The 72,089-nt window shown below is 34.3% G+C and overlaps 6 protein-coding genes and 1 long non-coding RNA gene across 7 annotated transcripts; 4 read left to right on the forward strand and 3 right to left on the reverse strand.

Annotated features, from left to right (window-relative positions):
- Positions 1 to 510: 510 nt before the first annotated feature.
- Positions 511 to 8,420, reverse strand: LOC110720174. The gene is made up of 11 exons (XM_021899189.1): positions 7,985 to 8,420; positions 7,778 to 7,834; positions 7,230 to 7,669; positions 6,178 to 6,441; positions 5,536 to 5,749; positions 5,250 to 5,359; positions 4,970 to 5,169; positions 3,162 to 3,265; positions 1,616 to 1,803; positions 1,303 to 1,502; positions 511 to 998 (listed from the first exon to the last, which is right to left on the reverse strand). Exons 3-11 carry the CDS (start codon positions 7,492 to 7,494, stop codon positions 792 to 794), a joined length of 1,752 nt encoding a protein of 583 aa, XP_021754881.1. The 5' UTR covers positions 7,495 to 7,669; positions 7,778 to 7,834; positions 7,985 to 8,420; the 3' UTR covers positions 511 to 791.
- A 1,913-nt stretch (positions 8,421 to 10,333) lies between these two features.
- On the reverse strand, positions 10,334 to 11,713 carry LOC110720175. Its single transcript, XR_002511293.1, has 2 exons — positions 11,274 to 11,713; positions 10,334 to 10,581 (listed from the first exon to the last, which is right to left on the reverse strand). It is a non-coding gene; the product is annotated as an uncharacterized LOC110720175 (long non-coding RNA).
- Positions 11,714 to 17,448: 5,735 nt separating this feature from the next.
- LOC110720176 lies at positions 17,449 to 18,447 on the forward strand. Its single transcript, XM_021899190.1, has 2 exons — positions 17,449 to 18,125; positions 18,269 to 18,447. Exons 1-2 carry the CDS (start codon positions 17,598 to 17,600, stop codon positions 18,275 to 18,277), a joined length of 537 nt encoding a protein of 178 aa, XP_021754882.1. The 5' UTR covers positions 17,449 to 17,597; the 3' UTR covers positions 18,278 to 18,447.
- A 449-nt stretch (positions 18,448 to 18,896) lies between these two features.
- LOC110720177 lies at positions 18,897 to 19,652 on the reverse strand. The gene is made up of 2 exons (XM_021899191.1): positions 19,266 to 19,652; positions 18,897 to 19,155 (listed from the first exon to the last, which is right to left on the reverse strand). The coding sequence occupies exons 1-2, from the start codon at positions 19,554 to 19,556 to the stop codon at positions 19,144 to 19,146; spliced, it is 303 nt and encodes a 100-aa protein (XP_021754883.1). The 5' UTR covers positions 19,557 to 19,652; the 3' UTR covers positions 18,897 to 19,143.
- A 7,388-nt stretch (positions 19,653 to 27,040) lies between these two features.
- On the forward strand, positions 27,041 to 37,239 carry LOC110720179 (probable serine/threonine-protein kinase At1g54610). The gene is made up of 8 exons (XM_021899192.1): positions 27,041 to 27,980; positions 29,421 to 29,705; positions 29,883 to 30,200; positions 30,594 to 30,821; positions 31,613 to 31,713; positions 32,304 to 32,418; positions 35,634 to 36,113; positions 36,701 to 37,239. Exons 1-8 carry the CDS (start codon positions 27,531 to 27,533, stop codon positions 36,905 to 36,907), a joined length of 2,184 nt encoding a protein of 727 aa, XP_021754884.1. The 5' UTR covers positions 27,041 to 27,530; the 3' UTR covers positions 36,908 to 37,239.
- Positions 37,240 to 38,352: 1,113 nt separating this feature from the next.
- Positions 38,353 to 40,725, forward strand: LOC110720088 (peroxidase 57-like). The gene is made up of 4 exons (XM_021899088.1): positions 38,353 to 38,622; positions 39,184 to 39,363; positions 39,780 to 39,951; positions 40,082 to 40,725. Exons 1-4 carry the CDS (start codon positions 38,398 to 38,400, stop codon positions 40,504 to 40,506), a joined length of 1,002 nt encoding a protein of 333 aa, XP_021754780.1. The 5' UTR covers positions 38,353 to 38,397; the 3' UTR covers positions 40,507 to 40,725.
- A 4,426-nt stretch (positions 40,726 to 45,151) lies between these two features.
- LOC110720233 (peroxidase 28-like) lies at positions 45,152 to 46,208 on the forward strand. The gene is made up of 3 exons (XM_021899239.1): positions 45,152 to 45,301; positions 45,418 to 45,577; positions 45,799 to 46,208. The coding sequence occupies exons 1-3, from the start codon at positions 45,152 to 45,154 to the stop codon at positions 46,206 to 46,208; spliced, it is 720 nt and encodes a 239-aa protein (XP_021754931.1).
- Positions 46,209 to 72,089: the final 25,881 nt, after the last annotated feature.

The raw sequence follows: 72,089 nt of genomic DNA on the forward strand, positions 1-72,089 counted from the left end.
ATGCTTATAATTGGACTACAAAGCCAGAAGTGATACTGAAACCGTAATGTTGTGAAGGCAATGGTCATGGCGACCATGACCATTGCCGAATGTAGTATTGGGCTAATGGGCTGAAGTTAAAATTCAGAGGGTTATGTAAAGAAGATGGATGTGAAAATAACCAAGAAAACATTGCCATGTTTGTCATTGATGACACAAAACTTATCCAAAAGCGAAGATTGTCATCATCCATTGTTGAATAATGAGATTGAGGTTTTAGAGACAAATTTTGTGAGAATTTACTAATTTCTGAAGGACATTGGTAGAATGGTATAAATTACTAAATTAGGCTAATAACACACCTTAAGCTCAAGGTTCATGGTACAAATTAGATTACATACTGTAGAATTAGATTTAAACCCAAATATAGAAATATGGCACTAGTGTCTCATATTAAAAATTAACCACGTAAACAAATAAATAAAGAGCCAAGCAACAGGTAGTCACAATACCACCACCCATGAACTTAGATAAGAGAAACTTGTATGAAAATTTTTCATTAAAATGTATTTACAAGAGTAAAATTGTGAGTTCGATATTGACAAATCGATTCAACCAAATGGGTCTTTTGCTTTTCTTCCTAACTGTCCTACGAGCAGTATGTCTAGTCTACTATCTATACTGTTGATGAATCATGTTGTAAATTTGTAATGGATTTACAGTGCAAAAATTTAAATTTCAAGGTTATATTGAGATCAAGTGGGCTAAAAAATATAAGCAAGCAAGAAAAAGACATAAAACGGAAGAACCCCTTAGGAAAAATTGCTGTCCCTGCTACCTGCAACAACTTTGCGGTGACGCCTTGAACCAGACTTCCTATCTTTTCCACGCTTTGAAGGAATTTTCCTACCCACTTCTCTATTTATAGTTGGCGACATTCGTATAGCTGGTTCTCGATGTACTATGATTCTACGAGGTGGTGGAGGGGGCCGATTTTTTATAACTCCTCTATGGTATGCCTGCACATTGATTAATTTATAAAAATCAGCAAAAAATGAATTTGGATCCTAGTCATTCTTTAAAAATCAAACACATACTCTAGCATGTTAGTTGTTTTCAGGAAGAGATCCCAACATAATGCTTGGTTAAATTTGCATCAACACAAACCTTCCAAAAAAAATTGATGGTTTACCTTAACATTGTTTACTTATCATTATTTTTAAAAATTGGTAGGCAAGTATGATAGATAACACACTTCAGCAGCTCAACATATATCAATGCTTCCTACAGTGATCAGACTATGTTATATTATGATGAGATTACCTGTATCACAAAGTTCCGTCTTTCACAATCAAGAAACATGTAAATACTCCAGTTAACTTTCGACATTATTTTGTCACGAACAATAGAAAAGCTTAGCTGATCTCTAGAAGTAAAACGATCAACTTCATTGAACCACAAGCAGGTAAATAAGTTTGTAATTGGAATGTGCTCTCTAACGATCACACAACCCTCAGGAACATCTGCAGAAAATCAATCAATACATTGCTACTTAAAAATTGGTAGATAATTTTAATTAAAACAATGGATTCTCCAAACTAGAAAAAGAAGATGAAAGCAAGTTTGACTTACGCACCACTAGTAATAGGAAATTTTGTCTCAGTATATGGGGTCAAACCCTCATTACGATAAAAACTAATCTGCTCATCAATAGAGGCATTGTTATATTTTCCCCCGACTTTATTTGCCTCAGCTTCTACAAACACATCAAATCTTGTATAGTGCCTTGAAATGGCAAAGGTCGCATTCTCACGCCACAAGAACCTGATAATGCCATATATTAACTGAAAGCATGAGACGGTAAGATAGGCAAAGGATATTTAGACAAATCATATTCAGGTGATGGAAAAAGAAATGCACCCAGTTACTTTTGCATCATTTGTTGAGATAAATGCAGGTGCATAAAAAATATCTTTGGATGAGGGTTGGCAGATTTTAATTGTAAATAAATGAGCAAATTCCTGCTAGATTGCACAAAATAAATCATAAAAAGAATGATACACCTCCCCCCCCCCCTTTTCCCTCTCCCCAAACACACAAACCCTATCATATTTTAAACAACTCATTTAAGAGAGTTTAACCAAATTGACTCATCTATTTGTGTTAGAAGTAAGGGATGATAACTCAATATTCAGAAAGGTACTTATTGACCTGGTACCACTCTTCCACCTGTTATATCAGAAAACATCAACTTTCTTGAAATGAAAATGAAAAAAAAAAGAAAAAAAAAAAGAAAACTGACAAAATGCAACACTAAAAAAAAGAGGAAAAAGGTTGAGTTGATACAATGTCATTTATTCTTAAGCAAGTCATTCATGTAATTTGATTTACTATTGAGGATTGAATGCACCAAAGTCTGAAACTATGAAACCATTATAACTTCAGATAAAAACCAGCAAACTACACATCCTTGTTAATGCTTATTCTTTTTGTAGAAGGAAAGCTCTCAAGGATCTGCCATTCTGGAACATATTCCATCAACACAAGGTTTAAATTATTTAATGTTTCAGCACTCCAGATAGTCTTATAAGGCCATTTGCGTTCTTTTCACTTTTCATCTAAAGAAATCTTTCATGGGGATCTGCCTTTCTGGAACATATTCCATCAACAAAAGGGTTAAATTTATTCCCATTCTCAGCCACCAATCAATTGATGTTATTGCGATTCAGTAATTTGTCTCTCTCTATGAGATTAGCCTGATTAGTTGGTTATTTTGCTATATACCATAATATGTGGATATCCTTGACAATCAATTTTTATTTTTTTACATCAACGATAATTCATGGTTAAGATTGGGCCATAATATGGGTGCCAAAAAGATCCAAAGCCATAGGTAGAACAGGATCTAAAAATTTGTATTGATATTTTATATATGCTGCCTATCATACGGAGAGTGGTAGATTGTTTTTAGCAATTGTTGTCGGCATATTGTCAATAATAGCCTTCATTTCCAATACATAAAAAAATGAATAGCAAATTTTACACACCCTTATGATGAGGTTAACAAATACGTTTAGCATCAATGACAGCACAGGGAATACCATAAACTATTTGTCTACATGTTATCATCCAGAAAATGAAGTGGGCACAACGCACAAGTCTTTATTTGCGGATACGATTACCTTTCAAGAACTTGATAAGGATCCCGTACAAGCTTAAGTTTTCCATCAATCCATATTGAATATCGGACATTGGGAAAGAGTCTGTGCAATAAAAGCTTAGGAACCTGCAAAAAAAATATATCCATCATCAGCAAGAGTCTAAAATAATATAAATAAAATAGTCTACTACTTGTATTGCTCACCCTGCTCTGCGCAATACATGCCCCAGAAAGGGCAAGAAAAGGAAGGAGGGCATAAATTATTTTGACTAGAAGAAGAACAGCATACTATAGCTGAAGCAAGCAATTTGACTTGTAAAGATAGACATACTGAACATAAAATGGATGATCAACTAAGTGATCAAAATTGTGCAAACTTTAAAACAATGGAAACAAAATCAAAATCCTGCTCATAAATAGCACATCTCTGAAAACTTTTCTTGACATCAAATAATCAAAGGGAAAGTAATTTAAATCCTTCTAATATGGCCTAAGCTCCACTATCAAGAGCATGTATAATGGTATGCATTTACAATGGATATGGATAATTGTAAGAGAGTATCAAAAGGCTGGCTCTGCGGTCAATCAAAAGGTAATAATGTCTGCATATTATAAGACCTCACTTCAAGTACACAGCAGTAGCAATGGGTGAGGAAAGGAGAGCTAATTCATCCAAAAGTGTGAAACAGCAACTGTAAACAGTATGGACATATGAAATCCATAACAGTTTCATAAATTATCAGCAAAGATCCAAATGGCAAATGAAGTCCAGAACCTTGCCAGAGGAATTCTACCCAACGGAAATCTGACAGTATACTAAAACTCAGAGAGAGAGAGAGAGAGAGAAAGTCATAATGGAAGGTGTAACTGCCTCCCGTGCCAAACTTTCTTGTGCAACTGGTTTAATTAAATAAGTAATGTTAATTTACGTTAACTACTTCATATGCGGACTACAGTTAGTGTTTACCAAAATTTTACTAATATTTAAATTTAAAACAATTGACTACTCAAGATAAGTAGTTGAAAATGAGGTATTTGATTGTAAGGGATGGAGGAAGATTTTTGTAAATGACTATATGGAACAATTTCTATTGGTTCATGTAGCTGAGGTCCGACCCCACTTATGGGATTAAGGCTTTGATTGATTGGCTACTCAGGTTTAGTAAACTGCTAAACATGTGCACCTAAACGAAGACTGCACAAAAGGGTAGCAGTGAAATACTCATGGTAGTGATTTGGGCCAACACACTGTGCTATGCATCCCTTGTAGAAACCCCATCCCAGGACGTCAATTATCTATTTAACAAGCTCCCATTTTCCTGATTTTCTAATTGCTATAGATTTAACCATAGAAAGGAAATCATCAAGTTATCTCTCTTTCTTCCTGGTTTCTTTCTTAATTCAGGATTTCAGATTGAAAAATATGTGATAGAGAGCAATTAAAAGGGGCACAGAGAAAGCACTTAACTGAGCCTTAAGTAGCTGGAGAAGACTCCTCTAATGAGAATTTCAGACAAGATGTCATGTTCTATATGATTTGTTGGCCACACTTCACTTATTTGCTTCAGGTCATGTATAAGACTAGATGGAAGAAATGATTGAAAGAGGTAATTCACCAAGAGGTTATCATATTAGCTTTAGCTATGGTAAGCCAGCTTTTAAAAAGTTAGAATCCTATAGTTGACAAGCTGTGAAAAGATAAGTGGGTAATGCAAAAGGCTTATAATGTTGACAATACTCGAAAATCTATCACTGTTCTAAGGTTCATTTGCCAATTTAATGCTCTAGTGTTCTGCAAAATTGACAAGAATACACTGTCGCATGTTCTACCTTTCCATTGCGCCTTGCATCAGTGTATGGAACATTACGGACAACAATAATTCTCCAAAGGCCCACCATCTTGCTGCTATCTAAGATACTCTTATTTCTCATGTAATTTTCAGTTTCCTCATCAATAAACATATAAAATGGAACACGCTTCTTTGCAATCTCGCTAATATTTACTGGTTCTTGTATAATGTCATAGTTTCCTACATAAGACCACAAATTTCAAAGGAAAGTCAGAATAATACACACAGTTTTTACAAATCGTGGAGATGTAGATATGTACCAAATATTGCAGATGCAACTATGACATCATGATACTTGTCCAGCTCAGGAAGATCTTCTTCGTCAATATCAAATCCACCTCCACGACCAGGCCTACTACTGTTAACAAACCTGTAACAGAACACATCATCATACAAAAAGCAAAACTGTCATCTAATCTAAATTTAATACTTAAGCGACACCAAAACAGCAACATCAGTTATCTGTGTTTGTCGCCAATTGAAAGACTACTTTCTTCTACATTAGAATTTGAGTTCTATAAATGATCCATAATGGCCAGTACTCACCCACAGTGTACAGTCATTGACTCTGTTATGTCAAAAGAGTCATTCCTCTGCTTCAAAGAACGGTATCCACCAAAGTCTGAACCTCGATGAGTTTCACTTTTAGTAGAGTTCTCCCCTTGCACAAAAGTCAAATGTTGAAGCACTGGAGATGCCGATGGTAAACTTGGCATACTTGCTTCAGCTTGCTTGTTTGATAGATAACATACTGGACAAGCTAGTACATTTAAAAGGAGAAGTAACATTAACCACGGACCAACATCAAAAAAAATTTAAAAAAAAAAATGACAATTGAGAATTCAATGGGGAAGAATTCTTTCGGTACATATAATTAATTTCCGTTTTTTAAAAACTATAAATTTTAATTAAATTCAAATTTCATCAATCGCTGATATATAAATAAAATAAAATAAAACAATTAAAAACTTTGTGCTTTTGCCAAATTTGCAGTGATTTTTCTATCTCAATTCACAACTTTAAGTGTAAAGAGAAAAATTTCATAACTTGTTGAATGTAATCAATCATACATATGGGCTATATGGACCAGAAAGGTTTGATCAATATATGGTCAATCAAAACTGAGAAACTCAATCTAACTTCTATGCAAAAATCAGAGGTAATAGACAATAGATTTATGAGCCTTACGTCTTGGCCCGATCCGTTTAGTGCTATGTGGAGGAGGAGGGGGAAAAGTGAAGTTTTTGCATGGATGAAGCCCAGGATCTATGATAAACGCAAGAGATTTTCCACTGTTCCTATTCCCAGTAATTTGTAATGTTGAGTTGTCTCCATCCTTCGTAAGATTCTTTGATGTAGGAGTTGAAGATAGGGAACTAATAACACTTATTCCACGAACTTTTGTCTCTTGAAGAGCTTCAAGAAAACCTCTATGGTTGCTACCACTCGTTTCTACACATAGAACATCAAAAGGTTACACCAATGCTAAACACACAATGTAATGCCATAATTATCTTGAATTCTTGATTGCATCAGATAAAATATTTTGTCCTAAAATCAAGAACTTCAAATAGACCAGCACAGAAAAGTCACAGGGGAAAAAGAGAAAGAGATACAGAAGCCAGAAAACTATCATGTATAAAATGCTCAATAATAATTTCATCTTCAATCCTTCTAAAGTATAATACTACTAAGGGCATGCTTGGATTGGGGGGTAATATATAAAGGGGCAATAAAAGTCAAACTCGAAAAAACACAAGTAATTAGAGGTGGTGTTGTAGGAGGTATGGTATTTACAAATGACATAAGGTAGTTGTTCCATGAGAGAAATGGAGGAATTATTACCCTCATAGTGAGGGTAATAGTTACACACCTTCCCCTAGTGTAGCTATTACCCCAAAATGAGCCTCTTTCTTCACTTTACACCTCACCATCACTACATAATTTTTCTTACAAGCACCACCATCACTATCTCCTCCTTCTCTATCTACTTTCATTTTGCTTAGTTTAACTTTTATTACCCTAGTAATACATTTCCCTCAGTCTAAGCATGCCCTAATAAGAACATAGTAACTGTATTCTAGCAACTTAAAAACAAAAACTTTTCAATCATCTGTAAAATATTACAGTAGACAGCTTGTGTACTGTATAAGAGATCATACAATGGGGCCAAACACAAGTCGCTAAATAGCACGATTACTGAAGGATAATTCAGCAAAATAAAGCAGAATTTAACAAACCTTTGTTAACTGTGAAGAAGCCTGAAGCAAAAATCAGCAGGGCAAAGACAAACAGTATCACCATTCCAACTTTTCCTCGGCACAAGTATCTACAAACAAATGGGATGCACCTTTCCCTTTCCTTTTCCCGGTAACTTGAAAGTTGCACTTTCGATGACTTCCGTGGGAAGACATAGGAGGTATGATTCTGCAATACGCCATTTGATTGCTGTAAATGCAGTGATCCATTACTTCCGGTACGTAATCCCAATGACTTAGTGGTCATTGTATCTTCAAACCCACAAATTGACCTCTCATTGCCTTATTCCCCAGTACCCCTTCTCACATCAATGAAAAACACTAACTCCCCTATGCAAATTTTGCTATGCCTTCGACTTTTCGATAGTTCACCAACTTATTCACTCCAAAATCAATCCCAAACAACAATGCAATTCAATAATCTGAACCAAAACAAATCAATCCAACAACATCAAAAAAATCTTGCATTTTACACAACCCGATACATTCATCAAATCAACAATTCAAATTAAAGATAGAATATCACTTACCAAACAATAAATCAATAAGTCAACAATGTAATTCCAAGCGCAAATTTAATCAGTAATCTGAATCACAAAACATTAATCGATTTCAGTAATTAACGCTGAATTTTCATACCAATGCTGCAATGCATCAAAATTTTCAAAAGAAACTACAGATTGAGTAACAATGCTAAAAATCACAACAATCAAAAATTCATAAAATTGCGACATTACCTCAAAATTAGCAGAATTATGAGCAAATCGCTCAATCAGTAGTAGAAGCAGGGATATTCGGAAGATTAGATTATCTAATTCGGCAAAAAATAAAATCAAAATGAATTCTAGGGTTCTTGCAAAAAGGATCGAAATAATAGGGTTTTTTTTTTTTTTATTGGGGGTGAAAATGATAAGAATGGTGAAGAAAGATTAGTATAGAATTTGGATAGGATTAAAACCAAAATTTTATAGGCGTGATATTCTAAACAGGTATGTCAGGGAATAATTTCATTTAATATTATAATTAATGTGTTTTGATTATGTTATCTTTTGTTTCAGGGAAGTTTTAATTAATATCTTAATGATAATGATGATATGAAATTATCATATGATATGTCATTTACTGTTTTATTTTCCACTCTCTGCATTTCCCATACATGTTCAACGGCTCTTATATGGTAGATCCAGGCCGGTACCATGTCACTAGAGATGGGCAGGCAGGCCGCAGGCGGGGCGGGGCGGGTGCAAAAACCCCCACCTAAATTTACTCCTTCCGATTTGTATATTTGTACGCTTTGACTGGCATGTATAATAATGTACGGAGTATAAATTTGATCATTAATAATTAATGTAAAAATAAAAGTATAGTTAAAGTAAACATTTTAATTTTGCAAAAGTCAAATGGTTGCGATTATTACAAAATAGATGTAACAACCTATCCTAAGCAAATTGAATAACCACACCAACTTAATACTCAAATTACTTGTCCTAAATTTCCCTTAAAGGCTTGAAGTCAAATTAAATTTGAATATCAAACACATATAATTAAATAGGAGCAAAAGTAGATTATAAAAATATAATCGCATTTTATTTTATTTTTTCTTAAATAATCTATTAAATTTTACATTATTAAAAATTATTTTATGAACATGAGATAAATGGAATATAATATATAAAAATGGACTTTGAGTTGAACTTAAAAGGGCATGTACCGTCATTGACAAGAGCGTTGAGCATCTTTTCCATCATATCACCAGCGCTCATTAAGCCATCAAAATTTCATTCCAATCATCTAGTGGCGGATCTTGGCAAAAAATATTAGAGGGGTCGGGGATTTAAAAAGTTTACCTCTTGCTCAAAACTAATCTTTGTACCCTAATATTTTAAGTTCATTGACTAATTAATTACAATAATTTACGGGGGGTCTGGCTCCTAATGGCTCCGGTGGAAGGTCCCCCTCTGCAATCATCGATCCCATACCCCCATTCATATGAATTGGCTAGTGGCTCACTAAAATAACCCAATTACATGCATCTCTAATGTTTGCGCATGCACTAAAAGTTTGTGCGCATATTTTTTTTGTAAATGATGTCAAATATGAGCCCAGAGTGCACAAATTTGGGTATATGGTGTGTGGAGATAATACTATTGGGTTTGAGAAGTGTAGACAATGATTTAAGGCATGAGCAAAAGGGCATGGAAAGAGAGGGTGTTGCGCACGAAGGAGAATACGCACACGCACAGTTGCGCACAAGACGTTCATCTTGTATTCATTCATCTTCAAGGTTTTGTAAAGTCATTCATATTTTTTTTGTAAAATCTCTCGTCATGACTATGCGTGTTGCGCACGAAGGAGAAAAGTCTCGCATGTATATATATACGCATGTTATTTCATTATTAGGTCATGACGAGAGATTGATATTGACAGAGAAATAGCCTCTTGTACATAATTGCTCATACGTACTTTTAGGGTTTAAGATAAAGAGAGGATTGAGAATTTGAGAGGTGCAAACTTTCAAGTTGTGTTAGATCATATCTTGCTTCATTCATCTTCAAGGTTTTACTACATAGTGGAAGGATTAATTGGTGAAATTTTTCTCCCACCACTTAGGTAATAAATAAATTATATGGAGAAAAAAAAATTGATTTTATGAAAATGTTGTTGTGAAGTATCCAACAATATATATCTCCCATGAATGTACATATCAATGATATTTTTTCTTAAGTTTTTAAATATTTAACCACGAAAAAACAAATAAACTAACACTATATGATGGGATTGAGGGAGTATAATCAGTGTCTAAAAACTTTGAAATACTTCTATATGAAACAGAACTTTAAATCTTTAATACTCCCTCCGTCCCTAAATTATATTCCTACTTCTCTCTATTATGTGAGGAATAAATGCTAGAAGTAGGAATGTAATTTAGGGACGGAAGGAGTACAAGTATACATTCTTTGAGATATTTTAGCTTGGCTTATGTGTCAATGAATACTATCAAGAATTCATAAATTTCCATTAATCATGCAATTGCAAAAATTATGCATGCATGGTAATTATTAGATGAGAAGCCGTCCAAGCCGATATTTAACATTCAATATATAATAGATAAAAAGTTCATCATTCATATATAATTTTTAGTACAAAGAACAAGAGTAGTACTAGTACATCATAACTCATTAATTAGACACATCGATCATAAGCTGATGATATGCCATTTTATTATTTTACTACAAACTCCTGCATGCATGGATCAGATAGCTTAGCTAGGGATCGGACTATATATCGGAGTACTCAGATTTCGAATTCCTCTTCGCTTACTTGCTCGATCATCCTGTGTCACCAAAGCCAAGCAACATTAATTAATTAGCAAAATTAACATAATTAATTATTACTCCGTAGTATCAATCTAATCGCTCAAAAAAGTTATGGGGTCGTACATGCCTCTGATACCCTAATCTCATATGATGTAGGAGATGTTTAATTAGACTAGGCAAAATAAATCCGTACATAAAAATCTAAATTTTCTACACAACTCTGATATATATATTTGAAATTTATAAAAACAGAATTTTGACCAAATTGAACTAGACATCTTCATATGAGACTTCACTTGACTAAGGACTTGTTCTCATACGTTTGTTTTCACTTCAGTTCAGTTCAGTTCAGTTCAGCTCTTAATTTCCTTCTCTTATAAAATATTCAGTTCATTTCAGTTTAGTTCAGCTCAGCTCAGTTTAGTTCAGTTCAGCTCTTAATTTCCTTCTCTTATAAAATATTCAGTTCAGCTCAGCTCATCAGTTTAGTTCAGTTCAGTTTAGCTGATTTCAGTCTATTAGAACAGGCCCTAAGTATCCAATCTACTATAATAAACCGTTTTTAGATACGAGACCAAAAAATAATGGACTTAAATACTAAACCTTAATCAGGTTAACCTATTTGTAACCTCTAATATTGACACTTATATTTTAATCCATAAGAAAAAAAAGTTTGTTAATATAAATACAGTACAAAAATCTTAATTACCATATTAATCACTGTCACTGCCACTGCTGTCACCACCATGATGTCCAAAGTGGTGTTTCTTGCTCTTCTTCTTGTAACCTATCCCATGGTGTCCACTTCCATGGTTCATGAAACCTTGAGCCATGCCGCCTAACCCGGCACCGTGACCATAATACGGGGTGGCGTGGTGGTTGTTATGATGACCATGATGGGCATCATGGCCATAATATGGGACGGCGGTAGCGTGGTGGCTGTCATAGCCATGATGGCCTCCACCATGGCTGTAATACGGGACAGTGTGTTGGTTGTGGTGGTTGTTAGTATGGTATACGCCGCCTTGCTGGTGGTTGTAGTGGTCAGTTTGACCAGGGTAATAGGGATATGAGTTCATTGCTAGTAGTACACTTAAGTTGTCTAGTATAGAAGATAAGTTGTTATGCACTTGTAAGTTGTAACAAAGGAGTTTCGCACTCTTATATAGGAGTTTGATAGTGGGGGAGAAGGCGAACATATACTCCATAATTTTTTTGTTGAGAGAACTTATACTCTGAATTATTTTTCTCCCATCAATTCTACTTTCTTTATTATTATTATTATTATAAAATAAAAACCAACAAAATTAATTGATTTACAAGAAATTAGTAGAGAGTCGAGATACAATTTGGGCCCTCACTCCTCTAATTATAGTAAATTCGATCCCGCCGAATATGTGAGCAGTTGCACAAGTACCTATAGAAAATTAGTGGAAAGCGGAGATAGAACCTATAGATTATATTATTATTATTATTATTATTAGTCTACTACCACTTTATTCTCTCCCCTTGACTAATACGAATCTAATGAAATCTCATTTGATAATGTTTCATCTAAAAGATTATTGATTTATTGTACAATTAAATTCATACTCTCTAGTCAAATGTTATTGTACAAATAAGTCATAATCTAGTCAAACTAGAAAATTTGATCAATCTAGTCCAAATTAGATGTTGATGTTTAAAGGTTTTGATGATGAGGAACTTAAGTTACAACAAACTAATATCATAAAGACTTTTCAAGTGTTTGTTTAGCCTAGGTGAAATTGATCTTGGAGATGGAAGAAGTAACTGAAGCTGATAAGACTTGAAGGAGTTCTTTATCAAGAAAGTTATTCAATATAAAAGAAGAGTTCCCTAACAGGAGCTAAGTTCCCTCACAGGAACGTTCCTTTACAGGAACTTGAAAATTGCTGACTAAGGTCTTTGGAGGAACTTAGTAACACTACTAAAATTCGGCCATTTTGCGACCGTTTTTCTACGACCGTCATGGAAACGGTCGCAAAAAATGATATTTGCGACCGTTTTTAAAGCGGTCGCAAATTTGCGACCATTTTTAAAGCGGTTGCAAATTTGCAACCGTTTTTGGGTTATAAAACGGTCGCAAAGGTATTTTAATATATTTTAAAAATAAAATACATATGAAAAATAATTCAAAATTAAATTAATTTGGTTGCGACCGTTAGTAGCGGTCGCAAAATGCACCAATTACGACCGTTTCTCAAACGGTCGCAAAATTACGACCGCTATTACCGGTCGCAAAGATGCTTTTTTATTTTATTTTAAAAAAAAGGTATAAAAAGGTCCACTCCTAACCCTAATCAGTTGATAGCCGCTCACTCTCTCTTTCCTCTCTCTCCTCACGCCTTTCTCCTCTCTCTTTCCTCCTCTCTTCTTCTCCTCTTTCCTTTATGCTCCATTAACCGGCGTTTGCATCACCATTTCCTCCATATTTGTTATCTTTTTCTACATTATTTTCGATTTCGAATTTTTGCAACAAACAATTTGGGTGTTCGGATTTTCGTTTACAACTGAATAATTTTGGTGTTCATAGTCGAATTCGACCATGAAAATTCCAGATCTGGAGTTTTCATGGTCGAATTTGACCATAAAAACCCAAAGAGGATGAAATATTTGTTAAGGTATGTTGATTTCTCTGGAAATTTTGGGTTTTTTTTTTCGAATTTCCATGTTTGGTTTTGTTTGATTTTCGTTAAATTTAGTTATCATTCATTTTTATGATTTTTATTTTGTTTTTGTTTGAATCGGTAGTTTAGAATGCTTTTCGTTAGTTTTTGTTTGATTTATAATGATTAAGTTTTGTTCATTTTGGTTTTGATGTTCATGATAAATTTGTTTAATTTTTGTGATTTTGATTCATTCGTTTTTTTTTGTTAAATTCGTTAATTTTTTTTTTCCTTATTTTGATTTTTTTTATAATTTTTGTTTATTTTAAATTTTGAATTTGATATTCATATGAATTTTTGGTTTTATGTTTAATTTTACAATTTTTTCGGTTTAGTTTTGTGGGTCTTTTTTGTTATATATTTATTTTTGTGGGTAAAAATTTGGGTGGCTGGTGCCTGGTGGTGGTGGGTGGAGTTGGTTCGTTTGGGTAGGATTTTTTGGTGGGGGCTGGGTGGAATATGCAGACAGTTGGTGGTGGTGGGTGGAGTTCTCTTGGGTGGGACCTAACGGTGGTGGAGTTGGTTTGGGGGGAGTGGTGGTGACGCTGCTGCCTGAGAAGTACTGGCAGTGATTGACTTTTTTTTTGTTTTTTTTAAAACTTTTAGCGACCGCCATAAGCCGTCGCTAAATTCAAGATTTGCGATCGGTACATATGGCAGTCGCAATTCTAAGTATTTGCGACCGTTTATAGGTTGGTCGTTGAAAATAGTAAAAACGGTCGCAAAAAATCTGCGACCGTCAAACAGTCGCAATATTGTTTTTTTGCGACCAGGAGAATAACGACCACCATGTTACGACCGTTGACGGTTGCAATTATGTTTTGCGACCGTTTTTGCTATTTTCAGCGACCGTTTGAGGCGGTCGCAATTTCGCCGAATTTTAGTAGTGTAAGCGTGGAGCCCAAGTAAACCTACCAGAACAAGAGCGCAGCGCAGCAATGTTTTAGTTAAGATTTTATCTTCTAGATTCATTGTTAAATATGTTAAGTAGGATATGCATGAAATTTATTAGAAGCGTGACAATTAGCTTGGAAAATAAATTAAAATCGGAAAAGATAAAAGATAGAAATAGAAAAAGATTTTCTTTAAATATTTATCTTTTAAAATCAGTTTGTTAAAAAGATATTATGCTTTTTAACTCAATATTTCTATCTTATTTTCTGAAAAGATTTTCTTCAAAAGATTTACTTAAAAACCGTGTTTTAAGATAAGTTAAGTTTTGCTTATTTATTTTTATGAAAACCTACTTTCTATACAAGTAATACTTGTATAAATAGTAGAGAATAATAGGAGTTTAGGTTTTTGTGAGTTTTATGCGTTGAGAATTTACAGAGCTACAATCGTGTAAGTTTGCCAAGCTTTTCACATTGTCATATTAGTTTCGGGTTTCTTGCATAGCTTGCCTATCATATACTAGGTGTTTGTACTTGTAATTGGTTGGGGTTATTTGGGTGAAAGAGTATTTTTATTATTGAATACAGTGAGAGAGCTTCTAGTGAGAAGGGGAAGATTTGTACTTTGGGAGTACGAGTGAGTTTGAGTGTGGGACTCAAACTGGGTAGAACAAGGTGTTGTTCTATAGCAAGTTTATTCAGTAACTTGTGAGTAGAGGCTTAATTATAATAGGTTGTAACTTGGTATTTGCCCTATTATAGTGGAGATATTTGTGTTTGAAATCCCTAAGGTAGGGTCGAGGTTTTACTTCTAGTTGGGCACTAGAAGGTTTCCTCGTAAAATCCTGTGTGCTTTGCTAGTTCCTATTCTGTCATGTTTTATATTTGCAAAATTAGTAATTAGGAACTTAACTACAATTCACCCCCCCTCTTATAGTGTTCATCTCAACTAACATTAGAGGACATTGTAAAAATTTCTTCATCGATCAACTCTATTTCACAAATAAAATTTTCAGTAAACTTTATGCAAACCCATATTACGATTAATTAAAAGTGAATGGACAGAAAGGAGTAACGTTGTGAGATTGATGTGAACAAGGGACTGTCTATTTTAAATAATGACTCACTAATAATTCACTATTATTGAAAGTCCGCCTCACCTGAAATTGATGGTGTGACATCTTAGTTTTGAGTTAAAAATGGTATATATTCTGAACTTATCTTTACTACTCAGAAAATCTGACCTTCCTGAAATTCCTCTCAAGCAAATTTGTCATAGCTAGTGGACAATTCAATTGAATTTGGGAATCGTATATTGCATATTGATATTAATGATATATGCTGCCTTTGGTTAAAGTGACATTACGCGATCATAGTTACCCAAAGAGTCCCAATTCTTCATAGTAGTGAAACATTTGGAAAGGAAGAATCAATAAAAGAAATAATAAAAGGTCCAACAGATTTATCAGAGGCAGATGGAATCGAATTTGATGCAATGATAATGTATTTTTTCAAGTTTAGTGGAATAGACATGTTTAACAGAATAATAGTGCTACCCTAGCAAAAGTGACTTATACAGCTTAGAGGTGGGCATGCCGGCCCATGGGCGGCACGGGCCCGACACGAGATTGGCCCAGTACGTCACAAGCCCGCCAGTGGCACGGTCACCAAGGAATGGGCCATGGATCATGTCGTGAACACAATTTTAAGAATCCGGCACGAGCATGGTGAACCCGCGGGCGGCATGGTAGTTTGGCCTGCCAGCACAACACGCCAGACATGGCCAAGAAATAACGTAAATAATAATAAAGAATTATAATAATAAAAATAAGAATAATAAAAAGAATAATAATTATTAAAAAAAAACATAAACATAAATTAATAAATTTTTTATTTAAATAGTATATCCATATTAAAAGTTGTTCAAAAAAAATTTTAAAAAATAAAGAATATTATGGACGACTCGGTATCCGGCATGACACGACACGCCAGGCACGTGGGCCGGGATGTGCTAAATGGTGTTTCGGCACGGCACGACACGCCAAAATGCAGGCACGGTACGAGCCACCACCAAGCGGCAAGTACGGCTTGCGACGGCCCAAAACGACACGTTGCCCACCTCCACTCATACTCAATTATTCTACATACCCGAAATATATCTTAATTGAAACCCATAATCGACCTAAAATTACTTGACCCAATTTGAACTGATCCAAATCAACCTGATCTGCATATTTTGACACGTGTACCATGTTAATGGTGCATCCGTGTTCATTATTCAGGCTGAACTCGATCTATGGTATTCTTTAGGATGAATTATATTATTTGTTCTTTTACATTATATTCTTTTCAATAATATGGACATATTATTAGATTAGGGAGCGTTACAATTTCAAATGGATTGGATATTGATGACTCAATCCACCTGATTTAGTAATCCGCTTTAAGATAAAGGTTAGGTGAAAGATGAAGCGGGTGACAGATGGTTTGGGTTCTGGTGGAGCTCTGCTTCCCTTCCTCTATTTTTGGAATTTTTTTAAATGGTTAGGAGGACCTTGATATACTTGAGACTTTGAGAGTACAAGGGAGGATAAGAAAATCTTTACCTCTTTGTCAAAAAAAAAAAAACTTTACGTTCAAGTGCACTCACTTAGTAGGATTCAAACCCTATATATCTCTAGGATTTGAGGTAAGAACCTTATCAAGTGAGCCAATACTTTGTTAGTCTATTTTTCTGCTTGAACAGATTTGAGGTACGAAGTATATATGATTTACAAAAGTCCTTATTTCTCGATCTACATGACTTTCTCCATTATTCTTAGCACTTATTATAAGTTTCATCTTCTTTTGGAGTTACAGACTGGTTTATGTTCATGGCTTGTGTAGTTGTGTGAGGCGTGTAACATTTTTTTTGGGAAAATGCATGCACAACTGAGAATCCTGTTTTTGTATAACTCTTAAATTGTTGAAAGTTCAATTGAGTGAATTGATTCTGAAGAATATATTTTCCAATCTCTCTATATATATAATCAATGGAAAACTCATGTCCACCCAATTTAAAATTCAATCAATATAGAGAGACTAGAAACTTTAAATTGCTATGATAAATTAATTTATATATGATTCTCTCTACCAATTCAAGATCACATATAATGTTAATTTTAAATTGAAAGTAATGATAAGCCAAATTGCTATGATAAATTAATTTATACATGATTCTCTCTACCAATTCAAGATCACATATAATGGTAATTTTAAATTGAAAGAAATGAATAAGCCTAAAATAAGAATATGTACCATTAAGCCCATTATGAAATAATTGATAAAATATTGTATATTGAAAGCAAAAGAAAAATACCCATCAACAAAGAACACCTATAAAATTAATGTTAATACTTCTCTTATAGCATAAACTAGCAAAAAAATCCTACATCAATTACAAAAAAAGAAAAAATGGCTACAATGCAATTGTGTAAGCCTGCTCAAGTTAGTTGTGATCAAACTAAAAATCCGAAAACCGGGCAAAACAATGAGAAAAAACTTCACTTCCACTTCTGGCAGAAGCATGGGAATGAAAAGAAAAATGAGCAAGCAACTAACAAGCATCAAAACGATGTTGGACACCCTAATTACAAGCATGTAACATTTGAGCATAAAAATGAACATGGGCAAGCCGCCAACAAGCTGTGCCAGGATGTTGGCGGACACCCTAAGAAAGGGAATACTGAGGTCAAAGTTGTGCATGGGCAAGCGCAAGGTCAAGTTGCTAATAACAAGCACCAGCACGAGGTGACTATTACAAGTAACCCTAGGGGTCACAAGTTAAGGCAGTGCTTCGGCCATGGGGCCGCCGGCCTTGCAGATTCGGACGTTGATGAGGAAACTGAAACAATTGTTATTGAGAGGAAAATAAAAGAAAGAGTGGTAATTAGCCATGTTAGGAAGTGTCATGACCACAAGGAAGGAGCCAAGCATTTAGACGTATGATTTATAATTCAACTCCTCTTTTTTTTTTTTTTTTTTTTTCTGCTTTAATTTAAATAAGTTTATAGTAAAAAAAAAAAAAAGAATACAAATATGAAATTTCTAACAATTGTATTTGTTGTATTGTTACATGCATGCAGAGATGCTAATTTATGGAAGATTGGAAGGAGTTGCTGACTTGCTGTGGATTAAAAACATGCTGATCTAAGTATTATTAATGAGTGAAAGTTTGTACTTTTTTATCTAATGAATTTGTTTGCACTATATTTGTAATTTTATCTTTTCAATACAAAATAAATACTCGAATATGATTTAGATATTTAAGATATTATGATTTGATTCAAATTAATTTTTTTTTACAAGAGAAAATGTAATTATTGCGAAATTGATGGAAATAAGTCATTGTAAAAGGAAATAAAAACACAGTACATAAATTTGGGTCAAATTATTGAGAATTTGAGACAAATAAAAATCAACATATTGTCTCATAAAAAAAAAAAAAAAAAAAAAGGATGTGGATTCCAATTAGTTGAGTAGGTTAAGGCTTTGGAGGCGAAACCCTTGTATCGAATTTGCGGGTTAATATCGCCATTTGTGACTCTCTTTACACGATGAGAAAGATAGATGCAATAAGAACATGATGATTGCCCTGACACTTAACATTGCACTAAACATAATGATTCTCGATATTGTGCACACAAATAGGGAATAGATGCAACATGAGACATGATCGACTTTGGTTGGATTCCTCCAAAAACATCCCAAAAATTAAAAGTAATTTTTTCTCAGTACGTGACCGGTTGCTCATGAACGCAATATAACACATATTACATACGTAGTATAGTGCAACAAACAGTTCTACTAGTAATACAAAGTTGTGTTTATTCGATCTTAGGAAAGTAAAACTTGTACATAGATTTCTGGTTACACATTACATTACATATTACACACAAATCATCACACATCATACAAGTCATAAGTAGTAAACAAACTGCCGATTTTCCAGTCCAGGACTTCAGTCACACCTCTGCATAAACCAAATATGCACAATAAATTTAATAAATACAAAATAAACTTCAAAATTTCTTCCAAAATAATTCAATCTTAAAAACTCTTAGATAAAATAAAAATACAGACCTTCCTAGGCTCACAGCGTTCATGATCACTGTCACTGTCGCTGCTGCTGCTGCTGCTACCATCATGGCAACGCCCCTCTCGGTTCTTCTTCTTCTTGTGGAACATCCCGGTGATCTTACCGATTATCCCCTGCTCATGATGATGCTGGTTATGCTTTGGCGCGCCTGCAGCCACAACATCCTCATGCTTATAAACCGCGCTATATTCAGACACACCATGTTGGTTAATTTTGGCCTGTTCAGTACCATAGTAGGAGTTTTTGTCATATACTACTGGTCTACAAGAGGCCATTTCGAATTAAACTAGTTTAATTTTGGTTATTTATTTTCTATATTATAGGCTTATTGTTTGATGCTAAGAAAATTCAATTTAAGGGGCATTATATAGAAATGCAGGATTTGGTAGGTTTACATATAACATAATCTAGAAATTTATTACTAAGCAAAAAAAAAAATTAAAAAAAATTGTCAGCATATATTCTGCCTTAGTATGCCTTTTGTTGATGGAATTTAGCTATATATCACATCTGGAAGGTCTTAAAGTTGTTCGAATTCGGGTAATTTTTTTGTGAATGAAATAATCAGTACTATATGTAACAGACTCTAAGCAATAACCAAAGGGTTGGCGTTGAGGACTTGAGGGTATGCAATCCAAGTTATTACACGTGCACACTCCGATCCATTAAAGACCTTTTGAAAAGGAGCCCAAAAACAACTCTGTGTGGGCTAAGCTGATAATATTTTACTAATATTGTGTGTGCAGCTCATATCAACAAGGTGGGTGGATGACTCGGGTCCAACATACATCACTTGAACAACACTAAATTACATCCAATTTAATTTACTACTAGGGTAGTTTATGCTTGATATCAACCCTATAATATATTGAAATAAATCTAGGGTCTGTTCTGATTAACTGAACTGAGCTCAATTGAACTGACCTGAACTAAACTTATTGAAGCTGAACTGAACTGAACTGAACTGAATATTTTATGAGAGAAAAAAATTAATAACTGAAATGAACTAAACTGAAAATAAGCTGAACAGGACAGACCCTAATATAAGTATTGCCTTCTTTTCTAATTTTTTTGGTAAGAAGGACCCTCGTTGGAGTATCACCATTTAACCAGTTAGTTACGTAGGCAATTAAGATTTAAGAATTGAGGTGAAAGTAAGGGAATCCCCATACGGCCATACCCCAAGCATATATATGATTCAATCCCTATACGCTTTCCTCATTTGTATGTAACAAGTTTGAGACCAAAGACAACTAATTTAATGCCAAAAACACACTAGAAAACTTCACATGTTATAATAGATATCACAAAGTCGATCCCTCCAAATTCTGCCTGTATTGTGTTTATTAGTCAAAATACGCGACCCAAGCATCATCCTTGTGTTTAAATCTGCTTGTTAGAGAGGTAGAATCCATTGTAAGTAGGCCATATTACCATGTTCCTTGCTTCTTCACGTTCTTCAATTATCATCTCACTTGTGTGGTTAGTTATGCATTTCTTTGTTCGTGTACAGTTCATTTTTTTTTTTTTTTTTATCGTGCGTGCCAATATCAGCTCATACCTTCTCTGTTGGCGGTAATATGTCACTACTTTAGATTAAGGAAGGTATCGATGGAGAGGGGCCAAGGGGATAGAATTTGCTATATACACTGAGGTAAGTCGTACACTAATCTAACCCAAGTTAGTTTTTTGCTCTTTATTTAATGATTAAATAAAAAACAATTATCAAAATGAGAACAAAATACTCATAGACGTACGGGGCATCCGGTGTATATTACAATCTCTCTTGAGGAGATACATATATTTTCTAATATTTATAAATTGTAACTATTGGAAAAAGGTTTTTCAATATCACTATTGCATTGAATAAGAGTATCCGTAGTAATCTATTAAATTATGATATATTACTCCATTTTTTTTAGTTGACATGGTTTGACTTTAGCACTATTTACATACTCCCTTTTGACAGTGTTTTATGGTTTATATATAATGAAAAATATAGTCAAGTGGGATCTTGTTAGATTCGTCATGATATATATTTGGAAAAATTAGAAATAATAATCCCAACTTTTATCAATTTTAATTTGGTACAATAATCCCAACTTTGGATTATTCTGGAATAATCCGAACTTTAGGGGGTCCTCTTTTTCTTTAATCCCAAACCGGTCAACAAAAGTCAATGACCTATAATATCAGGTCACTTGACACGTGTCAAATCCTGATTGGTCCAAAAAAATTTCAAAAAAAAAAAAAACGGAAAACTACCCAGCTACCCCTTCCCCCATCGATCCACCGTACCCTAATTTAACCTCCACCACCACATCCCAGCACGCCACCCCACCATACACCCTAACCTCCACCACCATAGTCCATCCCGACACATCTCCTCCACCCCTTGAGTCGCTGTTTTTCCCTCTCCCCGAAACCCCACGCAACCACCGAAATCACAAACCACCGTAACCCCAAAACCGCAGCCACCAAAACGCAGCCACGAAAACGCAGCCACAGAACCGCAGCCACGAAATCGTAGCCATGGCACCGTAGCCACGAAGCCGCGGCAACGAATCGTAGCCAATTTTAGCTAATAGGCAAGGTGGTTTTGGGGGTTTTCGGTGGGGCTGGTGGCTTTGAGGGATTTTCGAGAGTGAGGTGGTGGTTTTTGGGGATTTCGAGAGTGGGTGGTGGTTTTTGGGGATTTCGAGAGTGGATGGGCTGGTGGTTTTTGGGGATTTCGAGAGTGGGGGCCGGTGGTTTTTGGGGTTTGGCTGGTGGCGTGGGAGATTCAGGGACGGGATGGTGGTTTGGCTCGGAGTGGCGACTCAAGTGGTGGGTGAGGTCCGGTGGTCTGGCGAGGGAGGTGGCCGAGCTAGGGGTTGTCGGATTGGATGGGTGGTTGGGGCTTTGGCTGGTGGTTTTTTTTTTAACTTTGGTTTTTTTTAACCAATTAAATTGTGACATGTGTCACCTTAACCAAAAAAAGAAAAAAAAAAACCCATTCAACCGATCACCGGTTTTCGGGATTGATGAAAAAGAAAACCCCCCAAAGTTCGGATTATTCCACAATAATCGAAAGCTGGGATTATTCTACCTAAATTGATGAAAGTTGGGATTATTTTTTCTAATTTTTCCTATATATTTTCAAAATACCAAATATTCATAATTTTTGCTTATCGGTAATTAAAGATATAAATGGTTGAAGTTGTGTCTTGACAAACGTGACTAAGGAAACGTATCAACTAAAAATAAAAGGAGGAAGTACCTTTTAGTTATGAGGGTTGTACTTTTCCTTCGGTCGTCCATCTTGCGGGGGTGTATAAAGGATGATGATTTCTTATCATTATTTATTACTCTTTTTAGGACTTGTTCTCTTCAACTTATTTAAGATAATTATTACTTATTCCTTAATAATTCAGATCAATCAAACCAGATAAGAAAGATTCAGATCGGACTAGATAAGAACTTTTGATTATCATTTATTTATCGTTGATTGCGTATAATTTTTTTTTATAAAAGTTCATGATGATACGAATCTAATAAGATCCCTTTTGATAATGTTTTTCTTTATAGATTAGTATTAAAACGCGGTCAAAATTTAGGGCATGTTCTCATTGACTGAACTGAGCTGAACTGAACTGAATTGAACTGAATTTCAACGTATGAGAACATGCCCTTAGTCAAATTGTTAAATCAGATCAAACCAGACTAGATCATAAAAATTCAGATCACACCTTAAAAAATTCATATTAGATCTACTTATTTCAGGTGAAGAGAACAAGCCCTTAGTTTATTTTGTAATCCTTGATTTACTCACGTAGGTTGATAGTTAAAGATATCCCTTATTCTTATTAGTTGATGTATTTAGACAAATACTCTAATGTGTCTATCTAGTCACAATCTAATGCTTCCTTATGTACTATAAATACTCTATCAGTGAACTAATTTAGAACGATGTAACATTAAGTTACAACGCAAAATCAAACTCATTTCCAAATAGGTAGGGTGCATGATGACTTGTGCACCATTCTCGCCAACATATTAGAAGAACAAATTATAATTAAACTGATCACATTCACAATTTCACATTCACCCAAAACATTGGCAAGAGCCTATGGCTGTTCATGGTTGTCCCGGATTAATGATGTGATTTGCACATTCTAGCTCGGTGTTAGCAATGTAATAATGCCATTTTTTCATGATGTGATCTCAAATCAAAAATATAAAAAGGGTTATGTAGTGTGACATAAAGTGTAACAGAATCACTGAATCACTAACCAAAAGGGTTAAACTAATTATGAAGTTGTGGGTCAAGGAAGCATATATATTGGGATATCTGTTGCCCAGATTTTGTTTTACTAACAAAATCATTTAATCTAATCGTAGATTATTAATGGACCCACTAAAGTTTGGCATATCATTTCACGTCTTCTTCTATAAGTTCGCAATTTTCTTTCTACAATGGATTGTTCCTTTGCTTTCGCATGGCATTGTATAGTTCTATTTATTTTTACTTATTTCAGAAAAAATAAGTTCTGATCAAATTTGAAAAAAAAAAGTTTAGATTAAATTATTATTTTATGTATAGTTTTTTTTATCGCTAAATATCTTTAATTTCGTAATGAAAAAAATTATGAAAAATACATATCAATAATATTACAAGTTTAACAAAACCCCACCTAATAAGGTGAACTAAATATGTCCTAAGTTTGAGTAGAGGAGGGAGGTAAAAGAATCCTCTACTCCCAAGCATTTTGTAGTTAGTTAGTCCTAAATAAGTCCTAAGTATTTTGTAGTTAGTGTCACAAGGCGAGTTCTCCACCAACTCCATCAATCTTTGCTTAGTATTTTAAGTTAGTTATGTGCTTGAACTTTATACCAGTCAGTCCTTTAGCAATAAAAATGACACTGGTTGACTGAACTACAATCATACAAGGCTACAAGCAGTCAGCATGCAACCATTTGTTCGGTGAATATTCTTTGTGCTTTTGTTCAAGTGAATTTTGTACTGGTACGTAGGATCTAACCTTGGATAAAATCTTTTTCATTTTCTCTTTGGATTTTAGATAAACATGCTCTTTAATAATTATGGTGTAAGCATAATTATGGTGTAACCAATTACTAAATTTATTTATTTTCTAACTGTGGCCTTTAGGTAGGCAAATAAATGTAAACATATGAACTTTGCTTTTAAATAATCTAGCTATGTGCACTAATTTTAACCGAGGAAGTCCCAATCAATCAATTTGATAAACAAAATTTGTTTATCAAATGACAAAATGGTAAATAAAACAGCATAAATGCCTAGTCATTATGGCATTTTCGTAAATGTATCAACAACAATGAGACCCATATTTAATAAAAAATTGTAATTTTGCCATTTGATAAATAAATTTTGTTTATCATATTGATAAACTTGTACTTTTCTCATTTTAACTTTGGTACCTATCAATAACACTTTGCCATTTGGTAGTTTTAAAAACACATTTCCATTTGGCAATTTGGTTGCTTACAAAAAATTGACAGGATAATTAATTCTTTCTTCTACTACGGATTATCCGTCCCTTCATCCCTCAATGTTTACTTGCTCTATTTGTTATTCTACTTAAATTTACACGGAGTAATAGGCAGTGGCGGATCCAGGATTTCCGAGATAGTGTGTCACCATCAATTATTGATCATTTGTGAAAGTACAATTTTTTTTTTCCATGTCTTGTTCATAATTAATTTCAATCCAAAACTTATATATATAAAAAATATATATATGTATATATACATACATATATATGTATATATACATACATATATATGTATATATACATACATATATATGTATATATACATATACCAAATTGATTTCAATCCAAAAATAGGACACAAAAATTCATATCACAACCAAATACAGTACTTAAGAATTCAATTTTACAAGTCGAAAATACTACAAATAACATGTTATAAACCAATGGTACAATAAAATTATTATATTGAATTAACTTTATGATTTTTTAGTTAATTGATAAGCTTTATGGGGAAATATTAAAATTGGTTGTACAAATATAAGATATAAAAAGGGAAAAAAAATTATTAAAAAATTATACCAAAAAAAGTGAGATAACTTAAAAGACCAGTTATTAAATATAACTGGTCTCTTTAATGAAAAAAAAAGTAACGCAAAAAAATTGTGAAATGCAATAGCAGCATCAAAGAGACCTCTTATATAAATAACAGGTCTCTTTATTATATAAAAAAACACACCAAGTCTTTTGTAGCAATAGCAGCATCAAAGAGATCTCCTATATTAATAAGCGGTCTCTTTGATACTGTTTGTTGTTACCACTAGCAGCATCAAAGAGACCACCTATCTATAATAAGGGGTCTCTTTGATATCTTATTTTAAAAAAAAAATACTGTGTCACCGGACCCACTATGACTAAAGGTGGGTCCGCCCCTGGTAATAGGATAGCATCCCAAATGAAGTTTACGGGCAATATGGTTGGCACTATATCATCAAAATGGTATTATGAAACATTTAGCTTCAGGTAAACCATGTCTTTACACTAAGTTATGTCATATTTCCTATTCTAATTTATAAATAAAATATCAAAATGTAGTGAATGAAAATGTGAGAAATTAAATTAAATTAAGATAAGTGTGAATTAAGTCAAACATAGTAAAACAAATTCCATGTAATTTCATATAATGACCTAGGGCATATCTTGGACCAATTACTAGCTTTTATTCAAAATTTCAACATACAAAAGGTTTTGAGAGCACTTATAACTATTGATTTATGACAAGTTAGGTCAAGTGTCAAGTCTCTTTTAGGAGATAAATGATGTTGAAAAAAATTAATAATCTTGGGAAGAAGAACCACCAATCAATTCATTTACAAACTAAGCAAAATGAAAATGGAATATCAACAATGAGAATCAATTTAGGGGAATGGTTCATCTAATGGTGCTCTATCTACTTATTTTAGTTAACTATATTGTCTTAACTGTCTATCAAAAACCTACTATCATGTTATTGACATTCAACCAAGCATATCGATAAAAAAGATGAACTTAAAAAGGCAAAGAAAGTCTCTACATTATGTAGTTCTTATTTTCATGGTCCTTCAGTCCTAATAATTGAGGCAACCAATTTCATCTTCCCGATCTTCCACTAAGGGTACATTAATAATGGTTGTATAATGATTAATTATACTAATATTAATAACTTAAAAACTATACACGAAGTCAATTAACCAAAATCATCCAAATCCAAAACCTTATACTTAACTTAAAGATTCATTCGTAACTCAAATCTTTCTCAACAATTTCAAAATTCTTGACGACATTACTTAAGTTGGTGTTTGTAATGAGCATTAGGATTTGGGAGATTTAAAAATAAATAAATAAATTTTGAGTACCCATTGATCAACCCATGAAAACTGATTTCAAATTTTTACCAAATCATCATCTTCTACTTCTTAACCATTATTCGTAAAAATTGTTCCCGTCACTTCAATTACCCAAAAACTAGGTATCCAATTATGAAGACCCTTATATAATATCTATTCTAATATCTGACCAAATGACCTATAATTTCCCCTAACAACCCAAAAAAGACAACACATTTTTTGTAACCAACCATAATTAATTAATAAAGTTGCTAATTTTCTCACTAATCATCCTTCTTTCTATTTATAGAAACCACGCGTCAAAGAGAAGCGAGTGAGCAAGCCCTCTTCTCAAATACAAAGAATGTCTCACTCTTCTCTCTCTCAAAAACGTATATAAATTCTTCGACAGTAAAAAATCTGAATAATACACTCTTTCTCTCTCTACTTTCTCTCTCTTCACATTCTCAACCAAATTAATGCATCTTCTTCTTCTCTCTCCTCTTCCTCCCCTCATATTTCTGGAAATCGGAGCCCTAGATCCATTGTTTTTTATGCTTTAATTCAATCCTAATCATTTACCCATTTTACTCTTTTCCTAGGGTTTGATGATTTTGTTTATTTTAGCTTAATTTATTTATTTACTCTGACATTTACTGCAAGTTAGGGTTTGTTTTGTACGAATTTGACTCAGATCTTGTAGCTGAATTTTCTGGGATTTTCAATTTCAATTTCAATTCCCCCCTTTTTGGGATTATGGGTATTGAATTTTTACTGGGAATTGTGCGAAATTGCTGGGTTTTGCCCCTTTTGTAGTGTAATGGAGTGATGCGATTTTCCAGTGAAGGAGTGTTAGTGTGAAATTGGGGGTAAAATGGGTTGCATTTGTTGCAAACCATCTGCAATTGAAGATGATAGTAAGGAGAGTCCGAGGGAGCGGCTTTCGAGTAAGGCGGTATCGTCGGAGGCGAGGGTTTCATCAAGAGTAGCTTCATTGAGGAGGGAAGATCGGAATACTCATCATAGTAGTCATAGTATTAGCAGTAATGGTAATGGAGGTGATGAGAAGGTGATGTTGATTGATAAGCAGGTGAATAATGGGAGTATTCGTTTACACGGTGAGAGTTTCGAGCGAAAGAGGGAGAAACCGGAGCTTGTTATTCCTCATCATCATCCTCCGGTGATTGGGACGATTCCGAAATCGGTGTCTGTTGAAGGAGAGCAGGTTGCTGCTGGGTGGCCGACTTGGCTTGCCGCCGTTGCTGGGGAGGCTATTAAAGGATGGGTGCCACGGCGGGCGGATTCCTTTGAGAAGTTGGATAAGGTATGGTTCAATGTATCCGTTGTAATTATTGATTTGGATTGTTATGTAATTCAATTTTGGTTTTTTTTTTTGTTGATTTTGGTGCATTTAATTCAATCATGTTACTGATATAATTAGGATTTAGAATACCAAAAAAAGACAGTTTAATTGGTTTCTGATATTGTTGCTTATTGGTTATGTGTGTTAAGTTTGGACTAGAGTTGAATTTAGGTTGATATCTAGGTGAACTAATTGGTCAATTGGATTATTTTTAATTTATCTTAGAATTTATGAAGAATTGAGTAAAGCTTTACTTGGTCAATCGTAATATTTTAGCATGTCTAAGATTTTTTTTGGAAAATATGGTTTTATACTAAATTATAGGAAACGTCCTATTTTACAGGCTGCTTTCAAGTTTCTTCTTGATCTTTTGTTTGTTTATGTATTTATTATTAAATAAATGCGTCTGCATTGTGGAGAATTGGTCAGAAAGATTAAAAAGTATTGTTGAAATATCTGAATTCTACGAAGCATGTACTACTACGAACACATCATTAGAAATACTTGACGTGTTGAATTTTGACTATCAGTGAGCACTTGAGCCACTTCTTCAGCGACCCTGTAGGAATATATTGTGGGTTGTGAGTATGCTTTTGAAGTTGTTAGATCTCTACTCTCCCAGTTTAGATGAAATCACATGCTTGAGTATAAAACTGTCTTACTGGACAAAGGCTAGATAATTTATCTTTGCGAATGGTGTTGATGGATGGTCTTATGACTTGCTTCCTAATGACCACTTGGATACATATTTTACTGGTTCCTTTTTGGTTTACAGGCTTATATATTTATTTCTGTGGCTTACACAGTTACTTAAGTGCTTGTTTTGTTTGTGTAGGAATTTAATTCCTATAGGAAGTTCTATATTATGGGAATTAATTTCCCGTTTGTAATTTATGGGAGTTGCCAAGACTAAGTTTGGTTGACATTAGGGAAAGTATAATTTCCATGAATTGGCATAGGAATTTTAATTAACCAAGGGGAGGCTAGGTAAATTATTTCCCATGATTTGTCGAAATTGCAAATTCCCCAGAATCTTAACTCCCCCCGGGCCCCCATTTTCTTTACTTTTGGTCAACCAAACACCATGTCAAAACTCTAATTCATTTAAAGATAAAATTCCTACATTTGTTCCCGCGTACCAAACAATACAAAGATTTAGGTGGAGGAATTAGTGACTCATATTTTCCCTCTCATATTGTGGACTGGTTTTGATGAAAAAGTACAGTCTCTGCATTCACTTTTTGTCAGGGTTCTAATTTTCATTGATAAATGCTCAACAGTTCCAAGCATGATTGATCATTATGTATCTTTTTTAAATTGATAACCTGATATGATTAGTATGGCCTGGTTTATTTAGGCATATTTCCTTACTCTTTGTCAATTTGTGTCATTTCTTCTCAGATTGGGCAGGGCACCTACAGTAATGTCTATAGAGCTCGAGATCTTGAAAAAAGGAAAATTGTTGCTTTGAAGAAAGTAAGATTCGACAACTTGGAGCCTGAAAGTGTTCGTTTCATGGCAAGAGAGATCCATATTCTTCGTAGATTAGACCATCCTAATATAATAAAACTGGAGGGTCTTGTTACTTCAAGGATGTCTTGCAGCTTATACCTTGTGTTTGAGTACATGGAGCATGACCTTGCAGGGCTTGCTTCTCATCCAGCTGTAAAGTTCACTGAACCACAGGTATATAGTCTTTAGTTTCTTTATCTTTGCATTCTAATTCCTCAGTTTGTCCTTGTAGCATTTACCATGTAAGAAAGCCTAATTAATGAAAACAAAATTGTTTCTAATTATTTGAGATTTTTGATTCTTTCCTCCTGCATGGTGTTTCAATCTTCTAACCGGCATATATATGTACAGGTTAAGTGCTATATGAAACAGCTGTTATGTGGACTTGAACACTGTCATAGCAGGGGAGTTTTACATCGGGATATTAAGGGATCTAATCTTTTAATTGATAACAATGGGATACTGAAGATTGCAGACTTTGGTCTGGCAAGCTTTTATGACCCCCGTCAAACTCAGCCTCTGACAAGCAGAGTTGTAACACTTTGGTATCGTCCTCCTGAGCTTTTACTTGGTGCAACTTATTATGGTACATCTGTGGACTTGTGGAGTGCTGGTTGCATACTTGCTGAACTCTATGCTGGCAAGCCAGTAATGCCTGGACGAACAGAGGTATTTGGTTTATTTCTTTCTCAAGGATATAAAATTGAATAAATGTGCACTTTAGATGCAGTTGGCACTGTTAGGTCTGTACTTTCTGGCTTCTGTGTAGTTATTTTTGTGAAAGATTGGGTAAGTTAACAGTTATATATAAAGTTGGATGAGGGGTTGTCATCTTCTTGCATGCGTCTTATGCTTGAAGATAAGCTAAATTTGAAATTTGGAGGGAGTAGTATCCAATAATTAAAATCATTTTTTTTTAGAAGTACATAGGTACGTTTTGGAGATTTTGTTGTAGCATTTAATTTCCATGCTGAATATTTTGACAGTGGAATATCCGATCAGGACCAACCTTGGTTCTTGTGAAAAATGGTTTGATGCCCTATCTCTGGCTATGTTTTATAGGTGGAACAATTACACAAAATTTTTAAGCTTTGTGGCTCACCTTCTGAAGATTATTGGAAAAAATCGAAGTTACCTCATGCAACAATCTTCAAACCCCAACAACCATACATTCGTCGTGTTGCGGATACATTTAAAGACTTTCCTGCTCCAGCTCTAAGCCTTTTGGAAATTCTACTTTCAGTTGATCCTGCTGACCGTGGCTCTGCATCTTCGGCCTTAAAGAGTGAGGTAGAGTTTTGTTAACTACTAGTATCTGTAGAAATTAAGGACTGTTCCACATTGAATCAAGTAGTATTCATTTTTCGATGTTTTTTGTATTCTGATGGGAAGTTATGGAATGTTACACGGAATAATCACTTTTGCTTGATGTAGCTGACCCCACTTATGGGATTAAGGCTTTGATTGATTGATTGATGGGAAGTTAGAGCTTTTGATATTCAAGCTCATTTCAACTTTAAATTCTTTGACACCTTTACTTCCTTAGAATATTTGGCATTTGGCTATATTCTTGGTTTCCAAACCATTTTTTAGATTTTTATGTATCAGATATTTATACATAATAATTTTAATTTCATCATTAAGCTGTAGCTTGTGATAAGGTTGCCAAACGGCTAAACCTTCACTAAGCGACTTAAAGACTCGCCTTGATGGGGTATCAACTGATTTCTTTGAATTTCATCTTCATTTTCTAGAAAGTATTGCATTATTTGATGTTCTGATAGATGTGTTCTAGCATAAGATTCAGTTATTGAAGATAGCTTTTATCTCTCTTGCATCTTCCCTTCATTCCTACCTCTCTTTTTTCCCCTCGTATCCTGATTTATGTGTTACTTAATTTTTTTTTTTTTGAGGGAAATATGTGTTACTTATTTAGTTTAACGTTATGAATTAACTGACGTTTTTGGAGAGTATTATATTTTTGTGTTGATCCCCATCCTTAATTTGTGTATCGTGAACATTTTTAGTTTTTTTTTTCCAAGCTGCGTCCTGTGCTTAATAGTGTATTTTTTATTCTTCAGTTCTTCTTTACGAAACCACTTCCCTGTGATCCATCAAGCTTGCCGAAATATCCTCCAAGCAAAGAGTTTGATGCAAAAATGAGAGATGAGGAGGCTAGAAGGTGATTTTTTTCATATATTTTTTTAAAATGTTGGCATTTCTAATTAGCTTTGGCTCTGAAGGTTCCTATACTGAAAATAAGTGTTCTAATGAGAATGCAATGAACAGAGCAATGACTTTAAGACAGATAGTCATCCCGGATTTGACATCTACTTGCAATCTAGAAATTATAGTCCCTTTTTGATCAACATGAATGACAGAAGTTGGACAAGTATTCTAAAATTTGAATGTAGTGAGACATTTTTCTTTATGGCAGCATTGGTGTCCTAATACTATTTTTGAGGAACAATTGGTTTACCTATAATTCTGTTTCCACAATCTTCAAGGACAACACTAGAGTGTAGTTTAAGGTTTATTTATAGTATGCAGAAAGAAGACATGTCAGCACACTCTTTATACCATCCCCACATCATCTTGTAATCTGAACTGTATGGTTTCATTTCTGTTTCCACAATCTTCAATGCAACTGAACTGTAGGCTGATCTATAACGTACTGAAAGTAGACATATCAACTTCCTGGTTTTCTACCACCCCTCTCCCCTCCGGCCCTTTTTGAGAAATGAGAACTTACGAATTTGTGCATGCATGCAGACAAGGAGCTGCTGGAAGCAGGGCTCATAGGGGTGACCCTGAAAAGAGGGGAACAAGAGAGTCCCGAGCCATTCCCGCACCGGATGCCAATGCTGAATTAGCTGTGTCCATGCAGGTACCTTTCTATTCCATTTTTTTTAATGAATTTTTTTGGGTGTTTTTTGCTGCTTCCTGCAGCAGTAGCAGTCCACATATTGAGATTGGCTAAGGGATTCTTAGTAGGTGTATTTCTCTTTGAATATACTGTGGTTAAGTTCTCCATAACTTATTCTGGCTTATATCTTGAGCTCATTATGAGTTTATGACTTATTCAGGCACTTTGCATGAGCCATAGCCGTGGTGTATCTGTCTAAAATGTGATAAATACTTCCTCTATTCCACAAATATTGCAACAATTAACCATTTTAGGAAGTTTCACAAATATGCAAAAATTCCTTATTTGCACATGTTTTCTCTCTTTTTCTCTCATCACATGGGTCCCTATTTTATTCCTCTCTATCTCTCTCCTCTTTGTAAAATCTATGCCCCATCCTGCAATATTTGGGGACAGAGGAAGTATTTATTTTAACATTTTCATTTATTTTGGCCTTTCTAGACTGGTTATGAGTAAGACTATCAATTCTGGATTCTATAGGCTCTACCTCACTTGGGTTATATGGGGTTGATGATGTTGTTGTTGGGATGGCAAGGAAATGTAACAGTATAGTTTTATATAGGAAGGGATTTTAATATGCATGCAGTCGCTTCTGGAATCCACCAAAAGATGACATGGCTTGAGAGCCTATTCTAACCTGACCTCACCTAGAATTTTAGATTTTCATTACAATCTCAATATTCAACCTGAATTATTATTTGAGTCGGAATTTTGAATGAATGGAGGAAAATTAAGTAAAAGAATGTTTTTGTTAGAAACCCCTGTTTTGCAAGTTTGTCCATTCAGGATGAGTTATGAGTTACAACTTGTGCAACAGATTTTGACATTATCTCATGATCTTATTTGTAATTATTTCAGTGGTGGATTACTGTTATAACATATTAGTTACCATTTGATTTAATGATTTCAATGGAAGTTAGATAGTTGGAGCAGAATAGGATGGTTAATTTCTGTGCAAAATGGTAATAGCTAACAATTGCCCAAATCTCAAGAAGTCCTGCTTGCAATCATTGGTTGTAATTTGTGGCCTTGAAGTTAGCATTTATTGGGTTAGGGAGGCCACATCATGCTGTTGGGTTATATATTCTTGGCCTGAATATCTCGATTTGGACTGGCCATGGATCAGAGGCACGTTAGGGGTGATTAAACTCTGCAAAATGTCAAGCCTATAAATGGCTCTGATCTTAAGTAGTCCTGCTTCCAATTATTGATCGTAATGCTTGGCCTTGAACTTAGCATTGATTAGGTTAGGGCAGGCCCCATCATGTTGTTGGGTCAGATATATTATTGGCCTGGGGTAGTGGAGTATTAGAGATTTGTACTGGCCATGGGTTGGGCTTTTACTTAATTACGTATTTATGTTTCGAGTGAGCTGAGGTGTGTAATATTTAAAATCTATTAGAAAAATAAACTTTTAAAGGCAATATGGGTCTTTTTGTGCCTTGGGTTTGCTTCAGTAGGCCTCATTGAAATGAGACATCAATTAACTTATACTAAAAGCGAACCTAAAGTGACACTTGTCACGATGTTATAAAAAAATTTCCTGCCTTTTTATCTTTCCTTTTTTTTTTTTTTTTTTTTTTTTTTTGCCAAATTTTAATGACTTCCATTTTATAACCTACCATAATACTTATTTCCATTTTGACAACACATTTAATCCAATCATACTCAATTTAAATTTTTTTTATTATTTTTCAACATATATTTTATATACTATAAATCTTTTAGTTACAAATATACTAACATAGTTTTAAATTAAGGTATTGACATATATCATCATCCAAGATTATCATAATATTATTTTTTTTCCTCCGACTTAAAATTTATTTTAATTAAAAATAGGAATAATAATTTTGGTAGGATACTTTGTATAAATCTTACAAATATACTTAACGTTTATAAGAACAACTGAACAAAATCATTTTATTATATTATGTTCCTCTGTTTTTTTATAAGTTATGACCGACTTATGGTTGAATTTGCACATTTGTTGAGACACAACTTTGACCATCAATATCTTTAATTTTTTTTTTTTTTTTTTTTTTTTTTTTTGGAATAGCATCAATATCTTTAATTAGAGACTATTATATTATTTTGTTACAAATATTTTTTTTTTTGGATAAATTTGTTGAATTAACACCATTTTTTATAAATTTTGTTGTAAAGTTTAATTATGATCGTGCATGGCACGGGATTTAACCTAGTACTATACATTAAAATTCAAAATAATTGACTGATGTGCCCCTTCTGTTCCTCTTTTGTGCCTCAAGTGTACTTTAAATGTGTTTAGCCTAGATCTGAAAAAGAGCTCACCCCTATTGCCTAGGTGTGCTTTTGCATACACCGGTAGTGATATTACAAGAAGGGAGGGAATGGGCAATTTTGGGGTAATAGAGTGCTCTACTATTGTCTGACCTTCAATAAGAGGGTGAAATATCCCCCTAATTATTCCCTCCTTGCGCAATCAATACCTCATCTATTCTACCTCCACCTGTATCGACTTTCATTCGTTGTGTTTTAAATTTTATTATCATCTTTGATACTTTATGCTCCAATCCAAGTAAAGCCGTAAGGATAGGTTCATGCTATTGGATGCAACTCAATACCTAAGAGTGATATTTTTCACAATATGGTTTGGTTCTTAGTTTTAAAAAGCGCAAGGCTCTGGGAAAAGCGCAAGGCTCTTGGATGTTGCAAAAGCAGATCAAGTGGTTTAATAATTCCCTCCAAACTTTGGTTGTGTTTATAATTGTTGAAGGGTGGATGGTTATGCCTAACATGGAAGGATATTTAGTTTAGGGACCATTCCCTATCATTGTGAGTTCAGTTATATTTCTTGAAAACAAGAATCAAAGTTGAACTGTAAATTAAAAACTGGAAAGTGGAAACCCGAAGTGATACTGAATAGATCAGGAAGTACTTATCCTATATTTTGATTTGCCAGAATAGCTGACATGCCTTAGATATTTTTCTGAGTAATGTCGTGTCATGTCCCTTTGCTGACAGTTGTAAAATATATTCTGTTTCCCTTCACCATGTTCCTCCATTGCTGATTAAGTATTTTTGTGCCAAAAAAATTCTTAAATCACCATTTACTAGATTATATATTTCTTCTACTTTCTCTACCTTCCATTTCTTGGACTTTGTTTCTGTACTCATGTATATGCTGCTTTCAGAAGAGGCAGGCTCAATCCAATTCAAAGAGTCGAAGTGAGAAGTTTAATCCTCACCAAGAGGAGGTTGCTTCTGGCTTTCCAATCGAACCCCCTAGAGCATCTCAAGCAGCAGAAGATTCTGGTATAAGCAGGCATGGGCTCCATCATAAGAGAGCATCGCATTCAGGACCACTTGTTAACCCTGCAGCATGGGTGAAGGCTGGGAAGAACTTGGACGATGCTTCCAATGTGTCTAATGGGGCTGATACATCAACGTTTTCTGGTCCAATGACAGCGAGGAGGAGCTTCTTATCTGAGGACAAGAGAGAAAAGTCTAGTTCTCTGCGATCTGGTGCTCCAAAACTAGTAGCGAGGTTCCCTGGATCGTTTAAAGAATCGTCAGAGTCTATGAAGAGGCGAGATCAAGCAGATCAAGGGCAGGGTCTTGCAAGTTCTCATCAAAACGAAGATGGAAGAAGTAGCAATAATGATCCTGTGCTTGTAAGTTCTTTCTTTCATCTGTTCTTTTAGCCATACTTATCTTAATATATCATCCGTTCCAAATTAAATGATACATTTATTATCACATTAGCCAATGCATAATTTCAGTCATAATAAATATCTCTGTTTATCAACAAGTAAAAATTATAAACATTGTGTTTTGAAAATACACATTGAGAGAAATCTAAGAAGTTTCTATATAACTGTTTCTTCTTATTTATAAATTACAAAAATTAGTTGAAGTAGAGTTTGTGAATAGTGTTGAAAGTCATAATGTGTTGAGTAATTTGAAATGGAGGGAATTATTAAACCACTTGATCTGCTTTTGCAACATCCTAAAACCATGTACCCTTGGTTCAAGTAAAACTTGAGTAGGCATCCTCAATTTATATCTTTTTATTTTTTTTTATTTTATTTATTTTATTTTTTTTTAAAAATTAAATTTAATTAAATTAATATATTTTTTATTTATTTATTTTTGTCTATGTTTTTCAACTAGTAGTTGCAAAATCAATAACTAGGATCAGCTTCTTTTCTTTTTCAATCCTGTGCCCCTAAACTTTTGTGTTGTTTACACTATTATTTAGCTTGGCTACGGGTCAAAGGGCAGCAAAATTCACTACTCAGGACCTCTAATAGTCCCTTCAAGCAACATGGATCAGATGTTGAAAGATCATGATCGCCATATTCAAGAAGCTGTAAGGAGAGCACGAATTGACAAGGCTAAACTCAGAAAGATGCAGGCTGAAGGAAAGCAGGTATCGTCCACTTCATTGTTTGTTGCTGGCCGTTGAAGCAGAGTAGATAAAATCAATGTAAAGATTTAGAGCACAAATTTGGCTAGAAAGAGATTGCCGCAGAAAGCTGAAATCTGTGATTTTTGGCTTCTGGAGTAACGAGTCAAGTTTCATTTTAGGAGAAATCCATTTTTTTTTTTTTTCCTTGTACAGTTTTAACTTACCCAGTTAAGTTGGCTAATATAGCCGTTTTGCTGCCAAGCTTGTGGCTCCTCCAATTAATTTACAGCTCACATGTAATCAGCTATTTATCTGCAAATACTGTATCAATACATGACATTCTTGTAGTGTTAATTCTCTTCAGAAATATTAGCATACTTAGCAGTCAATTAAGATAATTTATAGAATCATCTTAGTGGCGAGTATAGATGCATCTGTATGCTTCTCTACCGCCTCAGCAGCTGCAGATGACAAATTTTGGTTGTAGTACTGCCTCAGCAGCTTATTAGGGTTCGCTTCGAGTAACTCAAAAGATCATGTCAACTATGTTGGAGCGTCTTACTAGTTTAGATCCTATGTCATGCACGGTTATTATAAAAATTATTCTTTATCAGTCTGACAACATTGAAAACATCTTACTCCTATATCACTTAACTTTAGTGTTATGAAATTATTACGGAGAACCTTTATTTATTTATAGTTGTGTTAAAAGATGTGTAGTATAAATAGTTTATTTTAAGTAATTACTATATTAACAAAACAAATTAAGGACACACTAGGAGATGATACGTGTATTGTTGTGGCGTCTTTAGTACTTCGTATATAGTTATTAATGATTGATCAATACTTTAATGAGCAAACAAAAGGGGATGCAGAGTATAAATCTGTCAACATTGACATGCAAGTTTGCAATGCATAACCTGAATCATTAAAACTTTTAACTATCTTAAACCACAAACTTTACTTCATAGTTTGTATTAAATTATGTTGAGACAAACCCGAAAATAATTTACAGAGTACATGATTTTATATGTTTGTATCGGGTTTTGAGAACATGTCCAAAGTCAAAGTGAAACAACTAGAAACAAACCGAGGGTTAGAGGGAGTACAAACAAGAATCAAAGAGGTGGCTGAAGAGTTTACTAAATGGTGTAGGGCCACTAAGATCCTCAATTAGACCCTTAAAAATTGGTGATTCCATACTGTTTCAAAATAATATTCTCAATTAGTCTTCATTTTTCAAGGCCTCTATATAAAAATGGCAATTTGGCAATATAAAACGATTGAACTATTCTTAAAAATACAATCAATGTATCAAATTCATGCTTTACAAAGAAAGACATGGGAAATAGTCATTTAATTAGTAGGTTGCACGTAGCATGCATTATATGCATGGACTTAATCTACCTTATAACATTACAATAAAACCATAACTTTGATAAATGTCCTCTATAAATGATTTTCATTTCCAATTTCTTTTCCCATTCATTTATATACTCATAACTAGACCGTTTCAGGAAGGAGGTGAAGGTGATAGATAAGTAGTCATGAGGAGGAACAATTCGTCGATGGCCTTGTTAGCCCTCGGGCTCATTGTCATGACCCTGGCCGGCCAGTGTTACGGTCAGTTGGTCGTTGGTTTTTACAATGGCCAGTGTGGTGATATTAAGGTTGAGGAGTTTATCCGTGGGAAAGTGCAATCGGCTTTCCTGAGTGATAAAACCCTAGCAGCTGCCATGCTTCGTATGCTCTTCCATGATTGCTTTGTTAGGGTATACTCCAATGCCCCTTCTTGATTCATTTAGTATTCATCTAGATTTATGATTAAAATGTACTTGTTTGTTTGAATTATTTTCGAAGTTATGAGTAACCGATTGTTTAGAAAGGTGTAAATAACAAAATAAAAATGACTTAGTAGGCATCTTCAGTTTACCTTCGGAAAGAAAAGGTTAAATAAGTTTTAAAAAGTTCATGCATGTATGTTCATCTTAAATTCCTATCATTTTTTTTTTATTTTGTTGTTGTTGTTGTTGAGAATTGGGGCACAACGTTGATTACATAAATTAAAGTTAAGACATGAATACCAATTATATATAATTATCAAACATAGTTAAGTTTTAGGTATTAAAGTTAGATTTGTATAAAATTTGCATAACCAAGAAAAAATTTATATCTTTTATTGTATTCTAACTTTGTAGTTAAACAGGATTAAACAGGGTTTAATTTCTCCTATCATCTAATGCTTGAATGCTTGATGGTCTATTAGTTGGTTACTTCTATATTTTGTAACTTAACAGCTAATATATTTTCGATGTTAATCATGTTTTGAATAGGGATGTGATGCATCACTTCTACTCGACGGAGAAAACACTGAGAAGACTGCAGGGCCAAATAGATCAGTTAGAGGTTATGAACTCATTGATGATATTAAGAGAGACGTAGAGAATGTTTGCCCTAACAAGGTTTCTTGTGCTGATATTATTGTTATAGTGACAAGAGCAACCGTTGAATTGGTACGTAAATTTAATGTTTTTGCTTAATTAATAAATTAATTTGTTTCTAATTTGATGCCATTGAGCTATTACGAATTTATGATAGAATGTACAAGCTAGGTATCACTAGTTCACTACCATATCGATATGAAAAAAGATCATATATAACTTATTTTGATAAATCGTAAAAAAGGTAGTTGTAGTTATTAACAATATACGAAAAATACTTACATTAACAAATTAGGTGCTAAAGTTAAAGATAGAATACAAGTAGTTTCAAAGAAAAAAACATTAAATTTATTTGACGAATACAAGTGTCAAATAGGCCTGTTTTTTTTTTTTTTTTTTTTTTTTTTTTTTTTTGTTGTCATTACTTTATGAGAAACTGTCTCACATTAAGTACTATTATTATTTATACACGTATAAAAATTATATAGGCAAGTTCCGGCGCAATCGCATACAATAAAGTTGAAACAGGGAGACGTGACGGTGAAACCTCTCTAGCTAGCGATGCCATGAGCTTACCTCCTCCAAATGTGCCCGTTTCTCAAGCCATAACAACATTTGGTGCCAAGGGATTCACTCCTGAAGACTTTGTCCTCCTTTTGGGTAAATCATATAAACGAATAGCCCTAAATATATACCGCGTATTAAATTTTATTATTTGAACTATGTTTTTGTTAACGTGCACACACTATATTGTTTCTACTAATTACCATTTATCAATGTACATATATAGGTGCACATACGGTTGGAAAAGCACAGTGCGTTAATTTTCAAGACCGTATGTACAACTTCAACGGCAAAGCAGGACGATCAGACCCTAGAATCGATAGCACTTTTCTAAACGTTTTAAAAAATACTTGTCCCGAAAATGGGATGAAGACCAACCTTGTCGATCTAGATCAAATTTCTCCAAATGAAGTAGACAAAAAGTTCTACGATTCGATCATAAAAAATCTTGGAGTCCTCCAAATTGATCAAGACATTGCTTATGATAGAGCAACTCGCAGAATTGTGGAAGATTTAGCAGCTAACAAAATTGATTTTAATGTTAAATTTGCATTGGCATTGGATAAATTGGCTAGGCTTAATGTTCTTACCGGATTACATGGACAAATTAGGACAACTTGTCGCATGGTTAACAAGGGTATAATTGGTTAAGTCATCTAAAATTTTGGATAGACTTTATTACAAAGTAATTAAAATCCAAATTAAATAATTTGGATTTTGTGATGATCATTCATTATTTTTATTATGGTGTTAATCTACATTTATTTTGAAGGGAATTATGATTTCTCGTACCTAAGAGGCAAGGTACATTTTGTACTTTATGGGTTACAAGTATAACAAATTGAATTGAATTGAAACGAAGTTTATTACTCTTGAAAAATTTTAAGCTACCCTTTGTCATGAGATTGATGCATAATATATATGTTGGGGCATGCGTGATGCACTATTAATGAAGAGACGAGGGAGGGAGTCATGACTTCTGAGCTTGCGTTGAGGATGAAGGGTGTATCCCACTGTATACATAATGAATCTGTCTCACCTAATACTTTTACTAGATTCCTAACATCCATTTAACAACCGACTATACCATACACATGATACAACTTCACTATCATGTTCTTCTCATATGCTCGATCACTTAAATTCTCCAAGATGAACAAATTAATTAGTAAAAAAAAAAAAATTAACTTTCGTTATGTACTAGTTCTACTTTCACATTAAAAAGTTTTAATACATATAAAAGCGAGATTAAATTCTTCAAATGGGAACAAACAAAAGCGTGATATCTTTTGTCAACCTTCCAAGCTATCATAATTTGCTAAGTCCATCATATGCCTTTAGATGTTTTTTTTTTGACAACAGCAAAACACAAGAAACTAAGAAACAAAAGAAGAGAAATTAATTCTACAGTCATTAGCTATAACGTGAGCCTGAGCCACTTGGTCCCTACTAACCTTCCATATAACACAAGTCCTAATATTCGCAGCCATCATCTGGATGTCCCGGATAGTCCACAAAATACTGATATCCGCTGCTAGCTGATTACCTAGAGTTTTAACCAGAATAGAAGAATCAGAGAACAGGAAAACCCTAGGGAACCCCTTCGAAACAACCCATCGTAAGGCCATTAAGCAGGCAAGAGCCTCCGCATGCAAAGCCGAAACTGCCTTGCAGAAGTGCCCTCCACCATCCTCAAAGATGTTACCATCTGAAGAAAAAGCCCATCCTAATAACCCTGCATTGCCATTGTTCTTCGTCCATGAACCATCAACAAGAACTGTCACCCCCTGCGTTGTAATTGGCGAGTGGAGGATAGTATAGTCCTCTATACCCACAGAAGTATAAAGAAACCCCGATGGACGAGTATCCGCAGGAGTCATCACATCATCTATTCTTTGAGGTCACCTACCCTTTTTCTCCCGGAATGTCTCCAGCTCCTGCACTACTCTGTTCATATGATGGAGCCACACCTCCCCGTCACCATCTTCCCCTCTAAAGACCCGACCATTTCTAGTTATCCATAAGAACCATAGAGTCACTATCATTTTAATGATCCTATCGCTATGAATGCCATCCTCGCTATAGAAGAGCAGGATATATGTCTGAATCCATTGTCGCACAGGAGTAGATTCAGCAAGATTCAAGTTGAGATTAATGGAACAACTATCCCACGCATACCGTGCCACTGCACACTCTCTAAAAAGATGTTGGAAATCTTCTTCCACCTTTCCGCACAAGTCACACCCTAACTGCACTGGAATACCCCTATGATGGAGATTAGCCTTGACTGCCAAACCATTCAGAAATAACTTCCAGAGAAAAAGGCCCCACTTGGGAGGAATATTAAGACGCCACAAAATCTTCCACACCTCCTTATATCTGCTATGATAAGATTCCACATCTCTTAAGCCTTGAAGGAAAGCATATCATGTCTTAGTCGTATATCTCCCTGATTTATGGTGTGGTCAGTAAAGTAGATCTTCATCCTGGTTACCAGACAGTTCCATGCCCAAGATTTCCTTCGCACTTTCCCATTCAAACCTTTTCCTCACCAGGGGAATATTCCACCTCCTGGGATCATTGAGCAAAAACTCACTAACGACTCCTGCCCCCACCCCTCTTAACGGTTGGCTGGAGGCCATAATGGGCACCTTACCATTCACCCATTTCATATTCGCCGACTTGATCCTATCACCTAAACCCACTTTCCAAGCAAAACCTTCAATTAGAGTGTTGGAAACAGAGAAAATACCCCTTCTTCCCCACGATGGAGAGAGGCCTAACTTTGATCCTTTACGACCAGTAGTAAGCGGACTCTCCTCCCTTTGGTACAACACCCTAGAGGCCAGAAGCTGGGGATTGCAGTGCATTCTCTGAACTTGTTTGAAAAGCATAGCCTCATTTAGCGTGCCCATTGCTCTAATCCCCAGGCCCCCCATCCCCTTTGGGAGATGCAGAATATCCTTCTTAACCCAATGCATCCCTTTCTCCTTGTTCGAAGCCCAGAAGAATCTAGCAATGATGGAGTCGATCGCATTTGTCGTGGAGGTCGGTAATTTGAAACATTTCATCACGTGGGAGGATATACTTATGAGGACAGAGTTGATCAGGACAAGCTTAGCCGACTGTGAAAGCCTAAGCGAGCTCCAATGTAAAATTCTGTTGGCCACTTTATCCACCAAGAAACGAAAGTTATCCGCCCTTCTACTAGTGAAATCCATAGGGGATCCCAAATGAGAACCCAAATTATCCTTCTGGTCCATTTTCAAAATATCTTTGAAAATTTGCCTGTCTGAAGTTGACGTAGAAGGACTGAAGCGAATGAAAGATTTCTGAAAATTAAGCTGTTGGCCTGAGACCTTTTCAAACCTCCTTAGAAGATCAGCTAAATACCCACACGAAGAGGTCGTGGCTTTAAAGAAAAACATCGCATCATCTGCAAAGAACAAATGAGAGATGGAAGGAGAACGACTCGTAACTTTTATCCCCTTAATCAGGTCAATATCTTCCGCTAGGAGGAGCATCCTAGACAGAATATCCATGCAGAAAAGAAAAAGATACGGGGAAAGAGGATCCCCCTGACGAAGACCACACTCGGGCTTAAAAGATTCCATAACCCTTCCGTTCACTAGAGACTTGTAAGAGACAGTAGTAATGCATTGTTCAACCCATTGAACCCACTTCTCAGGGAAACCATAAGCCTTGAGAATTTTGAGGATAAAAGTCCAGTTAACTCGGTCATAGGCCTTAGACATATCAATCTTCAAGGCGGCCATAGGAGCCTTAATTCGCGTGCTAGAAATAACATGAGTCAACTCGGACTTTAGATGTTTCTAAGTATCAAGAATACACTAATTAGATGATCAAAATTATAACCTTCTATACAAGAGACATATTATGTGTAACAAACTTGATTCTAAAAATTGCGGAAAAACTTAAAGGGGTGACTTTTGTGTAATTTGAAGACAAACATATACCTGTTGTATAAACACACATAATACATTATATTGTCCCAATACAAGAGACCTAGTGACGTGCGTTGTATGATGGATTATCATTAATCAATAATGAAAGTAAGTTTAGCGGTGGGATTATTGTTTAAGTCAACTTAAGGAATTTCCATCAACATTCTGCAACGTATAATTTTTTAGCAAAGAACAAGCATTTTCTCCATCATTATAATTTATAAACATTTTATACTCTTAGATCACCTTAATCTTAGTGATTGACCACATGGATGTTCATATACAAAGTATAATGAATTTGACTTTTTTTTTCCTTATTATTTTATAAAAATAATCGATCAATTTGACTTTGGACATAATCTCACCGTCATTTAATTAATTAAATAAATTAAGTTAAAATTTATAAACATTAAAAATATATAGATTATGTTCTTAAGCTGTCTGATTTCTAATTAATAATAAGTTTTTGTAAAATGAAATACGCTTCATTTGAATCCACTGGCAGATTGACTAAAAGCTTATTAGCTTAAGCTAATCATAATAAAATAAATTAAATAGGTGGTTCTAATTAATATTGGGGGTGACGTGCGATTATTTTAATTTTGAGCGCGTTTTATTTTGTGGATTGATTAGGAACAGCTAATTTGTCTAATTTATATGGTAGGGAGTAGTAATCTAGCAAGCTAGTAGTATCAATGACTAATAAATGGTGGAAAAGACAATCAACTTACCACAAAGTATCTCAAGAATAAATGTATTTAGCCAATGTATCTAGGATTCTTGTTTCTAGGTGCACCCGATTGGTCATATTGGAAAAATTTGCTACATTGAAAATTAACCATTTACGCATGTTTGTTGCGTAAATTATTTACATGTCTACAACGGGATAAAAATTACTCTGCTACTCAAGGTATACATAACAACTTTACTAGGTAAAATCGTTACATTCTGATTGCGCTAGAATTCGTTTTCAAATTCAGTGATGACTCACGCCACACCAACTTCCTTTTAATTAAACAATTACATTATTTATTCTATCATTTGTAGCATTTGAAACATTTATTTTTACAACACCTCGTGCTAGGTAGCAACTTAAATGTTTGGAATATACATCGGGAGTGATTTTGAAAATCTTATTTTAATTAGGTATAAATATTGTTGATTTACTCTATTTAAGCTTTGGATAGTGGACAGAAAAGCACCTTTCAACAAGGTTAGAAGTTCAAATATATATATATATATATATATATATATATATATATATATATATATATATATATATATATATATATATATATATCAAATAATACTATCCACTTTTTGTCTCCATCATGAACCAATTTGGGAATGAAATCTACTTATCCTTTTCTGACCAATTCGAATTTATTGATACTTTGAAAAGTGTAGCTGAAGCAGAATGTCCTGATGTTGTCTCATGTGCCGACATTATAGCAATTGCAACCAAAGAACTTATTCAATTGGTAAATTACTATCCTCATTGTTCACCTCATAATTTGATATAACTTAAGTTTATTATTACTTCGTATTTCTTTTGAATAACACTTTTAATTAATCTCACTATGATTTATCTAAATAGGGTGGTGGACCGGGTTATTCTGTACAAACAGGGCGAAAAGATGGACTCATATCTAATGCCCAAGATGTGAAACTTCCAAGCCCATTTGCAACTGTTACCGAAAGTATCTTAGCCTTTGGTGAAAAAAACTTTAACCCCGAAGAAATGTTGCTTCTTATAGGTAAATTTACATTTCTACCTTAGCTCTATTAATTTCATAATATTTATTAAATTTATAACCTTTCAATATTCAAAAGAATGTGTATACTGCCTCCGTTACTTTTTAATTGTAATAAAGGGTATTATTTGTGAGACATAAAATATTCCTTTGTTACAACTATAGTATACAGTGACATTGTTCAAGAAATTTCTTATATATGAACGTGTTATTTATTGAAACAGCTGGCGGTCACACGATTGGAAAATCACATTGTTTGTTCTTTCAAGATCGACTTTACGAAGGTACAAGCCAGTTTGATCCAAATATGGACTCGAACCTACGTGAACAACTAAGTGGTACTTGCCCCCAAGGTACAAACTCAGATAACTTCACGTTTCTTGATCAAAATCCACTAAGCTCGAGCAAATTTGACAACTCTTTCTTAGATCAACTCATGAATGGACGAGGAATCTTACCAATAGACCAAGCTTTGTCACGTGATTCTCAAACGAGTAGCTTTGTTCTACAGTATGCTCAAAATCCTGGCTTATTCAATGCTAAGTTTGCAAGTGTTATGATTAAATTACAAGCCCTTGATGTCCTCCTTGGCGATCAAGGACAAATTAGGAAAGTTTGTAGTAAAGTTTACTAAACTTGCATATTAGTATAACATGAGAAATAATAGTTGTAGACATTATTCTTTTCTCAATTCTCTTAGCACTAAGAGTATATCCCAAAATTGTTTGATTTATTTGTGAGTATATTATTTGTAAATGGGCTTCTTGATCTTTTGAGTTTCGAAACATGTATGTATAATTTATTAAGCTTTAAAATTTCATTCATTTTAATAGCCAAATAGCTTCTTATTTTGTTTTTGAATATTTTTGAACATGTATGCCGGTGAGCCATATGCATGCCAAAGAAATGTGTAGATCCTTCACTTCATAATGCTCCATGATTTTATTAGACATAAAGAAAACAAATCGACCTCTCATTCTCTCAATTAAGTGCACTATTTAGATAAAACTGTAAGCAAAAAAAAAATAAAAAAAAAATAAAAATAAAAATAAAAAATAATTGAGCAATTAAATATGGGCTGTAACCCAACATGAACCAAATTCTAAATATATGTACTCGTTTAGAGGTGTCAGAATCGATCACTCAATCTGAATTTAGATTTTGACTTATATGAAAACAATTATTTATCATAACTCAAATTTATAATAGATTCTAGCCAATCTCACCAAACCCTTTTCACCAAAAAAAAAAAAAATAAAAAAAAAAATAAATCTCACCAAACCAGACTCAAACACCCGAATTAATGCCTCTCTACCTTGTTGCATAAACCTCCTAAGGTATTAACCATATACTCTCTCCATTTTTAAATACTCTCTCTATTTTTAAATGCTTGCTCTATTTCCCTATTTGGAAAGCTTTTATAATATTTAATTCATTTCTCTCACCTAATGGACCCAACATAAATTATATTTTATTAATTTCATATTCTCTCTCCTCCAATTTCTTCACTACTTTTGCTTTTTACAATTTTTTATCCTTCCACCTACCCCACTATCTCCATATTTCATTACTTTTTTCTGATTTCTCTTAAAACTTCGTGCATAAAGAAATAGAAGAAATGGAGGAGCAAGTATTTAAAAACAGAGGGAGTATGTCACTTAAATCCAATTGTAAGTTTGTAACGTGGGAATTGAATAAAAATGTGACATACATGGTAGAGCTCATATTTTGATGAAAATAGTATAGTGCACCCGGGTGCACCATGCGCATGGTGCACCCGGAAAGAACATTAGACATATTTTGAAGAACATGGCAAAAAAAAGAATATAATAGTGTTTGAAAAAAAAACATACATGTGTTTGACAAAAGAACATGTTTGTGTTTGACAAGAACATGACAACATAAAGAACATAAAGTCTTTATAAAAAGAACATGTTATTTTTCATGGTTACTTGGGTGGTTGAACGTGTTTGAAAAAGAACATAATATTTGACAAAAAGAACATGTTTGTGTTTGACAAAGATAGAGGTGATCATTGGGCGGGCCGAGTTAAGGTTAAAAAATCGGCTCACTTCTCTAGTCGGGCTAAGTTTTGGGCCGAAGTTTTTGTGTCCAAACTCGCCCACAATGGTCCGGCGGTGTGGGCTTTTCGGGTCGAGTAAAAAAATCAACTAAAATGCATAAAAACGCATTTCCAAACCCGCCCAAAAAATTAAATTTACGGGCTGTGTCCGACCGGATTTGGGGGCGAAAAAATTCTGCCCAAAACCCGCCCAAAATAGGACCGGTCTAACTTTGATCACCTCTAGCCAAAGAACATAAAATCTTTACAAAAAGAACATGATAATACATTAAAGAACATGTTCTTTTTCCTGATTACTCGGGTGATTGATTTTTTTTTTTTTTTTTTTTAATGTACATAAATTAAAGAACATATTGTATAATGTAAAGCACATATTGTTTAAACTCAAAAAACATAATAATCAAACTTAAAGAACATATTATGCTCACGTTCTTTATAAATATCTATAATGTTCTTTTTTTCGCCCATGTTCTTTTAAATATACCTAATGTTCTTTCCGGGTGCATGGTGCACCCGGACTACCCTTTTTAAGGGCCCATGAAGGAAGAAGAAAAATAAGAAAAAATGTCATTTATTTTCTTCTTGATTTCAATTCTGGATTTTTATTAGGACTTCCACTGGTGTTCTTACTAGTTGTGACTTGTAAACCTTATAAAGTTTTAAACGCTTCAATAATTAGAACTTATCCTTGAGATGGTATTTTTTTTCCTATTATGATTAATTTCGTTGTTTATTCGTCTAGGAATGATTGAATATCTAGGATTTCATAATCACCAAAGGATCAGGAGGACCTCATGAGTATTTTCACCCAAACAACTATGCATCAGTGGATTTCAAGCCAATGTTAACTCACATATTGTATTGATTAAGATGAAGTTTTTTTTAAGGTGATTGTTGATTGAATTTGCGATGTATTTCATCTGTTCTATTAATATTGCAACAATGGACTTTTGAAACTATTCATCACTCTTGTTTGACCATATAACATGATTTATATGTTAAACAAAATATAGTCACGTGGAATCTTGTTGGATTCGTCTCACAAAATACTTTCACAATATGAGCTTTTTATAATTTTTACTCTTACAAAATTATATATAATTAGCATATGAAATTTGTTTTGGGATGCATAATCTCATCCTTGTTATATTAATATAGAACGGAGGAAGTAATGAGTTGTAAGGTGTTTCGTACTTGTATTGTTTTTCTTTACTTAGAAATTGTATGTAAGTGTAGTTTGGCTAGCTATCTTGTATGTGATGAAGTCAGTTTTCTTTTTGTAAAAAAGAAGTACATATGTGGCGGTTATCTTAGGTCCTTTTGCTTAGTTTCTAACCGTAGCATAAACAGTGGTATATACTCTGTATTTTGTAGGTGCTTTTTATTGTTATGATTTGCAAAAGTTGTTATATATACCTTAGTGCACAGTGTATTCAATGTATTTTTGTAGTTTATTTTGATGATTAAAAAGATAGTTATTGCTCATTTAACCATTAAATGAGCAAGAAATAACCATGATGTATTTTGTACCTGAGTGTACATAAAAAATTTCATATGATGTTGATCGAATAATGGTTTTAAAACCACTTATATAATTTGCTTTTATTTTTATTTTTTTTTGAGAAAAATTATTTGCTTTTATCTAAAATGCAATATAATGTGCCCCCCCTCTTTATTTTTTTTTTGGTATTTTTAAGTAAATTAATTAATCAAAACTTTTTTTGAAGACATAAAAGTATATATGTTACAAAAACAAATTAATAAGCTAAAATTAACCTCAAATTTAGGTGATTTTTTTAATGATTCTAATTTGGTATTGTTCTTGAATAATGCCAACTTTAGGGTAATAATTCCAACATTAGCCTAATACTAATGTGCATTTACATTCCACTTCTCCAACAATTGCTACCTGGATTTCCTATAGTCAAACAATAACAGCAATTGTATAATAATTTTTAGCGTTTTATTTTAATATTCCCTAATTTTCTTATCATTAATTAAATAAAAAAAATTGCAATAATGTTAAACCTTTCTAAAAGAAGCAACAGCTCAAATAACAAATACTGCACGTGTTGATCTCATGCCTTTCCCTAAAAACAAATTAACAATAATGATTAACCACATGGATGTTTAAATAATGAAGTGTTATGGATTTGACTTTTTATTTTTGTTTATTAAAATAATGAATTCGACTTCATTAGCATAACATAATAAATAAAAAATATGTTCTGTAATAACGTTATTATTGGTTGTGATTTTGTGAATAATATGATCTTAAGAAAATAAAATTAGTTTCAAATTAAAAAAAAAAAAGTTGTGAATAAATTAAATTGCTTTTTATTTGAACACAACTTGGAGATTGACTAGAAGCTTAAGCTAATCATAATTAGGTAGTTCTAAAACAAGGGGTGTCAATGCATGATTATTCAAATTTTGAGCATGTAACTAATATTTAATAAAAATAATTTCAATTTAGTGAAAAATACAAGTTCATTAGTTACGTATACTATGTTTTGTTGAACTTGAGAAAGTAATGGTGACTTTCACCTGAATATAACCCAACCTAGAGATGACCTGATTTAACCTGCTGAAATTCAAATTCAATCCAAGATATTAATGACATGATCTGAATTCAAATCAACATGTTCCATTATTATTATTATTATTATTATTATTATTATTATTTTGTTTTTTTTTCCAGTTATTATGGCATACACTTTTATGTTATGGAAATCATCTGCTTATTTGTGTCAAAACTAATATTTATTAGCTATACTACTCTTCACTCAAATAAATAATTAGAAAATAATTCTAGCAATCTATTCTTAAAAGAGAAAATATTGTATGAGTCTTGATTTATTGTGAAACAAATTATATAAGTCACTGGACATTTCAATATAAGTTTTGAACATCTCATCTTTAGAAAATTAATTAGATTTAAGTAATTAGACCTTTAGCACTTCGTATAAGTTTTTAATTTTAAAATTTCACTCAGTATAAGCTATGGACATGTTAGTTTTAGGAATTTTATGCGTTGGGTGGATGGACTCATGGTTAATGGATTAATCTTATATTTTTTGTGAAAAATATTACATAAATTTATTAAATTGATGCAAAGTGTTTTTGAATTAAGGGACATGATAATAACTCAAGTTGTACTTGAACTAACCTGACAACGGTCCGACTCATAATTGAATTGAACACAGTAATGACCTAAACCAAACTCATCCTTTACGATAATGACTCAACCCAAAATTGACCTGGACCAAATTTGACTCAAACATGTAACATGCAAAGAACATGTATCAAACCTGAACTAAATTGACTTGTGTTGCCCCTTGATGTTTTGATGATAACACACGTCAAATAAATTGATCGACTAATGCCTTATGAGTTTTGTAGTTTGTTATGACAAGTTGGAGGGATAACTTGAGGCAAAGGAACAAGAGCTAAAAGAATAAAGAGATTAGTTCCGGTGTTCCTATAAAGGAACTGAAGCTCAGAGCTGAGGCTAAGGAAAGAAGACTCGGAGAAGAGACTTCCTAGAGAAAATAAAGTATGGGATATTTTATATATTTTAGGTTTTATGTAAGTGAGTTTAATTAGGAAGTGATGCTTAGTGAATGTGTCTTTGAATTTGTCAAAAAGATAGAATTTGTTAGATTGCTAGAAAATAGGAAAAACGGTTTTGGAAAATATCATTTCTATTTTGTTCTTCAGATAATATCTTTTGATTTCAGAAAAATATCCTTGAAAAACTAACTCCCTAAACTTGCGCTACTAACTGTTGATTCAGTGTTCACCACTTGCGTACAAACTGCTTCTAAGAGGATCAACGTGCCCTGGTTTTTAGGACATGATTGAAAATCTGGAAGTGGTGCAAAGTAGTGGCGTTGATATGCAGCAGTGGTGGCTCAAGTGATAGGAGTTATGGCGTTTTTCCCAAGCAATGTTTTTCTATAAATATTGAAGTTATTCTTGGATAACTTGACCTGGCTCTATCATATCTATCTATCTTTCTTGTTTTCTAAAAGAGTCAAGTGTCGCATTCCACTTAAGTGTTTTTCTTAATTACTTTCACTAGAGTTTTATTTACTTGAGTTGTAATTTGGGAATTGGGAGTTTGAGTGAACTCTAAGAGAAATCAGTTGAGAAAGAGAGAGAAGAGAATAGAGAAGAGAAGAGTGGCAAGTAGAGGGACTTGTTGTTGGGAACTTCAAGTTCATAGAGGAACTTGAAGATTGATTCTTTAGTTTGTAATAGGTTGTTTGTCCTGTTATAGTGAAGAATCTTTTCTAAAATCCCAAGTGGTCGTGTTTTTTCCTCTTGTTATGGCCAAGAGGTTTTCCACGTAAAATCTCTCTGTGTTATCTTAAAGTTCCTTTAGCTTTATTTTATCAATTCCGCAAAAAGCTAGCTAAATTCCTCCAAACTACAATTCACCCCCCTCTTGTAGTATTCTTATAAAGCAACAACTTGAACTCGAACTCGAATTGAATTGACTAGAAATTGACTCTACTCTAACACTGCCCACATTGGCGGATGTATTTGGCTCTCAAGGGGAGCACTTGCATCCCCATTTTGTAAAAAAATTAATGAAATTCATGGGTCAGTATAATTTTTAAAATTTATTTTAATAGTTTTTGCTCTCCCATTTTTTATAACTTGATCTTCTTAAAGACAACACCAAGCAATAAAAATACATTCTAAATAGGTTTTTTTAGATTTTAACACCTGCTAAAAACACGAAAATGATTTTTAACACCTTCAAAAAAAAAATGGGTATTAACACCATACAAATTTCCAAAAAATTGGTATTACCACCATTTAACGGTTTCCGTTAAAAATTCCGTTAAATGTGGTCCACAGTGACATGTGTCACTATTTTATTTGTTTAAAAAAATAAAAATTAAATAAAAATTAAAAAATTAAAAACCTAAAACTACCCCAGCCACCCCAGCCCCACCCACCGCGCCACCACCGCCGTTCCCAAACCCACCCCCTTCCGGCGTCCGGCGTCCTAGAGAATCGCCCGACGCCGGCGACCCCACCCCTACCACCCTTTCCTCCACCTATGCACCCCACCCCTTCCCTTTCCCCATTTTCGTTTCCCGATCCATAACCCCGAAACCACCCTTAACGGGTTTTAGGGTTTCGTTTGGGGTGGTAGGGAATCGATTAAGGGAGGGGGAAAGGAGAGGGAGAGCGTTTCCGGGGGAGGAGGAAGGGGAGGAGGGGCGTTTTCCGGGGGAGGGGGCGTTTAGGGTGGTTTCGGGGTGGTGGGTCGAGAAACGAAAATGGGGAAAGGGAAGGGGTGGGGTACGTAGGTGGAGGAAAGGGTGGTGGGGGTGGGGTCGCCGGCGCCGGGCGATTCTCTAGGACGCCGGACGCCGACAGGGGGTGGGTTTGGGGACGACGGTGGTGGCGCGGTGGGTGGGGCTGGGGTAGTTTTAGGTTTTTTTTTAATTTTTTTAAAATTTTTAATTTTTAATTTTTTGTTTTTTTAATTTTTTATTATTTTTTTATTTTTTGGCCAATAACAAAGCGGCACGTTTCTATATGGCTCTACTTAACGGATTTGTAAACGGAATCAGTTACGTGGTGGTAATACCCAATTTTTTGAAATTTGGGTGGTGTTGAAATCAAATTTTTTTTTTGGAGGTGTTAAAAACCATTTTTGGGTTTTTAGTAGGTGTTAAAATCTAAAATAACCTTCTAAATATTTTGGCCTTATTATTTCAGTTTTCATCTTAATTCTGCCGAGCTTAAATTATTCTTATTGAACTAAAAGTAACACGACCTTCGTAATTTTTACAAAAAAAATAAAAAAAAATTATAAATATTTTATCTATATAAACTAATTACTCGATATATTCCATTGTTTTATAAATATTGTAATGTTTGAACCTTAACACTATGTACATCGCTTTTTGTAACCACAAATTGCGATTTATACGTAAGGAAAAATATAGTCGTTTGTTTATTTTTTAGATTTGTACTAATACAAAAGGAACGGAGGATGTATGTAAATAAAATATATAACTAACAAGTAAAATACATTATTCTTTATTTTCTACGCTGTAAAGTTAAAAAATTTTGCACCCCCATTTTGAAATTTCTAGATCCGCCACTGACTGCCCAAATGCTATAGAATGCATGATCTAACATGATCCGACTCAAACCCAACCACATTGATGAGAATCGAGAAGTAGTTTCTTATAGGGCTAATAGCCTAATTTATACTAGTACTTCGATATATCATATACAAAGGAGTATTATTTAATACAAAGTATGGAGTAATAAATTAACTTGTTATTCTATATCTTTGCGGCTTCCTTTTTCAATAATTTCACGTAGCATATGCTTTAAAAGATCATAAATCTTGTGTTGGACTGTGATCAAATAAGAAAATGTAGTCTAATGCTTAAGTTCAAGTAATTTAATCACACTACATATAAAAAAAAAAAAAAAAAAAAAAAAAAAAAAAAAAAAAAAAACACTTGCATGCATCATGCACGTAGTCGCATTATATTGCATCATGAAAAAAAATTACTTGAACTTCCTTTTCCCATCATATATACGTGAAGTGTTGCAATGGACTAAACCACTAAAATTTGCTCAAATTACATTTGAAAAACAATTAAGAGCAAAATTCTTACTAGTTTAGTACCAAAGAAGTAGTGAGAGCGTTCAATAAATACACAATGAGTATTACATTTTTTGCAACATTACTTAAGCCAATTACCGTATGGCTCATCTTGATATTGAGCCATGTTGGTGAGTGTCATTGGCATAACAACGATGGTCATACAAGTTCAAATGATTTACTTCCTTCGCCAGAAGATGACAATTCATTTGCCCCGTTTACTCCATTCACCCCGTTTACTCCCTTTACTCCGTTTACTCCCTTTCATAGTCCCACGAGACCTTTTTCCTACAAATCCATTTAGTCCTCCTAACCCTAATTCTCCTTTCGATCCTTCAACAGACTTTTTTTCTCCTTCAATAAGTAATAGTCCTCCTATAAATGCTCCTAATTCACAATTGTTATAAACGGAACTGCAGGAAACAACAAATAAGAACAATGTTACCGGGAATGAGACTGAGTCGCGGACTATGTCGCTTTCTTTAGAACATTCACAGTACTGCCTTTAAATTGTGCAAGCAGATCGAACCACAACCGGATGTCCCCCAGGATAAAACAGCCTCTCAAAAATATAGTGTACCGGTGGATTTGCACAGAACCACCGGGCGATCAAACACCAAAAAATACTAAGAGAAATAATGCTCGACAAAAATAATATTGCTGAATTATTATTTTTTTTAAAAAGGAAGAATATTTTGTTGTGTTTTTATATACATATATCTCTTATAAAACCGTGAGCAAAGCGTATTTTTATATCCAAAGCTAGTGTATAACCGTAGTAATGAAAACAACGGCCAGCAAAATTATGGGAATCAAAAGCAAGAATGAGCAGCATATTATTAAGGAATTAAAGTAGCCGTTTAGCACATTCTTAGGTAATAAAAGGCTGTTGTAGGAAGTTTCAAGAATGCAGCAAGTCAACTGACAAAATAAGGCAACAAACAGCATGATTTAAGGAAAAAAGTTGTTGTTCCAAGCAATAAGTATGGCAGTAATAAAATACCAAAGCAAACGCTTGTTACGGGCCAAAATCATCAATAATTAAAATGGTAATATTCAATCAGAAATAAGTTACCAAAAATCAATAATTAATTTTCAAAAAATTCACACTGAAACAACTTTGTTCCAACAATCCCCCACTTGAATTTTTGAAAACATTTCCGAGCAGAATCCTTACATATATAGGTTGTGCATAAACAAAAGTGTTTTTCAACTTGAACTTCTGCGTAGTGAATACGATTCAGATTTAACAAGGGTAACTCGAAGTTTTGAACCCTATCTCTGACAACGTACCACACACTACCTATTCTCGGTGTTTGTCATAGACCCGTGCTGTTACGGCCATGCACGTCTATCCCAGTATAGTGAACGCTCTAGAAATGCTGCCACACATTTCATAGGAAGCGGCCTAACTTCCACATTCACATAGGTGAATCTATCAAGAGTACTCCTGTAGCTAGGTACTCCACTCCAAATGGAGTATAGACTTCATTAAGAGTTCCTATTAACTCATCCTTGATCGCTTCAGGAATTTTATGTTTATTTAAACATAATCAACTCATATCACTCCATAACTTGTTATTACCCATTGAACCTATTTCTTGGGATCTCCAGTCTATAGGTTGGGTTACCATTATGTGTAACTCATTTCAACGGCAATAGTCCCATTTTCTTAGACGAATTATGGACTTTCTCTCTAGCTAATCCTTTCGTCAAAGGATCAGCCAAATTATTCTCCGTGCGTACATGATCCACTCTCACAGCTCCAATAGAAAGATATTCTCTTACAGTGCTGTGCTTACGACGTATTTGTCGTCTCTTACCGTTGTAGTAACGGTTCTGAACTTTTGCAATAGCCGCGGTACTATCACAATGGATCAAGACAGCAGGTAATGGTTTTTCCCACAAGGGAATCTCACCTAGCAGGTCTCTTAACCAACCTGCTTCTTCACTAGCTGAAGCTAGTGCTATCATCTCTGACTCCATGGTGGACTGAGCTAAAATAGTCTGTTTCTTAGACTTCCAAGATACAGCTCCACCGGCTATAGAGAAAATATATCCACTAGTAGCCTTAGAGTCGTCTGATAAGGTGTTCCAGTCGGCATCACTATAGCCTTCTAGTACAGCTGGAAACCTCTCATAATGTAATCCTAGGTTCATGGTCCTCTTAAGGTATCTCATGACCCTTTCAATAGCATGCCAATGCTCATTACCAGGACAACTAGTAAACCTGCCTAATAATCCCACGACATAGGCAATGTCGGGTCTAGTGCAATCAGTGGCATACCGAAGGCTGCCAATGACGCTCGCATAATCAGATTGCCTTACGGCTTCACCAGTGTTCTTAAATAACTTTACACTGGGATCATAAGGTGTACTAACAGGTTTACAGTCAAAGTAACCATATTTCTTTAGGATTTTCTCAATGTAATGAGACTGATCCAAAGAAACTCCATTTACTGTCCTAGTAACCTTAATACCAAGGATTACATTCACCTCTCCTAGATCTTTCATATCAAACTCAGCATTTAACAATAGCTTCACATTATTCACAGCGTGAATATTCGAGCCAAAAATTAACAAGTCATCCACATACAGACAAATTATAGTACAAATGTCATTCTCAAATTTTACATATATGCACTTGTCACTACCATTTATCTTAAAACCATGTGAAATGACTAAGTTATCAAATTTTTCATGCCATTGTTTAGGTGCTTGTTTGAGACCATAAAGAGACTTATCTAATTTACATACCAGATGTTCTTTTCCTGGGATGACAAAGCCCTCTGGTTGATCCATGTAGATTTCTTCTTCCAATTCACCATTCAAGAATGCTGTCTTTACATCCATCTGATGTACTACAAGATTAAAAACAGAAGCAAGAGACATTAGCACTCTAATAGAAGTTATTTTAGTAACAGGTGAATAAGTATCAAAGAAATCAACATTCTCCCTTTGTCTGTAGCCTTTAGCTACCAAACGAGCTTTATACTTATCAACGGTCCCATCAACTTTTAGCTTTCTTTTTAGGACCCATTTGCAGCCAATTGTTCTGCATCCTGGTGGCAACTCAGTCAGATGCCAAGTTCGATTAGACTCAAGTGAGTCCATTTCATCATTCACGGCTTCTTGCCATAAATCTGAATCAACTGAGGCTAAGGCTTCTTGGAGGGTAGAAGGATCCTCCTCTACATTGAGAACTTCAAAGTCCGGGCCAAAGTCTTTTGCCACTCTAGCCCGCTTGCTCCTTCTTAATACGGGTTCAGCATCTAAATCCTGTGAGTTAGACCTCACTGCAGGAATAAAAGAGGAGGACGAACCCCCACTATTTCTAGATTTAAAAGGAAACCTGTCCTCATAAAAATCAACATCATTAGATTCAATAATTACTCGTGCACTTAAATCAAAGAATCTATATGCTTTACTATTAACAGCATAGCCAATGAATACACATTCATAAGCTCTACTAGCTAACTTAACTCTTTTAGGATCAGGAATCCTAACATATGCCAGACAACCCCAAGTTCTGAAATAAGAAATGTTAGGTTGTTTGTTACGAAGTAATTCATAAGGAGAAATCTTACTCTTAGTCTTTGGAATACGGTTCAAGACATAACAAACAGTGAGAAGAATTTCTCCCCACCAATGATCAGCAGCACCAGAATTTAAGGAAATAGCAACTACTAACTCAGTAAAGGTTCTATTTTTCCTTTCAGCCTTACCATTCATTTCTGGAGAATAAGGAGCTGATCTTTCATGTATGATACCATGTGAGTTATAAAACTCTACAAAAGCATCAGTATCATACTCAGTTCCACGATCACTACGCAACCTTTTTATTTGCTTGTTGAACTGATTCTCAAACTCTGTCACAAACAACTTAAACATATCAAAAGCATCACTCTTATTTTTCATCAAATAAACACGAGTATAATCAGAACAATCATCAATAAAGGTGATGAAATATCGTTGTCCATTTCTGGTCAACGTTCCATTATATTCACAAATATCAGAATGAATTAAATCTAACGGTTCTGAGTTTCTAACAACAGACTTATGAGGTGTTTTTGTAATCTTAGCCTGACTACAAAAATCACATTTATCAAAGTCATTGAGGGAAACATTAGGGATAAGACCTAAATTGCTCATATTTTTTATGAGTCTTTTGTTCACATGACAAAGTCTAGCATGCCAAATATTAACAGAAGAAGACAACATATAAGCAGAATCAGAAATTTTATTAATCTCAACATTCAGTTTAAACATGCCATCAGTAGCATATCCTTTTCCTACAAACATGCCATTCTTAGTTAAAGTAAACATATCAGAACCTATGGTTTGTGTAAAACCAGCCTTATTAAGAAGAAAACCAGAAACTAAGTTCTTTCTCATTTCCGGAGTGTGCAGTACATCCTTCAGAATGAGAGTCCTGCCAGAAGTAAACTTCAACTCAACATTACCAATACCAGCAACATTAGTGGAATGGGAATCACCCAACAGCACTTTCTTATCATCGGTGTTTTCAGAATAAGTTTTAAACATCCGACGATCATAGCAGACATGGCGTGTAGCGCCAGTGTCTACCCACCACCCTTCTGATCCACCAATAAGGTTGATCTCAGTAATCATAGCCACAAGTGGCTCTTCTATCATGCTAGCCTGTGGTACAGGGTTAGGCATGTTCCTGCACTTTCGTGCCATATGGCCTGGTTTTCCACACCTATAACATAGGAATTGACCAGTACCATTCTTAGGGGGTTGAATTTGTTGCTTTCCATCGTTCTTTTGAACATTCTGTTTATTTTTGTTGAAGTTATTCTTCCGGTTCTGAGGCTTGAAGTTCTTACCAGCGGGCTTGAGAACTGCAGCAGAACGCTTAGGAGCATTGTTTGCAGAGAGCTGTAAGACTTCTTCTTTCTGGTCCTGTTTTCTGGATTCTTCCTCTATACGGAGCCGAGTAATCAAACTCTCTAAGGAAAATTCCTTAGTCTTGTGCCTGAGACTGTTTTTGAAATCTTTCCAAGAAGGAGGCAACTTGTCAATTATAACAGCAATCTGAAATTGTTCATCAAGAGCCATACCTTCGGAAATTATCTCATGGGCAATTTTCTGAAGTTCGTGGGACTGCACTTCCACGGACTTATCATCAGTCATCTGGAATTTCAGGTACCTGCTAACAGCATACTTTTTGGCACCGGCTTCTTCGGTGTCATATTTCTTTTGCAGGGCATCCCACAAATCCTTAGCGGTGTTTTCCAGATTATAATAGTCATACAGGTTATCAGACAGACCATTAAGAATATAGTTTTTGCACATGAAATCGGTTTCATTCCAAGTTTCAATTTCAGAATTCCAATACACTAGATCATCTTGTTCAGCATTATCAGGAATAACAGGCCTAGGGACAGTCAATACAGAATGCACTTTTTTAACAGTTAAGAAAAACTGCATTTTCTGTTTCCACCTTTTAAAATGAGCGCCTTCAAAACGGAAGGGCTTGTTAAGGTCATTGGACATAGTTATTTCCTCGGTAGACATGATGATTATAAAGGCAGAAAAGTTTGTTCTAAAATTGTTATAAACGGAACTGCAGGAAACAACAAATAAGAACAATGTTACCGGGAATGAGACTGAGTCGCGGACTATGTCGCTTTCTTTAGAACATTCACAGTACTGCCTTTAAATTGTGCAAGCAGATCGAACCACAACCGGATGTCCCCCAGGATAAAACAGCCTCTCAAAAATATAGTGTACCGGTGGATTTGCACAGAACCACCGGGCGATCAAACACCAAAAAATACTAAGAGAAATAATGCTCGACAAAAATAATATTGCTGAATTATTATTTTTTTTAAAAAGGAAGAATATTTTGTTGTGTTTTTATATACATATATCTCTTATAAAACCGTGAGCAAAGCGTATTTTTATATCCAAAGCTAGTGTATAACCGTAGTAATGAAAACAACGGCCAGCAAAATTATGGGAATCAAAAGCAAGAATGAGCAGCATATTATTAAGGAATTAAAGTAGCCGTTTAGCACATTCTTAGGTAATAAAAGGCTGTTGTAGGAAGTTTCAAGAATGCAGCAAGTCAACTGACAAAATAAGGCAACAAACAGCATGATTTAAGGAAAAAAGTTGTTGTTCCAAGCAATAAGTATGGCAGTAATAAAATACCAAAGCAAACGCTTGTTACGGGCCAAAATCATCAATAATTAAAATGGTAATATTCAATCAGAAATAAGTTACCAAAAATCAATAATTAATTTTCAAAAAATTCACACTGAAACAACTTTGTTCCAACAACAATTAAGTCCTTCAAGACCTCCTAATTTTCCAAATAATCCTCTAAAACCTTCTGGTTTGCAAGTAGGCTTCTATAAAGATTTATGTCCTAACAAAAATGTCGACGTTGAGGCCACCATAACAACAAAAGTCCAAGAACTTTTTAGCAAGCACGCAACTCTTCTTCCTGCGATCCTTCGGATGCAATTTCATGATTGCTTTGTCCATGTAAGTAATTTTTTTCTAATCCATTTCAAAATGATCTAAAATATATTACGTAGTAGTGTTGTACCTTCGTTAGCTGTTGTCGCAAAGACGTATAAAATTGCTTTGTTGCAACTTAATATTAAATGAGGCAGTAGTAAGTGGAATGAAGAAAAGAATAACAAAAAATTTCACATGCATGAATTCTTAAGATTTCTTGTTAATTTCAAGACATTGTTGATTAACTAGTTGATTCCTTTTTGCCTATATATCTATACAAGGGATGTGATGCTTCAATTTTGATTAATGGACCATCATCTGAAAAAACCACGGGTCCTAATTTAAGTGTTAGAGCCTTAGAGGGTACGAATTTATCGATACTCTAAAGAATGCAGCTGAAGCAGAATGAGGTCGTCTCATGTGCTGACATTATTGCAATCCATCTGTATATTATACTAAAAGACAAGCGCCTCAATGTGAGGATGACAAATGTCACTCTCTCATTGGCTTATATTAAGTATAAAATATATCTATATAATTACTGTTTACATATTCAAGCATAGTTATTTTTTGTTAAACTTCAAACAATAAAAGCAAGTTTCTATACATGCATAAGATTTTCATGATTTCCTAACATAAATATTGATTTAATTTTTTTTATAATAAATATATAATTTCCAATACTACAAATAATACATAAAGTCTTTCCAATCTTAATTTATAGTCAAGTTAAAGAATAATAACTAATTTTTTTTTTTGAAAGAAGAATAATAACTAATTTGAAGCAATATGATTAAAGTGGCATAATTAAGAAAACAAATGTTTCGTATTTTAAAAGGCTAATATTGTTTTTTGTTTTCTTAAGAAAATTAAATAAAATCGGTATAATTTAGTTTGACGTCAATTATGAAATCAATACAAACATTTAAAAAAATCAGATGTACAATAAAATATTGTGCACCTATTATAAAAGCTACCCTGTAATGAATGAAAGTTACTTATGCTTTATTGATAAAAGTTACCCAAAATAGTCTACAAGTTATCCTAAATTCAATTCAAGTAATCGGATGAATACAAAAGTTTTTGATAAAGATACAAAATAGTGTAAAAATTAAATGTCACTTCTCTCATTGGCTTATCTTCAGTATAAAATATATCTATATAATTACTGTTTACATATTCAAGCATAGTTATTTTTGTTAAACTTCGAACAATAAAAGCAAGTTTCTATACATGCATAAGATTTTCATGATTTCCTAACAGAAATATTGATTTATTTTTTTTATAATAAATATATACTTTCCAATACTAAAAATAATACATAAAGTTTTTCCAATCTTAATTTATAGTCAAGTTAAAGAATAATAACTAATTTGAAGCAATATGATTAAAGTGGCATAATTAAGAAAACAAATGTTTCGTATTTTGAAAGGCTAATATTGTTTTTTTATAAAGAAAATTAAATAAAATCGGTAGAATTTAGTTTGACGTCAATTACGAAATCAATACAAACATTTAAAAAAATCAGATGTACAATAAAATATTGTGCACCTATTATAAAAGCTACCCTGTAATGAATGAAAGTTACTTATGCTTTATTGATAAAAGTTACCCAAAATAGTCTACAAGTTATCCTAAATTCAATTCAAAGTAATCGGATGAATACAAAAGTTTTTGACAAAGATACAAAATAGTGTAAAAATTACTTTTATTGTTTGTTGTACTCCTTGACAAATACTGAATGCTGAGCCGAAATGTTGTCTTGGAAAAAAATGCATAATCTTGAACATAAATTTAATTTTAATCGGCCTTTCATTTTCTATACAATGTCTTTTACAATGACCTTTTGTTTTTCTTGCATTAAAAAAAAAAAAAAAAAAAAAAAAAAAAAAAAAAAAAAAAAAACTGAACCAATAACCAATCTAAACAAGAAGAATAAAAGTTAAATTGAATTAGACATTTGACGGAAAAGGGATAAATATAAAATGTATTATAACTATTACTCGAGTTTTAAATTGTAATATTCGTATTAACAATGCTATTACTTGATTTTTTTTTAGAAAAACTAACATTTTGATTTAAAAACCGTGCATTGCTCATGTACTATACTAGATATACAACAATCATGTGCAATAATTTATGTTGTTTTATACATAATAATGCTTTTAACTATAATAGTATGTGTATATAATATAATATTTTTTATAATATAAAAAATTATATGTATATAATATAATATTTTATATAATATAAAAAGTATATTTATATAATATAATATTTTATAACACGTGTCTTCCATACCAAGTGTTTGGTTGTTGGTGTAGTGATGATTGAGACTACACTTGGTAGGGAGGACCTGTGTTCGCTCCCCTGCAACAACAATCGGAAGGGGAGTGGAACCTAATAGCCTAGAACAGATCCTCAAATCTGGATTAGCCCAAAGGGTGAACCGGATAGAACACCCAAAACTCAATGCATATATGATGGGAATTAACTTATCCTTTATCTATCTTATACAAAACTCCAAAGTCTAATTTTTTTTTCAAAATATAATAATAACATTTGTAAATTTTTGATAATATGAAAGATATAAATCTATCAAAATGCATATATAGTTAAATTGTTTAATAACTTATATCGAATGCGTAGTTTTATTAAAATTATTTGCATGTAATCATTAAATGTGTTGGATGTTGTGTAGCTATGCAATGTCCAAAACTTTAGTTGACCGACTTTGATTTAGTGATTGTACGGTAAAAAGATATTGACTTCGATCTTGAAACCTAATAGTCTAATAAATTCTAAATAGAAAAATTAAAACAAAAGGAAATGAAAATAGTAAATGGCTTTAAATATTGAAATAAACATAACCTTTTAAATCAATTTAGCGAATTTAAGAGAGACAATTTTAAGGCTTTTAAAATTAAATGGTGGAAAATATATGTAAAAAGAACATTTTTAGATATATAAATGTCCATGCACTATTATAAGAGTTTTGTTAACCATTTATAATTAAGGAAGGGATAAATCTTAGTAATATATACTCTGTATATTTTATTTATATAAAATTAACAGTATCCATACCTATATACGAAGTATTTGTGTTGTATACTATATTTAATCAGCTGTTGGTTATATATATATGACTATTATATAATATATAGTTTTTGGCACAATGCTTAACTTAGGAAAATATATGTTCTGGTAGGTCAAATATAAGGTTATTATTGTGTCTATAGATTTAATGAGTGCGACGGGTAAATAAAACATGTATTTATTAGATTGATTGTAGCTATTGATGCGGATGGTATGATAAGAAAATTTTAGTTTTTTCTCAACGGGAGATATAAATAAATTAGTCCACTTCTTATATAGCTATGTGGAGTATTATTCAATTATTTTCAATTAATAAAATAACATTATAAAAAATTAAAAGAAATTCAAATAACATAAAATACTGTTCAAATTACGTTCCTTTAATTTTTTTTTATTGATCATTAGTAACCAAGTCCTTTAATAGTAAAATGAATTACCTTTGTTTTTATTTTTATTTTTCCTACAGGTTTAATAATTTGATTTATAAACCGTGCATCGCACGGGCACTATGCTAGTTGCAACTAAAGAACTTATTAAGCTGGTAAATTATTCTATTTATTTGCCTCATAACATGGTAAAATCAATGTTTATTGTTTCTAGAAAATAATATTTATTTGTTATCCTATTTATGGATCTACCTAAATAGGGTGGTGGACCAGTATTTTCTGTACAAACGGGGAGAAGAGATGGACTTGTGTCTAATGCTCAAGATGTGAGATTTCCAAGCCCATCAGGATCTCTTACTCAAAGTATCTTAGCCTTTAAAGAAAAAGGCTTTACTCCCGAAGAAATGGTGCTTCTTTTTGGTATAGCTTTATAATTTTGTCATTTAATTTTAAAAAAAATAAACAACCATTCTATGAACATACATTAATCAAGAATACTTTTTTTTTTTTTTTTTTTTTTTTTTTTTGAAGAACATTAATCAAGAGTACTTATTGATGAGTAATTCATTGAAATAGGTGGTGGACACACAGTTGGAAAATCACACTGTTCATTCTTCCAAGATCGACTTTACAAAGGAACTATCCAATTTGACCTAACTATGGACCGAAACCTTCTTCAACAACTACGTCTTACTTGCCCCCGAGGCACACCATCAAATAACTTCACATTTTTGGATCAAAATCCACAAAGCTCGAACAAATTTGACAACTCTTACTTTGATCAACTCCTCAACAGACGAGGAATCTTACCAATAGACCAAGCCTTGACACGAAATCCTTTAACAAGTGGCTTTGTCCGGCAATTGCACAAAATGATGCTCTATTCAATACCAAATTTGTACGAGCTATGATTAAAATGCAAGCTCTTGACGTCCTCCTTGGCAATGAAGGACAGGTTAGGAAGGTTTGTAGCAAAGTCAACTAAGATTCGCATTTTTTTTTTAGGTTGGAAAATAATAATTGCAGAGAAAATCTCAATTCTATTAGGGGATTTGTGTGTATCCCAAAATTGTTTGATTTACGATTATCTCTATTGTAATTGGGCTCCTAGGCCTTTTTAGTTTCAACTCGTTTCTATTTTAATCTTTGAATTTTAATTCATTTTTAATCTATTATTAAAAATAATATAGCATATATATGGTGACTCTAATCTATTAATTAATCATAAATCCATAATTCATTTCTTTTATTTTTGTAGCAACTTTCTTTAAGTAGTACAACAATACAAATAAAAACAATTTCCAACATAATTCCACGTATGTAAACATAGTCTTACGACTAGGCAAGCCATAAGCTTGTAGCAAAAGGTTGTTGAAAAAGGTCAACATGGTTAGCACGGGAAAGATGCAAAAACATATAGAATATCCCTATAACTGTGGAATTTCTATATATAGAAAAGAAGTGTCTCAATAATATCAATCACACATGTAACATGCCAAAGTTTAAAAGAGTACCAAGACAAGTTCAAGGATTATATTGGAATTTTTATATAAACAGATTAAACGAACACCTTTCCCTTTTTTTTTTTACACCTAGGTTTATGATTTAAAGGCTATTTTTTGCTCATTTGATAAGTAAATGAACAATAATCTTATAATCGTCAAAATGAAAAGAAAACAAGATATCATTGGGTGCACTACCACCGGGATGTATATATAAAAATCTTGTACGCATTTAGGAATTCCTAGTGATCCTACTACCACGCACGCAAAGAAAGGGAACTACCGCACTAATATGAGATCATACATGATACTCCCTCTGTTCCTAATTGTTTGCTCCACTTTTCTTTTTAAGGTGTCTCCAAAAGATTGCTCCATACTATTTTTGGCATATTTTCCCACTTGCACTCTCTCTATCTCTCTCCTCATTGATATTTGTGCCAACCCATGTGCATCAATTTTTGCCCAAAGCCTTAATAAAGTAGATTTATAGTTTGGGGCAAACACTTGGAGACAGAGGGAGTACATTCATAATATCATAGGCTAGGGTCACTCAAATACTCAATGAGGATACAATAATGGGGACATAAATATTTATGTATTCATAAAAATAAAAAAAATAAAAAAGGAAAATAATAAAATCTTTCATAGAGACGAGATACCAAGGAAAATGAAAAAAAGAAATGCATGGATTATATAACTTACACGATTTAATCGCACCAAAAATAAAAGCCGACTAAGTAAAACAGGAAACAATATCGTCTCTCCGAAAAAGGAACAAAAATTTGATTAAAATTCCCACATCTAATAAAATTAATAACCTAACTATTCATTCTATATATATAATATGGTAAGTCAGTATCGATGTCACAGAGAAAACATTTTACCTAGGTTTATGCTTTCCTAACATATTAACTACAATTCATCGAATGCGTAACAGAGACATTAATCGCAATTTCCTAACAATTTATTCAACCTATTATCATAGAGAATTTCATGCCCTAACAATAATTTGTTCAACCTCTTCTCGTAGTGATTTCTTGCCTTACTGAATTAATTGATCACTATAATCTTAATCCAACCTACGTTCATCATCATTAGGTTCAAACAAACATTAAATTAATTAAATCTAACCTAGCTAGCATATATAAATATGAAGTCCACTAATATGTTTTGGTTTTTATCTGAACCGCGCTCCACATATGCGCCAAATTTTTTCCCAGTTTTTCCAAAAAAATTCCCAATTTTTTAAGCTAAATTGATGCAGAAACTAATACATATACATAAAAGTTTCAATACCCTCCAATATATGTTACTTTTTTGTAGAACGGACTCACATGAGTCCGGACTTGAGAACAATGCTACTGTTTCTTCATCCGCGACCTTTGGGCCGATTCATTCGCACACCTTCGGAACTTTCATTATCTCTCTCCTGTTTCAATTTTGGGATAAATTCATCACAAATTCCATCAATTTGGTCCGTAAAAGAGGGAGAATTCATCACAAATTCCATTGATTTAGAATCATGAACAGATCTAGAATCCAATTTAGCTAAATCATTTATCATCCCACCGTCTTGCTACGATGGGGCTTGAGATTGCTTCATCAGCCCATATAGAACTTCAGCGCCTCAATTTCAATGGCGTCTTGTGTTGACCGTGACGATTTCGAAGACGATTTCGGGGGCCGTTGTTGTTTCAGTCCATTAACCACCTTCTACACCGGAATAGAACAGAGTCGAATCCACATAAGCACAAACAAACGTCACTGGAGAACAGGGGGATGAATAGAACACTGACAATAGGCGGTGTGAATCGGATGGGCAAGGTATTAGATGTTTATTGTCAAGTATTAGATTAATATTAATTGGTTAAATATTTTTGTGGAATTAGAAATTTTTAGTCAGGAATAAGATAATTTTATCAGAAATTAAACTATTTTACTTAGGAATAAGATAATTTTTATCACGAATAAGATAATTTTTATCACGAATAAGACAATATTATCGATTTTTGTTGCTGAGCCCGATCTCACGTGAGTCCGTTCTACGCAAAACCTTCTTTATGTTAATTTTTTTTTTGAGGGAAAATAGTGCCATTTCATATATTAATCAAGTGACATATTGTCCATTAATACATACGGGGAGACCTCTTACGGACAATGATACTCCCAAATTTGTTCGACACCAAACGACACTACTCTAGCTAAGTGGTGGCAACATATTTCCCACTCGGATTAACATGCGACCAACTAACAAAATCAAAATTAGAACACCAAGAGAGTACATCTTCTAAAATTGAATCTAGATCAGTAAAATAGATAAGTCCTTTAGAGAGGCGAGACATGACTTCCTTGCAATCGGATTCGATGACAATGTGCTTATTGAGGTTATGAGCAGCCGCCAATCGAGTAGCCATCACCACGGCCTTACACTCGGCAATAGCAGGTGGCCAGCAGCCACGCATTCTCCTAGTTGCAGAAAGAGAACACTCCCGAGGGAATCCCTCGCCACCACCCCCAAACCAATTCAGCCATCATTGGATATGTGAGCATCACAATTAATTTTCGTCACACCTGCAGGAGGGGAATGCCATACTTTAGTAATTCTGTCAGTGATGCTTCGCTCAGCACCCAAGGTTCCATAAATTCTCTTAGCATACAAGTTGAAATCTGCAGCAAAAGTCGATTGGTTCTGTCAGCTACAATGAAGTGAGATAACTCCTTCCCCTTGAAGATCATAATCGTTGTGTCGCTGCAAGACATTCCACATAAGAATAGCACCTCTCTGAATAATTTTGGAGTCAAGTTGGTTCCAGGAAACTACCAAGTCAGCAAAATTTAATTCCCCCCACTTCTCCAATAGAGCTTCATATTCCAATTCCTTCCACAAGTCACGCACACTGTAGCAATCAAAGAAGGCATGGTAAGCTGTCTCCTCCGAATCACACCATGGGCATCTATCATTATCACTCATATTCCTGGTAGTAAGAAGCGCTCTCAAGGGGAGTGTGCCTGTGCAAATCCGCCAGATGAAGAGCTTAACCTTAGGGATAACCTTGAGTTTCCAAATCTCCACCCAAGCCTTATGAAAGTTATCAAAATCACAAGACATTCCAAGCATATAGGCAGTTTTGACATATTATTTACCATCCAAAAAGAAGGCCCATGTAAGAGTGTCATTAGGGAGCCTGTCACTATTAGGGATTTCCATGATGCATCTCTTGTCCCTCTCATTAAACAAATCAGACAGCAGCTCATAATTCCATTCCTTCCCTTCAACGTTCAGCGATTCATGAACCAATGTAGGAGACTCCCGAGAATCAAATGTAATGTATCTTCCGAGCTCATCAGCTACCCATGGATCATGCCATATGTCAATCTTGGCACCATTAACCACTCTCCAAATAAGACCCTCCTTAAGCAACGCCTTTGCACCCCAAATGCTCCTCCAAGAGTAGCTGCTAAGGGTTCCTCGGTAAGAGTCAAGGAAGTCACAGTTCGGGTAATATTTAGCTTTCATGACTCTTCCTAGCAAAGATGTAGGTGTAGTGAGAAGTCTCCAAGCTTGACGTCCTAGGAGCGCCATATTAAAGACCTCAAGGTCTCTGAATCCTAGGCCGCCAAGACACTTTGGGGTACAAAGCGACTTCCAACTCCTCCAATGTACTACTCGTCTGGACTCCGAACCACCCCACCAAAACTTTGCCATCATAAAATGAATTTCATTGATGACACAAACCAAGATTTTATAGATTCCCATTAAGTAATAAGGAATTGTTTGAATGACCGCCTTTAGGATAACTTCCTTACCGGCTCTCGAAAGGTACGTCTCTTTCCACCCTTTGAGTTTCTTCCAAATTCTATCCTTTAACGCAACAAAATAAGCCTTTTTAGATCTTCCGATGACTGTAGGAATGCCAAGATATTTCCTATTCTCATCCACCTCATTCATATGCAAAATGTTAATTAGTTCCTCCCTTCTCGAAAGACAAACTCCCTTACTGAAAGAGACCTCCGATTTTCGATAATTAATTTTATGACAGGATGCAATCTCATACAAGTTGAGAATATCAACTATTTTTGTGCATTCCTCTCGGTTGTCTCTTGTGAAAAGGAGACTGTCGTCGGCAAATAAGAGATGGGTGATTTCTGGCCCTGCTCTACTAGCTCTCTCCCCATGGATAATCTTATCTCAAGCGGCTTTGATGAGAAGTCTGGAAAATGCATCTGCAACAAGAATGAATAGATACGGAGAGAGCGGGTCCCCCTGTCAAAGACCTCGTGAGGGGGTGACTTTCCCACAAATCTGGCCATTAACCACAAAAGAGTATGAAACAGTGCTAACACATTCCATCACAAGATTAATCCATCTTTCCGCAAAACCCAACTTATGAAGCAATTTCCTCAAGAAGTGCCACTTGACCCTGTCATAAGCTTTACTCATATCAAGTTTCATTGTTATTGTGCCATTCTTCCTCCTACTCCTCTTTTTCATCGTATGAAACAACTCCAGAGCAATAAGAGCATTATCTGTAATTAGTCTAACGGGAACAAAGGCACTCTGATTTTTCGTAATTAAATCTGGGAGAATGGATTTTAATCTGAGGACAATCACTTTTGAGACAATCTTATAAATCACATTACACAAAGCAATGGGTCGAAATTCTAACATAACAATTGGGGACTTAATTTTTGGAATCAAAACGACGTTAGTAGAATTAACATCACTAAGAGTGGATAAACCCTGAATCACATCACTAACAAATCTAGTAATATCATCACCATCAATATGCCAGAACTTTTGATAAAAGATAGCATGAGTACTGTCGGGCCCAGGGGCCTTGCAAGGGTGCATTTGTCTAAGAGCGGCGTGAACTTCCTCCTTGGAAACCGACTTCAGTAGAGACTCATTGTCCAAGTCTGTGATGGCAGTAGGAACGACTTCTAGAACCTGGTCACACGCATACTTCGAGGCACCAATAAAAGAGAACAAAGTTGCATAATATTGTTCTACAATTTTCTCGATGTCAGTATCATCATCACACCAAATACCATCCTCATTGTAGATGCCTACAATCTCATTTCTCTTCTTTCTCTGGGAGGCTTTATGGTGAAAGTATTTGGTGTTTCGATCGCTATCTTTGACTTCCGAAACCCGAGATCGAAGGTACTAATGCGCTTCCTATTTATCAAGGAAGTCCTCTAAATTTTTCTCTAATGAAGCACACTCCAAGAGGGATGCATCTGACACGGGTTTATTACGAGCAGCAGCAAGGAGATTCTCCGTGTCTTCTATGCGCTTCCCCATATCACTGAATTTATCCCTACCCCAAATCTGCAAATCACCAAGCAATAACCTCAATCGAACATCCAGAAAACCGCCCTCAGTTGATGTCCACGAGTTTCTCACAGTCTCAATACACGACTCTTCTAATAACCAGGCTGTTTCAAATCTGGGATTTTTCGGTTTCTTCTTCCTTTTTTTTGGACTCGAGGCAGCAAAGAAAGATAAATGGGCACATGGTCAGAAATACTCCTGATCAGGTGCTGCACATAAGCATTAGGGAAGAGGGACATCCAATCATCGTTCCCCAAATAGCGGTCTAGCCTCTCTCAAATGTATGTATTAGCAGTGAGCCCCCTCTCCCAAGTGAACCGGGAGCCTGAAAACCCAAATCATGAAGATTGTGATCCTCGACAAAGCTCCTAAACTCCGGGACTGATCTTCTCTCCCTTTCCACACCCCCTTCTTTTTCATCATACGAAAGAAATTCATTAAAATCGCCACCAATGAGAATAGGGCCAGTAACACCACCACATAGATTCCGAAGCAATGATCATGTTCTATGTTTATTGCAAGCTTCCGGCCACCCATACACACCAATGAAAGTCCAAGAAATATTATCCTGTGTCACAACTCCACTAATATGATTCTGGGAAAAGGATGAGAGCGAGAAATCCACTTTGTCACTATTCCAGAAAATGCAAAGAGCACCCGAACGACCAACACTGCTAACTCCCAAAGAATTAGAGAAACCCAATCTGGATTTTATATTTTCAGCAATTGATTTTTCGACCATCGTTTCAGATAAGAAAACAAAATCTGGGCAAAGAGAAGTGCACCACCTACGTAGTGCACGAACTGCCAAGGAATTGCCAATGCCTCGGCAGTTCCAACATAAGGAACTCATTGGTGAGGGCGGGGTTGGAACTCGCCAACCGCTGCCGGAACCGAACAGGAAGAAGGAGCCAAGGTAGCAGTTTTGGGACGCTTGCCTAGAGCACCATCATCAGACAAACAGTCGTCAAAAGT

Source organism: Chenopodium quinoa, unplaced genomic scaffold (assembly GCF_001683475.1).
Source record: "Chenopodium quinoa cultivar QQ74 unplaced genomic scaffold, ASM168347v1, whole genome shotgun sequence".
In the NCBI taxonomy this organism is placed as follows: Eukaryota; Viridiplantae; Streptophyta; class Magnoliopsida; order Caryophyllales; family Amaranthaceae; genus Chenopodium; species Chenopodium quinoa.

Coding starts and splice junctions, on each gene's coding strand:
- LOC110720174 (XM_021899189.1), bottom strand. CDS start 7,494: ATGACCACTAAGTCATTGGGATTACGTACCGGAAGTAATGGATCACTG. Junction 5,170..5,249: donor AGTTGCATCTGCAATATTTG/GTACATATCTAC, acceptor GGTCTTATGTAG/GAAACTATGACATTATACAA. Junction 1,804..3,161: donor CCTTATCAAGTTCTTGAAAG/GTAATCGTATCC, acceptor TGGCATTATCAG/GTTCTTGTGGCGTGAGAATG.
- LOC110720176 (XM_021899190.1), top strand. CDS start 17,598: ATGGCTACAATGCAATTGTGTAAGCCTGCTCAAGTTAGTTGTGATCAA.
- LOC110720177 (XM_021899191.1), bottom strand. CDS start 19,556: ATGGCCTCTTGTAGACCAGTAGTATATGACAAAAACTCCTACTATGGT.
- LOC110720179 (XM_021899192.1), top strand. CDS start 27,531: ATGGGTTGCATTTGTTGCAAACCATCTGCAATTGAAGATGATAGTAAG. Junction 27,981..29,420: donor CCTTTGAGAAGTTGGATAAG/GTATGGTTCAAT, acceptor ATTTCTTCTCAG/ATTGGGCAGGGCACCTACAG. Junction 36,114..36,700: donor GCAATAATGATCCTGTGCTT/GTAAGTTCTTTC, acceptor ACTATTATTTAG/CTTGGCTACGGGTCAAAGGG.
- LOC110720088 (XM_021899088.1), top strand. CDS start 38,398: ATGAGGAGGAACAATTCGTCGATGGCCTTGTTAGCCCTCGGGCTCATT. Junction 38,623..39,183: donor TCCATGATTGCTTTGTTAGG/GTATACTCCAAT, acceptor TGTTTTGAATAG/GGATGTGATGCATCACTTCT. Junction 39,952..40,081: donor AGACTTTGTCCTCCTTTTGG/GTAAATCATATA, acceptor GTACATATATAG/GTGCACATACGGTTGGAAAA.
- LOC110720233 (XM_021899239.1), top strand. CDS start 45,152: ATGAACCAATTTGGGAATGAAATCTACTTATCCTTTTCTGACCAATTC. Junction 45,302..45,417: donor CCAAAGAACTTATTCAATTG/GTAAATTACTAT, acceptor TTATCTAAATAG/GGTGGTGGACCGGGTTATTC. Junction 45,578..45,798: donor AGAAATGTTGCTTCTTATAG/GTAAATTTACAT, acceptor TTATTGAAACAG/CTGGCGGTCACACGATTGGA.